This window comes from Panthera tigris, chromosome A1 (genome assembly GCF_018350195.1).
Source record: "Panthera tigris isolate Pti1 chromosome A1, P.tigris_Pti1_mat1.1, whole genome shotgun sequence".
Lineage (NCBI taxonomy): Eukaryota > Metazoa > Chordata > Mammalia > Carnivora > Felidae > Panthera > Panthera tigris.
This window is the reverse complement of record NC_056660.1, coordinates 159,069,184-159,141,272: the sequence shown is the minus strand read 5'-3', so window position 1 is coordinate 159,141,272 and position 72,089 is coordinate 159,069,184. Positions and strand designations below refer to the sequence as shown.

At 36.4% G+C, this 72,089-nt stretch overlaps 1 long non-coding RNA gene across 2 annotated transcripts; it reads right to left on the bottom strand.

Moving 5' to 3' along the window:
* Positions 1 to 30,034: 30,034 nt before the first annotated feature.
* On the bottom strand, positions 30,035 to 64,063 carry LOC122231483. 2 transcript variants are annotated; one of them, XR_006208742.1, is made up of 4 exons: positions 63,985 to 64,063; positions 58,542 to 58,780; positions 56,803 to 56,924; positions 30,035 to 30,072 (listed from the first exon to the last, which is right to left on the bottom strand). It is a non-coding gene; the product is annotated as an uncharacterized LOC122231483 (long non-coding RNA). The 2 variants fall into 2 exon arrangements; XR_006208741.1 differs by lacking the exon at positions 30,035 to 30,072 and adding an exon at positions 53,131 to 53,243.
* Positions 64,064 to 72,089: the final 8,026 nt, after the last annotated feature.

Below are 72,089 nucleotides of genomic sequence, written 5' to 3'. Positions count from 1 at the left end.
TTAGAATGTAATTGATATTGCCATTTATTAGAAATTATGTTTCACAGTTATGACAAATCTGTGACAAATCTATACATATGACATAATTGAGAAGATTAATTTCAGTGAAGAGTAGAAGGTAAGTTCCAGTATAGATTCTTGGTGTTTCTCAATTTTCTTTGAGTGCTTTGTTTAAATAATCAAGCCAACAATCATCTGTTAGTTGCTCCCACAGTGGGTTATCTTTGAGTTCAAAATTCTGTTTGAGTTTTTGGAGGAACTATCTTTGTGTAAGATAGGTGATAGAAAAGTAGATTTGTTGTTGTTGTTTTTTAATGTTTATTTTTGAGAGAGAAAGACACAGACAGAGCATGAGCAGGGAAGGGGCAGAGAGAGGCGAAGACACAGAATCTGAAGCAGGCTCCAGGCTCCGAGCTGTCAGCCCAGAGCCAGATGCAGGGCTCGAACCCACAAGCTGTGAGATCCTGACCTGAGCTGAAGTCAGGCAGTTAACCAACTGAGCCCCTCAGGTGCCCCATGGTTTTGTTTTTGCTTTTAGAGTTCAGAAAATAAAACAATGTCATCCAGAATAAGGTATAAAGTATATAAGTGTCCTATATGAGCCACCCCTTTTATCTGGCATCATTAGGTGATAAAATCTACATATACGACTTTTTTCAGATATGCCCATCTTATTCCTGTAAATAACAGTAACAAAAAATCTCTTAGATTACTTTTAAAATGGATTAAGAACCATCTAACTTCACCATTCTAAAATCACACCACATTACTTTGTTTTCATGACTTAGAGAAGATGCTAATTAAGGTATGAGCTTTGCTTTCTTTAATCTGTAAAATGAGGGGGAGTTTGTAACAATGATGTCTGTCCTACTTACTTCTCAGGGATCTTCTGAAGTGCTCTGCGATATTATAGTATAAGTATTATTATGATCCAGTCTCTTCAGTTTAAATATACAAACATAATCATCATAGCTAACCTTTTCATATTGCCTATCATGTGCTAGGCACTGTTCAAAGCATGTTACGTATATTAAATCATAGACCTATCACAATAATCTTATGAAGTAGATATGGCACTTATGCCCCATTTTACATTTGAGAAAACTGAGACCTGAGGCACCAGAAGTCAAACCCAGGCCGTGTATCTCAGAGTTTGTGCAATTAATGACAATGCTATATTGCATTCTAGGAGACCCCAGGATTTTTGTGTCTAGTATTCTCCCCACCCCCAACCTCTAACTACATTAGACATCATTTAAATGCAATGAAAAGACCATAAGCTTTTGGAGTTTTTGATAATTCTCATACCCTTCCCATATCAATCTGTGATGGGTCACTTCTCTCTGTTGTCCATGTGCCTGCTTCTGTGAATCTTTCTTCCTGTCCCCATTTTTGTTGCTTCTAATAATTACTGAGGGGCCCAAGGCTCAGTTTAGGTGGATACTAAGCTCTATTTCTTACACAAAACACTTCTGACACCAAATGTGTGGTTTTATTTTTTCTCCCACACTGGCCAGTTCTCCAACTCTTTAGGTACTAACTTGGTGTCTTACAAAAGCAGTTCTGACACTATTCAGGAGTCAGTGCAAACCCCACAGGTTACGGGCTCAGTCATGTAAGATTGCCTGCTCTTCAGATACCAGTTGCAAGTCTGGGCCACTAGTATTTCTGACCAACTAGCTATAAATGAATTATAACAAAAGGTGATCCTATTATTCCTATCATTCAGGAAATTAACAAGGGTTTTAGGAGACATAAGCCAGGAATAGGGGATAAGACCAAATATTTATTTCTTATTATATATCACTATATCACATTAGACTGTTGGGTCTAAAATAATTGAAATGATCATGGAAGAAGCCTGAGGAATAATAATGAGTGAGTACTGGACTATTCTTACATAGACTTGGTGATATCCAGATTTATTTTGCTGTTTTTCTTTGACTTTGTTCTGTGTAGCCAGATTTAGTAGCTATGATGACCATAATGCCTGGATTTCAAGCAGTTGGTCTCATAGTTAGAAATAATATCAGCCCACATTTTTCAATTTTGGCTAAAAGCTTTTGTCCCTATACAAATGAGGGACTTCCAGAGTAGAGAAACATTTACATCAACAAGAAAATCAGGGCTCTAGATATCAAATCATATAGGTTTTTCTGTAGTTACTAGTAGTTTTCAGCTTAATAATAATAAGAACACAGTTCCAGAAAGAATACAGGAATTGGAGAAGAAGAGGCCCATTTGGTTGGGTTTGGCCAGCCCCTTTCTGACTGTGCCAGTGGCCCCCAGAGCCAGTTGCAGTCTGGTTTTAAATGAGTCAATCGGCAAAATTTCTTAGGCTTTCCTTTCGGGAGAGTCTACAGCCTAATGACTATCACATCCAGGAATGTTTTCCTGACTTTTAGCACAGACATCATTCTGGAAGACACTCATGACTCTGGTAATGCTAACCCAGGATAGCAATAGTTCTTGGTTTTTATGGGTCCTCATACATCAGATGAAGTACTTGTTAATTATGTAAATACCTTGAATGGATTCCAGACTGAAAGTCTACAAAAAGCAAACAGATTAATCATACCCTAAAAGAAGGCACAGGACCCACTGTACTCTTTATTAGACAAACAGGCCATCCCTGAGCAATATCTTATTCTGAAAGAAATGCCCGAGCAGGAGAAAAATCAGTGAAGTTTGCAGGGAAGTTCCAAAAGTTTCTGTTTTCTCCAGATTCTAGATGTTCCTCTTTCACCCTCTCCAAACTTCCTTCCCAAAGTCAGTCAACCACAGATATCCGAGTAACAAATGTTCACCTACACACAAGTATACTTTAAGCATATGTTCACTCATACACACTGTACTTTTGCACTCAGTTCTTAAATATTCCCATGAGTCCTGTGCTCAAGGCTTTTGTCTATGTTCAAAGCATTTGTTGCTCTATAATTTATGATATTTTGCAAACTGGGCTAAGAAAACTGTCCAGAAAGTGTCTTGAGTATTCTTGTGGATTTTTAGGTCCAGTAGGAGAGCCACTGGCTACAGCTCCTTTTGGGTCTTTATTAAATATTTTTCTCCAGGAATACTCAAGGAGCCATAAGTCCTAAAGCCTGTTAAATTTGAATTATTCAAACACATAAGCAAATAAACAGACTTAAAATCTATGTAACACCAAGAAGAAGAAGAAACAAACAATAAATAACTGTTTCATCTTGAATGAAGATCTATGAAATGTATTGTTCTTAATTAGGTTATTAACTACTTCCTAAGATTTTTAATCTTTAGCTTTTCAGGGCCTGGTTGTAATGTTCAAGAGCTTTAAAATCCAGGTATATTTGTATGGTTCTGTGAGCATCTCTATCATATCTCCTGATTACTTAAGCTTGGAATCAAAGAAGTGTATCAAGATCATTCTCACATGCAGCATCTATGTTCTTGCTCTATTAGCGGGTTATCAAGAAGGTTTAGAGATGATACAATGTAAAATATAGAGCACTTTTTCTCCTGTTCTTAATTAAATTCTGGTGGGAGAATCCCTGGCATTATTTTGCCTTTCTTAGCAAGCAACAAGAATCTAAAAATGCCAGAATAAGATCCACACATACTTTTCTTTGAAGGTAAAGACACTAGCACCCATAGGTTACCTGCCTCTGAAATGGAAAAAAAAACCTCACAACCAAACAAAAGAATAATGTGGGTGGGGTTGGCAAAATGGACTGCAACTAACCAGGACACAGACTCCACGAATGCAGCTGAAGCAGAAGAACCAACTTTCTGATGTCATTTTAGCTCAAGACCTCATTTTTGGAACTAAATAGAAAATTGTAAGGAGGCTCAATTAATATGCAAATCAGTACCATCATCAAAGAGAGATGGGAACCTACTCAGTTTCTCATTACATACAATAGACCTATTGATTAATCTTAGTCTTATCAATAATAATGATAAAAATAGCAAACATTAAATATTTATTATGTGCTAGTCATTATAATAAACGCATTAAGTGCATTATCTCATATATTACTCACAAAAACTCTGTGAAGTAGGTACTATTTATCCCAACTTTATATTATTTATTTATTTCTAAAAATAAATTTTCGTGAGGTATAATTTAGGTGCAATAAATTTAGTGAGTTTTGAGAGCTCTATATTCTTGTGAAACCACACCATAATCCTGATACTGAACAATTCTGTCACTTGTAAAAATGTCTGTGTCCCTTTGCTGTTCATTCTTCCTTCTTCCCTTAGTCCAAGACAACCACTGCTTTGCTTTCTGTTACTAGAGATTGGTTTCCATTTTCTAGAATTTTATATAAATTTTATATAAACGGAATCATACTGTATGGGTCTGGCTTCTTTCAGTCAACATAATGATTTTGCGATTTATACATACAGTTGTGTGTAACAGGAGTTAATTAGTCAATCAATTAGTTATTGATGTGTACAAATGTTGTGTTTTGTTTATCCATTCACTTGTCGATGGTCATTTTTTCCCCCCACTGTTTGACTTTTGATCAGTTTTTATTGGGCCATCTGTCTTCTTACATAGAGTTATAGGTGTTCTTTATATGTTCTGGATATAAATCCTTTATCATGCAAATGTATTGTAAATATTTTCTTTCAGTCTCTGCCTTGAATTTTGGTTTAACAGTGATTTTCAGAGAGCAAAAATGTTTAATTTTGATGAAGTATAATTTATCAATTTTTTATCAATTATTTGTGTGGGGTATTTAACATATCTTTGCATACTTTCAAGTTACAAAGACTTTTCTCTTTGGTTTCTTCTAGAAGTTTGATACTTTTTAGTTTGACATTGAAGTCTATGATTCATTTATGGTTAATTTTTGGTAGGGTGTGATGTCTATATTTTCCCACATAGATACCCAGTTGTTCCAGTACCAGTTTGTTGAAAAGAGTTTCTTTGTTGTTGAATTGCCCTGGTACCCTTGTCAAAATCAATTGATCATGAGTCTATTTCTGAGTACTCTTCTGTTCCACTGATTTATAGGTCTACTCATTCACCAATACCACTGTGTCTTGATTATTGTAGTTTTATAGAAAGCACTGAAATCTGGTAAAATGAGTCTTCCAATGGAGTTGGAGTTATCCTTTGAGTTAACCTTTTTAAAAAAAATGACCAGCTACTTTAGATTCTTTGTATTTCTGTATAAATTTTAAAAACAACTTGACCATTTCTACAAAGAGCCTCCTGGGATTTCTGATCGGGATGGCATAGAATCTATAGATCGGTTTAAGGGAGAACTGATATCTTAACAATATCGAGTCTTTTAATCCATGAATTCATGTAATTTTAAATTTATTTAGGTTTTAATTTCTCCCAGAAATATTTTATACTTTTTAGTGTAGAGGTCTTGGGTTAGATTTATTAAACCACCTTTTGTTAATTTTTTTACAATTTTTTTTAATAATATTTATTCTTAAATATTTTTTTGATGTTGTAAATAGAAATATTTTATCTTATATCTTAATTGTCTGCTGATATAATTGATTTTTGTATATTAACCTTATATCTTATGGTTTTGAAAAATTCACTTGCTAGTTCTATTAGTTGTTTTGCTGATTCCTTTGGACTTTTTATGGATAGCAAGAAAAATCAGAAACTTACTACATGCTGGTTATTTACTTAAAATTTCAACTTTTCTCCAAAATCTCTAAAGTCTTCAAGTAGTTGTCTTCTGTATTTTTTTTTCCAGTACCTATAGGTATTATCTGTGTAGAAAGCATAATTCTTTATTATTATTATTATTTTATAATGAGGAAACTGAGACCATGAGAAATTAATTGACTTGCCCAGTGTCACACCACAGCAAGTGGGAGCCATATTTTAATTCTAGGTCTTTCTTAATTTAGAGCTTTTACTATACATGCATCTATAAAATTTACCACAGTGCCAAATGAATGCCCACTAAATATTAACTGATAAATTCAAAATGATGTTTTCCTATATACTGTTGAATTACTTGAATTTTGATATTTCAGTGAGAATGAGAAAGTACTATTTGATTGAATGTCATTTGTTTTTGTTCTGTTTGTTTTGTTTGTTTTTGTTCATTTTGTCCTTCACCTGGTAGGAACATGGTCAAGAGATAGTAATTGGGTCTTTGCCCCACTTGTCGATATTCAGTGCCATTTGCTGAAATAGAGAAAAACATTTCACTTTACCAAGGGAAAAGAGAAAAATAATTTATCACTTAACCTTAAAACGCAAAAAATGGATTTTTTCCAGGAAACAATTTTCACAGATGTATTTAACATGAAGATGAAAGATAGGATTCCAAATAAGTGTTCAGGTATTTTTACTTTTTCAGGCTTAGGATATGACAAAAGCATAAGTAACACACATGTCTTTTCAATACCAGTATTCTTTTGAGCCTAGGTGGGTAATGGGGACAGGTATACCTTTGCTTCTTTTTCTAGGAGAGTGAATGTATTAAAAACATTGGAAATCCATTTAGTTCTTAGCTTTAATCATTAAATGAGCTTGATTAGACTTAATTACACTTGTCAGAAGTTTCTTTAGGTTATTGGTCTTTTCAAATGGCTAGCTTTAGATTCCTGATTTTTGCTACTAATTTAAGACTATTTTGGTTATGTCTACACTTACGTTTTCTTTTTCATTAATTTTTGATTTGATCTTTATTAAATCTCTTTTTTGGCACTTTCTTTGGGTTTACTTGGTTGTTCCTTCTGTAGCTTTAAAAATATTTTTTTTTACATTTATTTACTTATTTTTGAGAGACAGAGAGAGACAGAGCACAGCAGGGGATGGACAGAGAGAGAAGGAGACACAGAATCTGAAGCAGGCTCCAGGCTCTGAGCTGTCAGCACAGAGCCCGACTTGGGGCTCAAACCCACAAACCGCGAGATCATGACCTGAGCCGAAATCAGACGCTCAACTGACTGAGCCACCCAGGAGTCCCCCTTCTCTAGCTTTTTGAAATAAAAGCTTAATTTATTTTCATTCTCTATTGTTACCTCACATATGTACTTAAGGCTACAGATTTTCTTCTGAGTTCTTTTTTGTCCATCTCCTACCATTTTTGATATATAGTGTTCTTATTTATGTTCATTTCTAAATAGATGCTAATTGCAGTTTTGATTTACATTTTAGTCTGGATTTCCTTGAAAGTGGTGCCTGAGACAAAATAGTTTGGGAATGTGACTGTAGGTATCAGGTGTGTGGGGCAGTGGGAATGAATAGGGAAGAAAGAAATGTCAAGATCAGGTTGCATCATCAAGACAGGCAAAAGGCTCAATCTCATGGGAACTTTGGAGGGGTATTTTGAAATATGTCTTAGAATTGTCCACCTGGAGATAAAATGGGGATATGCTCACCTATTAGCTCCCAATCTTCAATAGTCCAAGGGTAGTTGTATGGGTCTTAAGTCCCTTGCACTTCAAGAACAAACATACCCAAGTATAGAAGAGGTCCCCATGTGTGTCCTGTGCCAAAATATAGAAAAGTCCCAGGGCAGGAAGAGAAATGAATAGTTCATGACCCAAGGCCAGGGTGCTCCCAAGTGCTTATACATAACTATACTCAAAGCTTCTGTGACACAGATTACCACAGGTACGGCTGCAGTAAGAGAGGGTGCAGAGAGACTATGAAAGTACATAAGCTAATACAATTTCCTTTTTAACTAAAGAGCTTATTAGGGGCGTATTCTTTAAAAAATGTTCATAGATTTAGGTTGTACTCTACTTTGCTGTTAGTTTTACATTCTGCCCATCTGTTTTTTAGGGCAAATTCCATATGTTCTGTGGATTGCATCTCTCCTAAAAATCTAACCACTCTTGACATGGAAGAGATGATTTTTTGAGTAGAAAGTCTTATTTACCAGAAGGAAATATAGAGTCAAATTTACTTACTCTAAGACCCAATAGCTAATAATATCCATAAAATTTCTCAAAATCCTCCCTATCTTACCTAATAAACCAGTATTTATAGTGCATTGTGACCACAGACCATTTCTCTGTGTACTACAGAGAAATGTACAAAGGGCAATGGGAGGAGAGGAGAGTAAAAAAAAAGGAAACTAGACTGGGTTGTTTAGGAAGGAGTCAAAGATGATATGACTTTTGAATGTGGCCTTTATGAGTAGGTAAAATTTTCCTGGCATAAGGTATAGTATGTGCAGAGGCACAGATATTTGAATGAATTCTTCACAGAGAGTGTGTGGTGCCTACTTCAGTAAGAAACCAGCTTATCTTGTCTGTTCACTCTGGGCCCCAGAATTTTTCCCATAATTTCCATGTGAGCTCTACTTGGTCTAATCATCTACCTAAAACAATTACTAAAATGACTTTATTATACGTAATTTATGAATGCAACAGAAGATTAATTAAAAGTAATTAAAAATATTGTGGAATGAGAAATATATGAAGTTTATTGTATAATCCAACTATATATAGTACATGTATGTATGTAATACATGTGACATATATACACATATAGTACATATGAAGCTAGTATTAATTTTTAGTTTATTTTGCTAGAGAATTGGCAAAAGCTTAACCTAGGTATGATCAAGGAAAATGTCTCTCCTCTGCTCTAATTTTTTATACAGTTGGTTTTAAACACTGTGTTTTTTGGCTATTTTGAAGGTTCCAGGTTGGTGCTCTCTGAAATGACTGCTTATTTATATTGATGTCTTTTATAGAAGTTCTAGAACTTGAGATCACATAAATTTGATTTTGCTAAGAACAGTTTTATCAGCTATATTTCCAGGGTGTTACTAGCCCCCAACATAATCTATAAATATCTGCCTCAAGTTTCTTATTACCCAGAAAAGAGCTTCCCTCTTTATGTCATAGTTCTATAGCTCTGTATGTCTGTCCATTCAATTAGAGCTCTCTACTGTTTCCATTCTTACTGTAGCAAGTCAGAGGAAAGGGGATTGATAACTATTTTTGCTTTTTCGAAAGTCAGAAAACTTCCAAACACAGCCCAAGTTAAGCCAGGATAGATAGGATGGGACATATTCAAGAGATATTTAAAACACACATTGACCTGGACCTAAGGAACAGATTAGATTTGGAAGATGAGAGACACAGAGGAGACATATATTCTGGGGAAAATAACTCCAAGATTAAAAACATGAAGTTATTTTCTATTATTTGACAAAAGTTAATTTACCTGCAGAGGCTGTTTAATCATTTAAGTTACCAAATAAATTACTTCAGTTTTACACTTTAAAATGGCGAAAAAATCTCAGTGGTATGCATGACAAAGTACTAAATTTCAGAAACAGGATTCAGCAAATCAAAGGGTTTTGTATGCGCCTTATTACTGTATTTCTTTATTTTGTAAAATAATAAAGGGCTGAGGAGAGGTTATATGGAGAAAAATAGACTCAGAGCTAGCTCAAAGGTAGGAAACATTACAAGGAGACCACATCTCTGGCAGGACTGTAGTATGTGCTGAGAGAGATTATCCAGAACAATCAACTCTGTTTAGTGAAAAAACAAAAACAGAAACAAAAACACAACCAATTCCTTCTCATGCTTTAAAAATACTTAAAAGTGATTAATGAAAACTAGGTTTTCCAAAATCAGAAAAGATTTTTCTATTTGTCATGAATAAAAAAGAGTTGAGAAAACATCATTTGTTCCTTGGATCTTTTAGTGAAGGGCCACTGGGAAGTTATGAATTAATATAGCTTTCACTATTAAAGTTTAATTTGACTTCATGACAACGCTAGTGTCCACCATTGTTTTCATCCCCTATCCTTTTTGCTCTCTTTCCCTGCATCATTTTCTCTTCTCCACAAATGTCCATAGGGGCAAATTGGTCTAGGTTTGCTAATAAATGCTTCACAGACAGAAAAAATTGAGGTAAATTGTCCACAAAATATCTCCCCATCATGAAGATTCTTTTACTTATCCTAATATGGTGATGATATTTCTTTGGAAAAAGGCTTCATATACCATGAGATATTTTGTGTGTATGGGATCAGAGCCTGAGCCTGGTGGGGAGGACATGTATGCACGGGTGAGCTTCACACCGTGGTTGAGGCTGACCACAAGTAGGAGGATGTCTATATGAGGTGGCAGCTCAGAGCAGGTCGTGAAGCCCAAAAGGGGTGAGGAGAACTCCCATGCAAGGGAGGAGTCCACAGTGGTGATGAGCAACTGGTTAATTATGGGGGAATTGATCAAACGAATATGTATGTTAAGGTTAACACAAACCAAGTTTCTTGCTGCCAGAGGAGGGAGTTACAAATACAAAATGGGAAGAAACTAGAATGAACCTTATGGCATTCAATTGGAATAGGTGTGAAAAAAAGCAGTTAATGCATGGGATTCAGTATGTAGACAGATATGGACATAAACATCACTGTAAGTGAATGCACACTCATGCACACATGCACGTATTCCCTAGATTTGTTCACAAAGTGGATTTGGGAGCAGCAAGTCCCTAATGGACAGTGGGCACATCTAATGTGCAGACCTTGATTTCTAAATACCATTTATTTAAAGGAATGACATGAAAGGTAGAAATCATTAATTTCAGGTCTTGAATGGGGTGGGGGGGAATAACAGATGATGTTGGACATGGACGTTATGCCATAAACTAAGGAAATGCTCAAAGAATGACGGGCATATCAGAGGATGGAGAATGCAGCTGAAAGAGGTTGACACTCACTAAATTTGGGATAAATTGAACATCAACACAGATAATAATTAGAATGCATAAATAAATAAATGAATACATTGAAAATATGATGAGAAATGTGATTTTCACATAGCTTAAAAGAAGTTTCTCACAAAATTAATTACTAATTTCAAAGGAAAAAGGAGTTACAGCCTCATTTTTGTGCTATCCTGCCAAAGATGCATAATCTAATGTAATCATGAGGAGAAATCTTCAAAAATTTCCAGTTAAGGGACTTTTGGAAAAATAACTGGCCCATAATCTTCAAAGCCATCAAGATCATGAAGCCCAAAGTGAGACTGAGGAATGGTTCCAGACTGAAAGACATTGAAATAACATAAGTAAATATGATGTGTGATTTTTTTAATATATAAGATATTGAGACAATTGGAAAAACATGAATAGGTTATGAGGATGAGATGGCAGTGGTATATCCATGTAATTTCCCAAGTTTGGTGGTTATATTGTGGTTATCTAGTGGAAAAATGTCTTTCCTAGTGGGCACTACCCACTGGAGTATCTTACTGTTCGATGGCTCTGGAAAAGTTCTTAGTGATTATTTGCAGCTTTTATGTAAGCTTGAGAATATTTCAAGATAAACATCCTGAAAAAAAAGTAACTTGAATGACAATATAGTTCATGGTTCATGACTGGGTACACCCACCTATTTTAGGAGAAAATACAACAGCATTCTGAAGTTTACTTTTCTTTTCCCTTGAGCTTTGACTCAGCTTTTCAAATGTCATTTTATCCGATAAAACAAAGTCCTTAGGAAGCTTTTTTCCTCATAAACTTATTAGCAGTTAATATTGCCCAGATCAAAGTATTATCAACTAGCTAAAATACTTCCAAAAGCCTTGCAAAGGGTATATAGATATCTTACTCTCAGGTTTTTCCTGTTACATTACAAAGGAAAGCTTTCTCGCAGGCCCTCTGTTCCATGTAATTTTAAGAAGTCCTTCCATGTCAAGCTTCACCTAATCCTTTGAGGCAATTTTTATATCTCAGAATTGTGAACTGCAGCTAATTACTGCCAGTCATCTATCTGGTGCTGAGCCTGAGCAACAACTTGTTAACACCTATGCACCTTGGCCTGTTTGTTTCTCCCTGATATTTTAATTCACAGCAGTGATAAATTGTGAAATAAAACATAATTTTGAAAATCTCCCATGAGTGAAAGTTCCAAGAAAGGAGAGCACTGAAAACTGCAAAGACAAGTGTACTTAAATCAGTTTAGTTCCCCGGAAAGATGGTAACTTGAAGGGATTTTGGTAAGTTTTTCTCATCATACTTTCTGCACAGATCTATCGAAGTAAGAAATGGCTCACCTTTTTTAGAGCGTGCTATAGAAAATGCTGCTTCACTATATGTAGATAGACTTAGTTTATTTTATTTGTGTGTGTAAACTGTTTTTGTAACTTTGGTCAACATGGTACAGAATTATTGTTCTGAAAATTAACAAAGAATTTCAAAAAATATTTGCTGGAGTAAGCATACCCATATACTCCAATTTGTGATGAATCACGTGTGGAACAAGTCCTACTGATTAGCAGAATAATTAGCAACATACATGTATATCTGGCTTACCTGAAAATACTTAGACTCTTAGTTTTATCTTGTAAAATGTTAAAGCATTTCCTTATTTATTACATCATATTTACTGAATACTGATTATGTGCAAGAACTGTCTTGTATGACCAGACAGTATGCACTTCTAATACTTATTGGGGATATTTTATCTGGTTTATAGGCAAAAAAAAAATGCACATTCATTTTACTTGTTCATTAAAAAGATAATTAAAATATAAATTAGTTGGGTGAAAAAACAAAATCTATGGAATTTTCATTATTCTCATAGACAAAGATCAATAATAATGAATGATTGAAAATTGTGAAGTGATAGTTGGGCATTAACTGTGTCTGTTTTTCTTATTATATCCTAAAAGCTAGAGAAGTTAGAGGCTTTGGAAAGCAGTGGGGTCTTACTCATCCTCCTTAGTTGTTTTAGTGACAAGGGAGATAAGAGAATATTGATCCAGAAGAGGAGGGCTGTTTTTTTGACTAGAATGGGAATTTATATTTGTATATATTTTGTTATATCTTCCCCACTGTCTTCCATGTTTTGATAAGAACATTTATATTTCTTTTTTCTAATTCCTTTCCCACATCCCACATCATTAGTTTTAAAATACTAATCATGGTTGCATCAGCACAGGGTTCTTGGAGATTTTGAGACTGTTGATTTAGTAGAGTCTATTCTCTCCACATCAGGGAAGACAAAAGGTCTAGAAATGTAGATAAAGGAAAGAAAGACTAGGCTACTGTGGAAATCATAGGTACCATTTCTATGCCTCTATTGGACTTTGGTAGTCTAATAGCAAATGAAAAATCTGTCCTTATATCAAAACTGAGTACTGACAGTTGCCCAAGTTTTCAATATAATCCAAATTGCTGTTAACATTCTCATAGATGAAGTGAAGATTCATAAACTCTTTCATTTACTCCACACTGCCAGGCACTTTGCAGGGGAATGAGGATATAATTTTGTCCCAAATTAGCCAGGATTCCTGCCCTCATGGAGTTTATAGTCTCATAGTGGACACAAAGAGTAAATAAGTGAAAGCCAAGCAATCATTACATTGTGATCATGTTTTGAAAAATGACAGAAATAAAGGGGAAATATAGAGGTGGCTATTACCCAGAAGAAATAAGCAGAGAAAATAACTTCTCTAGATGGGCTGTGAAGGAATGGTATTGGGTGTAGTGAATGTTTCTTCGAGCATATGAATATATAGGGCCTCCAGACAGATAGGACCAGGTTCACTCTAAGGGAACAGGGGTTATAAATAAGAGAGCGAGAATGTGGCAGTGAGGATAGGCTTTGTCCTCGTTTTTTGAAGGAAGAGTATAAGGAACAGGTGGGTACGGAAGATCTGAAGCGGGCCTTGTACTGACGGTAGAGAGCCTGATGTAAGGCTCAAACTCACAAACCATGAGATCTTGACCTGAGCGCAAGTCAGATACTTAACTGACTGAGCCACTCACGTGCCCTGGAGTACAAGAGTTTCTGAAGTTCATACTCTATCCCAACATTTAAAAATGGACAAATAGCTTCTGTTAAAAAAACTGTCCTATAATTCCCTATGACATTTGAATATGTTCCAACTTCCTAACCATGGCTTTCCAGGCTCTGAATCAGGCCCCCAACTATTTCTTTGATCTATCTCCTCTCGTGTCTGTCTCTTCCTCACTATACTTTGGAAACATTAGGCACTGTATACTTCTCTAAAGATGCCAAGCTCTTTCCTGCTGCAGGCTCTTTGCACGCACTGTGTCTCCAGTCTGAAACTTCTGCCCCCTTTCTGCACATGGCTGTCTTCTTATCATCTTTACATTTATTTTAAATAAAATATTTACATATTTATTTTAAATAAAATATTTTAAATATTTACATATTTATTTTAAATAAAATATTACATATTTATTTTAAATATCATGTGTTCTGGGAAGCCTTTCCAAATTGTGTTTTGCAAAGCAGGACCTTCCTGCCTCTCACAGCTTCATTTCTATTGTAGCTTTTGTGTTTTTATTCCATAATACTTTATAATTTGAAATTATTTTCTTTATTTTTTTCTGTTTCCTATTTGTTTTTTCTTCATTCGTCTACTCCAGTAGAGGTTGGGAAGTCAGGGTCCTTCCAGTTCACCAGGCAGTGTTTGCCACATACACCACAATTAAACAACAGGATTAAGCGGTAAATGAATGAAAGGAGCCAAAGAACTCTCTGATCAGGGTTGCTGTTCCCATAACTAAAGCACACTGCTATCGTGCTGGTAAACTCTTTGATATAAAGTAAATCTCATGTACATAAACGCCTAGATGACCCAAGTGAAATGCATCAATTATTTTCTAGTAGAAAGAACTTCACAAGTCACATTTTGACAAGTTTCAGATGACTCATCAATATTTTCACCTGAGTGAGTTTATCAATATGATGCATTTGTTAGATTTGGTTTAAAAAAAAATCCCAAAGATTTGTTCATTGCTCTGGGGTCTTTCTATTTGCTTGGAAGAAGTGAATTTGATATTAGGAAAATCAATTATTGCAATTATTGGTGAGAGAAAGACGTATTCGGAGGGGCAGAAGTAGGCATGCTACCTGCAGGGGATTTTGGATACCTGAAATCCACAGGATGGGAGGGTGATCATAGTCAAACATCATTTATCCTCAACATCTCAGTATTTCCACAGTGAAATACAACTAATACAGATTGTTTATGCCATATTAGCTTTTTGCTCTCTGTGCATTGTCACTGAAAATGTTTCAGGTTACATTTTTCCCTTACAAATACATGGCATCCTTTATTAGATTCTCGCATAAGGTTAGCTCCCATAAAGGATTCTGCTGTTAATTTTGCCTTCTCTTTGAACTGCATCTGAAATAAAGCTCTTTGAAATATATTGATATTCTTGCTGGTTGGATTCTGAAGGAAAAATAGAAATTGTCTCTGTGTTGGGAGGGAATGTTTGTTTTTTTTTTTTTAATTTTATTTTCAGTACAAGGAGAGCCAGATATTCAAAAATTATATTTTTGCTTCCAGACTTGGACTTGATAGTTAATTACTAAAAATAATTACCTTTTATTATACGTTAGTCACTCTATACAAGAATTCTATTCTATTTCCTTGTAATATAATCATTCTGTTTTCTATGTTCTTCTATTAACAATTTTTTAAATGCCATGCAATTCATGACTAATATATTTTAAATGTGGCCTCTTAAGACAACAATGCCAACATCATGTAAGACTTATTTATTTATGCCAATAGAAACTAAAAAGTAGGGTTATTTGGATGGGTGGAAGGAAAATTGTTGATAGGTTTATAACTTTCCTGAGGTTAATTGTCATGATTTCTGCTTTGAGTTTTCTCCAAATAAGAGATGCCTCTGGCAGAATTAAACAGTTGTATCACAGACTTCTTTGAATTCATGCCTTTAATATTTTCCTTATACTTAAATTATTACACCAAGCATGTATATATATGAATGAATGTACATTCCCGCATGGTGGTTTTTAAATTTTAGTATGGTGTGGTAGCTCTTTGTAAAATTGCAGACATTCAGTCCCCAACTTCAGAGTCAGATGGAGTAGTTGGAGGGTCAGGCTTCTAAAAATATGCACCCTGGGTGATGCTGAGGCCAGTGACTCATAGTCCATTTTGAGAAACCCTGCCATAGGTGTTACTTTTGGAAGCAAAAAAAAAAAAAAAAAAAAGGAATCCTGACCTTTTGATGCTACTACATGGGGTCCCTGGGAATTGGACCCAGGAAGTTAGAAAACTGCTTTCAGAGAACTCTGTGCTCCCAAGTTTGACTTTGTTCCAGATACTCTCCCTCCCCAGAACTTGTCTCTAGGATTAATGCAAGACTGCAGCTTTCTATATACTGTCAAGACAATAGCTGCCAACTGGCTTTTGGGGAACTAATTGAAGAGCCTGACTTAGGGGCTTCAAAAAGATAGTTATATCCTTCCATGTCTAATATAAAAGAGTTTATTTGTCCAGATGTCATGAAAAACTATGCATGCCGAAATTAAAATAGCCTCCAGAGATACTCTGATTGTGAGAATTAGAATTGTGAGTAGATTCATCAAGGCAGAAATGTTTGCTTTCTTTGTCTCTGTGTCCGGTGCCCCAGTGTTGCAGGAGCACTTAACGCCTGCTGACTCTGCCTAGAGATTTATCTAGCCCTTTCCTAACTGGACATCCCATTTGTTCTAAAGTTCTACCTATTCATTCAACAAGTGTAAAAGTTGTGGTGTAGGCATCAGCGTCACAGACCCCAATAGAGCAGGGGAAAGCCACAATGTGTGGCCTGGAGAAGTGCTGGTCAATTCAGCGGGGGTGAAGTTTGGGATGGGAGATGGATGAAGCCAGTTGGGGCCTCAAGCTCCTATTGAACACTTTTATCTGAGAGTAAAACAATGAAAGTGAAGAATAGGAATGCCTATTTTCTCTAATTCCTTTTTCTTTTCATTTGAGAAACTTGAGTTTAATTTTTCAATATTAGAAAGCAATTGTGGGGGGTTCCTGGCCTGCTCAGTCAATACAGCATGGGACTCTTTTTTTTTTTTTTAAGTTTATTTATTTATTTTCAGAGAGAGAGAAAGCGAGTGCATGAGCAGGGTAGGGGCAAAGAGAGAGGGAGAGAGAGAATCCTAAGCAGACTGTGCACTGCCAGCACAGAGCCTGATATGGGGCTCGAACTCACAAACCATGAGATCGTGACCTGAGCCAAAACCAAGAGTCTGACATTTAACCAACGGAGCCACCCAGGCACCCCAAGTGGGGGACTCTTGATCTTGGGGTTGTGAGTTCAAGCCTCACATTGGGTGTGGAGACTGCTTAAAAATAAAGTACTAAAAAAAAAAAAGAAGAAAGCAAGCAACTGGGAGGCAAAAAGTAATGACTAGAAGAATAAAAGGACCCCACAAAGTAATGTTTTCCTAACCTGTTGCAACCGTATCTGACAGCCTTCTGGAAAAAAGAGAAACCATAGCTCACTTCTCTTTTTGGATTCGGTTCACCATTTGTCTTATGTTTAAACTCTAAGAGGTACATTTTTGCTCTTTAAGTGCAAAAGTATATGTATTCACTATTCCTACAGGATTTTTGAAGGTAAGCAAAGTGTTAAATGAGGCGTTGAAACTATAAAGGAACATAGGCTTTTCAGTTCTCATTTAAAACCTACTCCATTGAAGTACAGACTCTTCTTTTCTACATTCACTACAACATAAAGGGCAGAGATGAACTATTTCAGTTGTCTGGCAATATTGGCAGGGAAGTTGGAGTTTTAAAGAAAAGGAAGTAATAGACTTTCAGCTGAAATTTTACTGCTAGAGGATGGCCCAGAAGAGTGTTTCCTCTCTTTTGAGCACAGAGAGCTAGGATTTAATTGCATTATAAACCATTTCATCAACATATCCTTGAAATAACAGGCATCCACACCCTTTGTTCTCTTCTTACCATAATATGTCAGAGAGTCAGTTAAAATTAAAGGGGAAAAAAAGGATTTTGAGACAAAGAGGCAACCAGCAAGTTAATTAATATTCCTAGAGAAATAGAAAGAGACAATCATAAATAGGATCAGAGCTTTCTCTCTTTTGTCCTTTTCTCATAGGGAGGAACTTGTTACAGAAATGAGATTGGGTCTTTTGTGGGATCTTCAACAGGCTCTAAAAGGATAAATAGAGCGAAGGGTACTAATGCCTCACTACCTCAAACTAAATCCAGTGTATTAGAGAAAAATGGAAGAAAATCTTCTAGATGGACAGGAATTTGGAGTTGGGCTCTGGACTAAACACTTGGCTTAGAAGGGAGAAATTGAGGCCTGTGCTTTCTCATTCAACTCAAGAGCAATCTGCAACAAATGTACAACTCCCATTCCCCTCCTTCCTGACCCCTAAAAGGAAGTCTCTTTGGAGGAGTGTGTTCACTTATGTTGTTATCACAGCAGAAATAGATCTAGTTCTTCCTGCAGGCCTTTTACCCCTATCATGAAGGATGCTCCACGAGTACTGTCTTTTTAATATACAAAGTCTCATCTCCGTTCTTTGTGGATCTTCATTGTTTAGGTGGAAAAATATAGTGGTTAAAGCTCAGGTTGTTCAGCAAGAAAATTCAGTGGTCAGAGATCTTTGCAGATCATGCCACCTAGCAGCTGTGCACCCTACTTCTGTTAATGGCATCCTGGATTACTGTACCCTTGGCTCCAAGGCTTTAACCTTGCTTAGATGCCCGTGATTCCTTCAGGGGCAGGCTTTGACTGAATCACAATGAAAAGATTTCATGAGACTTTTCCTAGGACTGCTAGGCCAGAGACAGTAGTGATTTCCTGCCGGTCTTGGGTAAGCCTGGCTATGAGGCCAGATCTGTTGGAGACATTCTGACAAAACAACAGGAGAGCATGTTTGAGGATGGAGCCAACACAGAGGCATCAGAATAAGGATGAAGACAGGGAAACTGTAGGCTGATGACATGGTGTGAGTTGCTCGTTACATTCCTTCTGGGCAGTTAGCCCCTGTCCAGCTATTCCACGTTTTAGTTATAGAAACTCATACATTCCCTTTTTCCTTAAACTGTTTGTGTCTGGGTTTTCTGTCATTTGCCAAAGAATAAAGCCTAGCCAATACAAATGAGTTCTAATCTCAGTTCAGTCACTTTCTACTAGGTCACTTTGGACAAGTAACCCTTCTTCTCTCAGTATTACTCCCACTACTTGAAAAAAAAAGCTACACTAAAATCACCCACCTGATAGTTTTTTTCTGAAGATTAAGTGAGGATGTGCTTGTCAAGTGCCTGACTATAGTAAATGCTCAATAAATATTAAATATTGCTACCATGCAGAAAATAAACTGTACCACAACCCTAATATCCAGGATAAAAAAATATCTCCAAAGAACTTTAAAATTAAAGTGTCCTCCTTTTGCCATTGTTACACAATTTCTTACAATGCTGAAGTGTCATTCTAGTTCGAATTTCATTCTTTCTCCCTCCTTATGTTTGACGGAGTTAAATTCCTTAGGCCCAATAACTGCTATTTCCTAACTTCCTAGCATACCCAATATGTGATGCTGACTTACCTGAAGTTTGTGATAACAGAGAAATGTGCTAATAGAGAGGATCTGGAGAAACAAGAGATTTTTCAAAACGATAGTATTAGAGGTTGACCAGTAATAAAATGAAGACAGCAAATATCCAAGGTCACTGATCAGAGTACATCCAGAAAAGGTAAATTTCAACCTTGGTTGTTCTCAACAGATGACCTAAACTAATGAAAGAAAATCAAGTGGTAGAGGTGTTCTCTACTCAGAGTTCTTTCTTCCACCATCTTGTCTTTATTCTTTCTCAGCTCTTACTTTTAGGCAGATGACTCCCAGGTGTACTTCTCTAGGCTTGACCAATTTCTCAGCCCAGCATGTCACACCTTCAGTCTCTTCCAAGTCTCTGCTGGCTCTTTTCCACCTCTCTGTTGGAATCCCAGTGGCTCAGCCTCTTGACCCAAAATATAATCTTAGCTTGTACTTTTAAACAATTGCCAGTCTTGTAGAGTCTATCCCTTGTATCTGTTGCTTTCTTTCAATTCTCTATGTCAATGTCCTGGATTAGGTCCTCATTGCTTCTTGCCATAGATTTCTAACTACTTTCCTTATATCCTACCATGAGCTGTAGAATTTATTGCCTTCTGTCCTTCCTTTTTCTCTTTTCCCTTTCTTTTCTCTTTTAATGTTACTACTTCCACAATTATTGTTCTTAAAGAACAATTCTGATGACATTATCTCCCTTCCCAGGAGCCACACTACCTTTGGAAGTAGTCTCCAAATCTTGGATCACATGGGCCAAGTAAAATAAAAATATATTAGGGATCCCAAAATAGTGTCAGTTCTCATCTTGCCAAGTAAGAGCATTAGAACCTCCTACCAAACTGCCATCTAGTCTTATCATCATTTCATAAAGGCAATTGCATTTGATTCCAAATGTAGGAAAGATACAATCCAACAATAAAGGAAAGACTTTTGAACAGAATGCGTTTTGTTTCATTTAAAAAAAAAAAAAACAACTTACACATTTTCTTTATTTTCTTCATTTCTCCCCAGTCTGGTGAAAACTTAGACTTAAACCACCACCGGCCCATGACCGGTTTTTAGGAATCACTGGCCCTACGGGGTAAAGTAAGAATTCTGAGCATAGCATTTAAGACCCAATCCATCTGGCCTATAGGAGGCTTTAGCTTGTGTAGGCAAAATGTAATTCTTTATTATTTCACAAATGCATTTTGAAAATTCCCTCTTCCCTGCCTTGCCCATTCTCTTTTGTCTAAATTGAAAGCTTCTTAATTTACTCCCTACTCCTTCCCCCTCAGTTCTCCAGGCATCCTTTTAAAGAACTAGCTCACATGCTGTTTTTCTCCCCATAGTGGTAATTCTCCTATTCATAATTAATCTCCCCTTTTGTTCTGTGCTCCATCACACTTGGACCTTTTTTACCTTTCAGAATCCACTTGCCATGTGTCACAGTGTTACTACTTATGCACAATTTCTCTATTAGTCGGAACTATGTCTTATATCCATTAATATGCTGCATAGTAAGAATCTGTGGAATCTGGGTAGAGTTTGGGAATCTTATTTTTATAGGAAATGTAGTTTTTAGGAGATAGAAAAATAGTATTATTCATAGTTTCAATGGTCTAGTGATGGAAAACATTCCTCTGCCAAAGGAGCAAGATACTATAGGACTGAAGAATCCCAAAGAGCCAACAGAAAGGGGTGGGGAGAGGGAGAGTGACCCATCCAAAGGAAGGGCAAGTTTAGAATCCTGTGGTTATTTCTGTCTGGTTGGCAGTGGATAATATGAGCTGATGGTTGGTGAGAAAGTCCTAGCAGGAAGGCAGGTGGCCAGGTTTACCTAAACTGACTTGCAGGCTGACATTCCTATGCAGTCCTGCTCACTGATTAGGAGAAATGCCAAGGTAAGTGTAGGAGGCCGACAGGAAGACAAACAAGAGTCAAGCCATGTGCAATGGAATTAAAACAGAACAAAGCACAACACCCTTTTCTGGCAATGCATTTGATTCCAACATATTTATTCCAAAGAGAAAAGTGCTTTGTCAGTCTGACTAGGAAAGAATTAGCAGGCTAGAAATGTGTGAATTATATTCCTCTAAATATGATATTTCTTGACTTTGATCTGGTTCACAGGTAACACCGTAGTGACGTACAGAAGTAGGGTGAAAGAAAAAAAAATGTGTGTATCCAAAAGGAAATAAATTCAGAGTTAAGCCAATTTTCCCTGTGACACATACACATGAAACACAAGGTTTCCAAGTGCCATTGAATTGGAAGTCTGGTAGATTAATAAGAAGGTCTATCTATCTATCTATCTATCCATATATCATCTACCTTTCATCTATCTATTTAATTACATGCTTGGTAAATGATTTGCACTTTCAGCCAACTTGCTATCCCTCACCCTGAAATTCTATGAGATCAGGAAGCTGCCACTATATTCATCTGGACAAAATGTTTCTTGTGGAATACTCTTAATTTGGCACCTGCTAATAGATATTGTGGCTGCTAATAGATATTCTAGATTTGTTGCATAGATGCTTACAGGTGTATCTGCCTGACTGGCCTGCTACTGCATGAAGTAGAAAGAATACATTTAAGAAAATCCATAGCATTTATCTTGATTCACCATTGTGGGAGCAGAAGGCTGTGTAACAGTAATGTTTACAGGCTATGGTTTCAAATACTGTGGTATGCTTCATTGTGCTGGTGAAAAATATCGACCGTGAACATAATGAGTTGAGTAGGATCTGAACCATGTCAGACAATTGAGATTCTAACAGAGCACATGTTTTTTACAGAGGCTGCAAAGCTTTGTGTGTAGATATCTTCCTTTTTATGAATCAACAAACTGTACATAATGCACATGTTTACTCTTAGACTTGTTTTTCCACATAAATCATGCAATGATTAGGCGTAATTAAAAAAAATACAAACTACATTTCTAGAAAATGCCACTACTGATCATTTTTTACTCTGTTATTTGGAATTTGTATGCTAATCTCTAAGTGTATAAATATACGTGTGCCTAGATTACAGCATCTGATTAGATTTATGCATTTTTTTTTTTTCTATCATACTACGTGAACGTAGGACATAGCCCAGGCAGAGTGAAGGTATCCACTAGGGGCTGATGAATTTATCCAGTCTGATCAAAGTTGTCTTCCCAAAGACACAGGCAGGGCTTCATTGTTTTGCTTAAATTTTTGCTTTAGTTCTTTGATACAATCCCCTCTCAGGGGCCACCTATCATTCAACCAGTTAGCTAAGTCTGATGCGAACAATGAAGAATTTCACTTCTTTAATCTTCTGTCCGTATGAAGTCTACAGTGCGTGTGATATTGCAGGTTTTTTAAAGGGGAAATTTCAGAGTTGAGAGGTTCCTATTTGTTAGCATTTTAATGAACTTGGAATAATTTTCTTTTGGAAACACACTAAGTTACCTTTTATTAAAGACTGAATGTTTGTGTCCTCCCCTGCCAAGTCATATGTTGAAGCTTTAACCTCCATTGTGACTGTATTTGGAGATGGGACCTCTAAGAAAGTAATTACAGTTAAATGAGGTCATCAGGGTGGGGTTCTTGTCTGAAAGGTTTAGATAAAATCAGTGTCTTTATAAGAAGAGACATTGGAGCTCTCTTTCTTTCTTTTCTCTCTCTCTCTCTCTCTCTCTCTCTCTGTAAATGCAGAACGAAGAGGTCATATGAGCACAGAGCAAAATGGCAACCACCTATAGACCAAGAGAAAAGGCTTCAGAAGAAAACCTACCTTGCTGGCACTTTGATCTTGGATTTCACAGCCTCCAAGACTGTGAGAAATAAATTTATGTTGTTTAAGCTACTCAGTCTATGATATTTTGTTATGGTACCCCAGGTGGACTAACATCCCTGTAAACTTGTACGAAATGTGAGAAAACATGAACGTTAGGGACAAGGGTGGCTGTGGCACATTATCAGTGTGGCAATTAAGATCTCAGAAACTAGAGTCAGTCAGAACAGCTTTCCTGTTATCTTTGTTTGGTCACCTCACAAGACTTTAGTTTCCTCATTTGTATAATTGGAACAGTAATGGATTCTACTTAATGAGATAAATACAAAGATCATAGGAGTAAAAGAATCACAGCAGGCCTTAAGTGCTCAGTTAATATTAGTTATTATTACTATTATTATGACATGAAAATAGGCAAAACATTGTGTCAACTTCATGTACTGAAAATGAACAAATGTGTTTATTATCTTTTATAAACTAAAATCACAAACAGTATACTCATAAAAGATTTGGTACAATTCTGATTTAATAGTGCAAATGAAACTGAGTTTTTCTTTTTATTTTGGAAGTGTATTGGTGGTAGAACTATTTTATTTTTCTGAAAATTTTTAATGGTATACTAAAATGATTTTTTTTCAGGGTAGGTCAGATAGTGTGTTAAATACCTAATAACCTATTCCTTATTCTGAAGAATAATTACCTGTTTTATAGCCAGATATTCACAATCTCATTGAAAACAGCTTCTCAAAAGTGACACTGAAGTCACACAGCAAGTCTGTAAACACTGAGGCCTGTGGTGAATACCTGTGTTACAGTCAAAGCCATTGGAACACTGATGTCACATTAAAGAGAAATGGGACAGAACTAGAAGAAAGGGCTCCTCCAGTCAGTCCAGCCCTGCTGGAAAAGAGAAGCCTGCAAAGGTTCAGAGTGTGGTACATAAACTAAATAGTGGCCAATCTCGAATTTTGAAGGAATGCGCCTAACAAAACTCCGGATGTCTGTCTACTTGGAAATTCAGTTTTTTGCTTCACAACTTGGCAAAATTCTATTTACTGTTAATAGAATTAAGAAGTGCAAAGGCAGTAAAAGAGAAAGAACAGAAAGTGCATCTTTTCCAGGTTTGTGGAAGATTTGTGGTTAATGGTTAATCGAACCCCACAAAAAAAGTTTCTGATGTGGGGCAGTGGCAGGAGTCTTGCTTGAAATTGTGGCAATATTTCCACAAAAGTTTGTTACAGAATGCCCTTTCCTAAGAAACAAATGAATTAAGGAAGAGCCAGGCAAATAACCCGCTATCCTTTAGAATATTTAGAAGGGGAAATACTGCAGTGAATGGGGTTCCTTAAGTGAGGGTCTGGGCACAGCCCGAAGACTAATGAATTACTTAGTCTCTTTCACTCTGGAGACACTACTTTGATTAGCGTCTGGGGCTGTTGTGAAGGGACTCACAGTTTATGGCTTTGTCTCTTCCAGAGCTTTATAAGAGGTAAGACACATTGGTCAGTATTTCTCACCAACTGAGTATATCTCCTCCAATGATCACAACTACAATTGACACCAAGCAATTTAGAGGAGAAACTAATTTAACCTTCAGGCATTTCAAGGTGCTTTTTAAACTGCTTAATGTAGATCTCGATATCACAATGATTGACAAAGTATTATCAGTGTCACCATAGGAACCAGAAGTGTTTTACATAGTCCCAAAAGGACCTGACACATTTTTCAAAAGACAGACCCCACTGATACCACCTGCTGTTAAGAGGTTTCAGTTCTTTGGTGTCTCTTATCTCTAGCAATCCTTGATCTTCATATTTTAAGATTTGTTTCACCAGTGAGAGGAAGAAAGACCCTTTTCTATTATTCAATAGTTTCATTGTTTATCTCAGCCTTACAAATGACAGTTGAGGTGACTGCCGATTCCATTTGGTTTCTGGTATGGCTGTAGTTCATGACCCTTTGAATACTAACAGGCTAGCTAGAATGCTGCCTGTGAGCCCAGGACGCTTCGTGTAGATCAGGCACTGAAGGGAAGATTAGAATTGAAAGCCAGAGTCCTATTGTAAATACAGATGCTCCCTTTATGATGAACTCTGGGCAGTTGGGACCTGCACAACATTTTTCTTAAACCTTGAGAGCAGAATCTCCAGGATAGAAAGCAAAGGGCCTATGTTTCCTGGAGGCCATGATTTAGGATTCCAAAATGTATATTTGTTTTCCCCTGATATTCCCCACAATGAAATTTGCAGGATCAGCCATGCCCTCCTCTGAATCCTGTTACAAAAGGCAGATATTTTTCTTAGGGTGAGTAAATAAACATAAAAAATCTGAGCAAATATCACTTCATAATTCCTTTGGTGCTAAATCCCATGTGCTCTGAAGCTCTTTCTTGGGTTTGGATAGAGAAGTTTACATTTTTGCCAGGCATTTTTTTTTTAAGTGAATTAAGGCAAGAAAATGAGCTAGACTGAAGTTGGACGAAGCTATTGAGTCTACAGCCCTTCTACAGTGTGACTTAGGCATTCTTGCCTAATCAATGCTGTTAATTAGTCTCATTTGGTGACCAGTGTGGGCAAACATTCCCCTGATGTGGGAAGTGACTCTGAGGTCAGAATTATTCAGACTATGTTGTTCCCAACCTTTTGTTTTGAAAAATTGCAAGCCTGAAGAAATGTTGAAAGAATAACACAATGAACACCCACATACACATACACTCATATGTAAATACACATAAATAAATACATTCACTTATATTCACAAATGGTTAAATTTTATAACATTTGTGTGCTCTTTATTATCTATCTACCTTCTATCTATGTATCTATGTATCTATCTATGTAAATATATATCCTTTCCAGTTTCTTTTTTTCCTTTTAGCCACTTGATTTAAAATTTTTTTTAATGTTTATTTATTTTTGAGAGAGAATGTGAGTGGGGGAGACACAGAATCTAAACCAGGCTCCAGGCTCCAAGCTTTCAGCACAGAGCCTGACACAGGACTCGAACTCACAAACCGTGATATCATCACCTGACCCAAAGTTGGACACTTAACCGACTCAGCCACCCAGAGCCACTTGAAAATAAAGTATAACATCATGTTACTTCTCCTCTAAATACCTCAGTATTTACCACCCAAGAATAAAGACATTTTCCTACGTTATCACAATGCCATTTTCACTCTCAAGAATTTAAAAAGTGGTATAATATACAATAATATCTAATAGCACATATTAAAAATTTTAATTGTTCTTTAAATATCCTTCATAGTTTTTTAAAAAATCCAATCAAGGTTCATGTTTTACATTTAGTTGTGATATGTTTTCAGTCTTCCTTAATTTGGAAACAATTTTTGTCTTTTATGACAGAAACATGTTGAAGAGTGTAGTCCAGTTATCTTTGAATGTCTCACAGTTTGGATTTTACTGGCTGTTTCCTCATGATTAGATTCTAGAAATGTTGACAATACTACATAGGTGGCATTGTATACTTCCCATTTCATCATCTCTGGAGCCACAAACACTAAACTTAATCACTTGGCTAAAGTAGTTTATGAAAGCTCTCTTTCACAAAGGCACTCTTTATCCTTTTAGAAATTAACTAACTTATGAGGTAATTCTTTGGTATCATATAAATAATAAGAATATTCTGTTTTCCGGCAAACTTTCACCAAATGATTTAGCATGAATGGCTTCATCAAGGATGGAGATACACACACACACACACACACACACACACACACACGTAAATGCAAAACTCATTTTTCTACTTACAATGGGGGGGGGGTGGTGAATAATGAAGACTTAAAAGAAGAGAATACACTCTCTTACTTGCTTGCACTTGCAATTTCTACAGAATCACCTTCCATCCATCTCTCACTAGGCACCAACTCTGTAAAAATTACATAGATTAACCAAAGGGGCAATTTTATTAACATAAATTTATTTTGTAATTTCAAATGTATAGCATTTGCTTATTATTAATTCAGTTTGTGAGATCTATGAGCCTGTTTTAATGAATGTAATGACTTGATATTGGGGTCTCTGGATGGTATTTGCAGTCATGTAAGTTTCAACACCCAACTTACAGTTGGATTATGTTTGATTGTTCAGTAGAAAAAAAATACCAATTTTGTAAAACATAGCAGCTTATTGTGAAGTCTCAAGATTTTTTTAATGTTTATTTATTTTTGAGAGAGAGAGAGAGAGAGAGAGAGAGAGAGAGAATGAGTAGGGGGAGGGGCAGAGAGAGAGGGAGACAGAATCTGAAGCAGGCTCCAGGCTCTGAGCTGTCAGCACAGAGCCCGACCCAGGACTTGAAGTCAGGGACAGTGAGATCATGATCTGAGCTGAAGTAGGATGCTTGACTGACTGAGCCACCCAGGTGCCCCTCAAGGTGTTTTTAATATCCTTCTCTGGAAGCCTGAGAGGATGTAAATGGAATTTTTTAAATTTTGAGTTGCATGGAACAACAATATTTAAAAATTGCTTGTATTCTTAATCAATAAGTAGAAGTCTGATTAGAAGTCATTTAAACCTAAAGTGATGGTTAGAGCTAATCACACTTTAACATTACCAATATGTTATGGATTTGCTTGTTGTTGGAAAAGTGACATAAACAGATGTACCTAAGTCTTGCCTGGCATGTAATTTAACTTTAACCACATTTGTTGTCATAAAAATGTATATAGTTTTTGTTCGAGTGGACTGGTACAGGCCTGATTTTGAACAAGTTAGGTTAGAAATAAAATATTCTTGTTCAGTACCATATTCCAATGTGCATGAAGAGAATACAAATGAGCTTCACATAAAAGTACTGGACCACATAGCACTGATCAAGGGTTTAAAGTTTTCCATTGTGTTAAAAGCCAGAGATCTGTGATGGCTTACAGGCCTCTGTTCCTCTGGCTTCTTCTTTTTCGATTTCCCTCCAGTCTTAGGGCCTTCGCATCTGCTATCGTCTGGCTGCCTCTCCACTCCCTTGAAGTCTTTATTAAACCACGTCTTCTCAGACAGATGTATTCTAATCTCCTGATTGATTCTGTAGCTCCTGCTTAATTTTCCTTTGTTACCCTTATACAATATTAGTATGTTATATAATTTACCTTTTTTGTTTCTTTTTTAATTTTTTTTTTCTACCATGACTGGAATATAAATTTAATGGAGGGCAAGGATTTTTGACTGTTTCTGTTCATTCCTGAATTCTGAGACTTGAGGACTCTTCCCGACATATAATATGCACTCCATGAATATTTGTTAAATAAGCAAACACTGTAAAATAAAGATATACATGTTTGTATATAAAATATATAATGTTTACTTTGAAAAGTGAAATTCAGATCAAATGTTTGCAAGCTCTCCGAAGGGCTACATAGAATTCTAGGGTTTTCCAGGCCCAGTCTGAAATCAATTGCTAAATACTGTGTTCTTCCCCTTATTTCTAGAAACTGAAAGCTGTGTAGGAAGCCCAGGAGTGAGGAGGGGAAGCACACTCAAATGGTTTCTTTCAACAAAAGGTATCACAATGCATCACTGCTACTTTCCAACGTTCTTACCTGTTTGATTCAGTTCTGAATATAAATAAAAATTTTATAACCACCTATTTCTCCCTCTAATACAACTTAAAGCTGCATCATTAAGAAATTACGAGACTAGTTTTCTCTTCCTAAGCTTACATAGATTGTTAGACCTGGAATGGCTTTTAGTCATCATCAAATACAAATGCCTCACTTCCAGGTGAGACATCAGGCCTCAAGAAGTTGCATCTTGCCCCAAATCATCTAGCTGATTCGTACAAACCAACAGAGATTAAAACCAGGTCTTCTGCTGCCCAGTTGAGTTCTCTCTTCAATGTGTGCATGAAATGACATGCTCTGTTTTTATACAATATGGAGTCATTTAGAAATCGAACAATAGCTCAATAGCTCATCCTTCATAAAAAGGGATGGCTTAGAGAGAAGACCACATTTAAAGGACATGCTCACTGTCCTCTTGCACTGAAAGGCCAGTCTTCTATCCAGTTGTTCAGATGAGGAGTCTAAGAACCCACTCAAATGCTATTTTCATCACCATTGCATTTAGGTTCACATAAGAACTTGGCATTCTTTAAAAGAAATTTTTTTTGCCAAGGAACAGAGAAGTACACAAAACTTGTAATAAGAATTGAACTTAAAAAGGGGAATATCATGCAATTTTCTTTCTGTTGCACTAATGAAAGCAATACTGACAAAAAGAATTAACAGCATGTCAGCCGATAAGCTCTCCAATATCCTCCAATAAATTGTTTGTGCTGTGGTAGAGAGCTTCAAAGCAGGTAAAAATGTGGAGGAGATCTGAATATAATTATGTTTACGTGTAGTTTTCAAGATTAAATACTCTCTGGTTTCCAGAGTCTCATTAGTTTCATTTTTCAAAATATGTAGGAAAAGAAATATAAATGTGGTTTTTTTAGGAGTGAAAAATCACTATGAAGTTTCAGTTGGGAAGAAAATCAGTTTTTTATTTTTTATATTTTTTATTTTTTAAGTTTATTTATTTAAGAGAAAGAGCATGCACACGTGCGTGCATGAGTGAGGGAGGGGCAGAGAGAAAGGGAGGAGAGAATCCCAAGCAGGCTCTGTGCTGTCAGCCCAGAGCCTGATGTGGGGCTCGAACACATGAAACATGAGGTCATGACCTGAGCCAAAACCAAAAGTCATGTACTTAACCAACTGAGCCACCCAGGCACCCTGAAAATCAGTTAAAAAAAAAAACCAAACATTCAGACCCATATACTTACTTAATGTTCTAAAACCTGTATCTAAATATCCAAATAATTTGTAGAAAAGCTAAAATAAAAAACTTCAAATGAAGTATAAGTTTGTGAAGATGTGTCCTCATATCTTATCCTGACACAAGTCTCTCTCTGGGGTGTGAAGGAAAGCCTCAGACTGGGAGGGCTGTGGGAGGATGCAATTATACCCGGATTTGTGGAGTACATACCTGCACTTAGCTTTCTTTTTGTGTCATCAGCCAAGATCCTGTCAAGTAAAGATAAAAATGCATTTTTTCTCATATACACTTAAGTAATTTTAATGTTTTCAAGTTTGTTCATTTAAAGTCCTATTTTTATTTTACCTTTCTATCTTTTTTCCCAATTTCTTTTCCTTGGAAATAAAAACAATACACAAGAATATATTAGAGATATAAAGAGTGTAACAATATTGGAGAATATGGAGTGAACCAGATACCTCCTTCTGGATTCTGCTTTCTGTCCAACCCCACCCCTCTCCTCAAACCTCTCCATTCTCACTTTATGCTCAGAAGCAAATCTCTGTAATGGTTTTGTTTTTCTTCCAGGGGCTGAATTTTAAAATGGAAGGGAGAATGGAGAAATATTAAAACAGACTATTAAAAGTCTAAATACACATAGATGCTTAGTATCCCCACTGGAAATATTGCACTGCCATTAGAAGTACAAAATCATAAAACTACTTTGGAAAGCCATATAATATAATTTACTGAAGTAGACTTAGCCATACCCTATAAAACTTTTGGGATTAGAAATGAGACAAGAATTCTTGCACTCACCACTTCTATTCAACTTCATACTATAGTTCTTGCCAGAGCCATAAGGTTTAAAAAAGAAAGTATGATTGGAAAATAATAAATAAAATTGTCATTATTAGTAGGTGATACATTTCTTCATGTAGAAATCCCAGGAGTCTACAGATATGGTCGGTATAAAAACAACCAATTTTATTTCTAACTAACAAAGACTATAAAATTAAAAAAAAATTAAAAAACAATTTAAACGCCCTTTATAAATAGCATCAAAAGTTTCAAGTACTTAGGCAAATCCCCAAAAAAGAAAACTAGAAAACATTATTGAGACAATCATAGACTTAAATAAATGGAGGGATGTTCACTGATGAAAAGTTTCAACATTTTAAAGATATCAGTTTTCCCTAAATGGATCTATAAATTCATCGCCTTTCCACACGAAAGCTCAGTGTTTTATCTTTGTGGAAATGAAACAGCTGATTCTAAAATTTATATGGAGAATCAGAGGGCCCAAAAGAGCCAAGACAATTTTTAAGAATGACAAAGTTGAGAGATACAAACTACTGAATATCAAACTTTAATATGAAGTTAGAACAATTAAGACACCAATATTGTACAAAGTATAAATGAAAACCCAGGAGGAAACTCCTACGTGGATGATCTGTGATACAGCCAGCACTGCATAGCAGTGGGGAAAGAACAGTTCTTTCAATTAATGGTGTGGGTGTATTCAGTGTCTGCACGCAGTGGGGGCAGGAACTTGACAACCTCCCCTCTTCTCACCCTACTCAGCACACAAAGCAATTCCAGATGGATGGTCATTATAAAAGTGAAAGGCAAGAAACAGGGCATTTACAAGATAACATATGGGAGTACCTTTTTGACCTCAGGATAATCAAAGATACCTTTTTTTTTTTTTAATATTTATTTTACTTTATTTTAGACAGAGAGAGAGCGAACAGGAGAGAGGGGCAAAGGGAGAGAGGAGATAATCTCAAGCAGGCTCCAAGCTCAGTGCGGAGCCCCACATGGGGCTGGTTCTATCCCACGACCCTGAGATAATGACCTGAGCTGAAATCAAGAGTCTGACGTTCAACCCACTGACCCACCCAGGTGCCCCATAGATGAATCAAAGATTTCTTAAACACAACTGCAAAAATCACTAACTATAAAGGATAAGATTGAGAAATTAAAATATATTAAAAGTAGAAACATCCATCAAAACATCTTTTTATCTTTTTTTTTTTTTTTTTTTTTTTTTTTTTTTTTTTTTTTTTTAGAGATAGAGACATGAGTGGGGGAGAGAGGCAGAGGATGACAGAGACAGAGAGAGAAAGAGAGAGAATCTCAAGCAGATTCCATGGAGTCTGATGTGGGGCTCAATCCCAAGATCCTGAGATCATGACCTGAGTGGAAACCAGAGTCTGATGCTCAACTGACTGAGTCACCCAGGCACCCACAAAACATCCCTTGAATAGACTGAACAGGTAAGCCATTGTCTATGGTTTTAAAAAACAATAACTATGAATGTTTTTATTCCATCAACACCTATTTTGCTTATATTTTTAGCTAGGATCATCCCTGACATTTATTTTCAAAGGTTAATTAAGCTGATTTTTATTTTTTTTTAAATTAAAAAAAAATTTTTTTTAACGTTTATTTATTTCTGAGACAGAGAGAGACAGAACATGAACGGAGGAGGGTCAGAGAGAGAGGGAGACACAGAATCTGAAACAGGCTCCAGGCTCTGAGCTGTCAGCACAGAGTCCGACGCAGGGCTCGAACTCACAGACCGTGAGATCATGACCTGAGCTGAAGTCGGATGCTTAACCGACCAAGCCACCCACGTGCCCCAAATTAAGCTGATTTTTAAATGTTTTCTATTTTTTCACAGATTATCATTTTTCGGTTTTCAGAGTTTCTTCCTTTCACTGTTTGGTTTTTGGAAATGTTATGATTATTGCTTGTTCATTTCACACTGGTATTTAAACTTCCTATTTTCCCATTTGTGTACGAAGTTTCTGATTAGAGCAACTTCCCTCCAGTTATCGTATAAGAGGGTTAGTTTGTGTCTTTAGGGTGCGAAGTGCAGGGAATATGTCTTCAGTTTGTGAGTTCCTCTTGCTCTTGGTAAATACCATGAACCTGGGGCTTTCCTCTGCCTCTGCAAACCGTTTCCTGCATTCAGTGCTTTAGTCCAGAAATAAATGTTTCTCTTATTTCTCAACTATTGCTCAGCATAAGCAGAAGTGGAAGAGGGGGCTGACCTACCATGTTGCTACATGTGTCTTCTCCAGCTCTCCTGGTGATCACCACCAAGTCCTATCCACTTTTTGGATCTATTTACTCTTCATTTGGAGCACCATTCAAACTCCATAGAATTCTTCTCCTTTCCATGTTTCAGCCTATGTTTTCTCCAGTCTTCACAGCTGTTTTCAGGGGCATGTTATCTAAGCAGTCCCCTAGGGCCTAGCACTTAGAAGAGCCCAATACTTGGTTTAATGTTGCCGTCTTGAAATTCTTAATAATTTTTAAACAATGGTGCTGGATTTTTATTTTGCACTGGGCCTTCTCAATCATGAAGCTGAGCCTGTCTAATATGGCTTTCAATACAATCTGGATTCCTTAATTGCTTTTAGGGTTCCTTAAACATTTTATTATGCTATAATATTTTTTCCTATATCTAATGCAATTATACATTTTTATTTTTTATTTTGTAAGCTTTATTGAGGTATAAAAATCACTTATTGTAAGTGTACAGTACAAATGATTATTACTCAGTTTATAGAGTTATGTGACCATCACAACAATCAAGTTCTAAAATATTTCCATCACTCCAAACAGGTTTCATGTGCCCATTTCTAGTCACTCCCTGTTCTCATCACCAGCTCCAGCACTTTTTATATTTTAAAGGAACTTTTAAAAAATATATAAATTCTTAGTGTGTGTGTGTGTGTGTGTGTGTGTGTGTATGCTAAATTTCTCCTCAAGGAAGATGAAGAACTTTGAAGGGAATGATAATCTTCAAAAAGGGACCTGAGTAGCCAGTCAACTTTCTCCTCTTTTCCTCTCTAATAGGTAGTTAGTAAGAGACCATTTTGTGTGAATTCAAGTCTGATGACAAGATAGTGAATAGAATCTGTTTACAGTTAGGAACTTCTACTTAAAGAAAACCTATTTGTTCTTGTTTTCTTTTGGATTAAAAAAAATTATTTGAAATAATATAAACATACTACTTAAAATCATAAACTGTTTCATTGGTAAACTCAATAAAACAATAATTAGAGAGAGATATATTATACCAAGCAGACATTTATATCATTCTTATTTTGGTTTTAATATGTATAAAAATGTTTACTTTTTCTGATTATAAAACTCCTAAGTGGTTATATTTATTGATATGCACAATATAGAGAAAAACAAAATATCCAATTATCCTATACTGTATCACATTTTTCCTAATATTTTTCTTTGCATATATGTGTTTATCTAGTGGGTTTTTATTTTTGTTTCAATATGGGATCATAACTCATATACAATTTTCTCCTTGTTGTTTCCTATGTACATGATCATATATACATATCCATAACTATTTGTCAAAAACATAATTTATCTGTGAGTGACAGCTAACGTTGGCCAAAGAAAGAGCTGAGAGGCAGGGTGTTAAATACTGGACTGAATGTGAGAGTAATTTGGCACATATTTGTGATTCAGATCTTTCTAGACGGCTCTGTAGCAAGATGACTGACTCAAGGTGATAAAAATTTTTTGTAGGCCACCCCATTATAGAACTCTAATAAAGGAGCAAGCTAAAAAAGGTAGAAGATGCTTTTAACCAATTTACTCAGGCAATCCCCATTTCATAAATATGATTTCTTTCTACATATTTCTTTCCTTTCCGTTCTCTCTTTTTTTTAATATTATTCCATTTATTTGAAATGTCCATAATAAGCAAATCCATAGAGACAGAAAGTAGATTAGTAGTTTCCAGAGGCAAGGGGATGGAGAATGATTGCTAATAGATAACAGTTTAATTTGGGGATGATGAAAATGTTCTAGAACTAGATGGTTGCACATTGTGAATAAACTCAAAAATCACTGAGTTGTACATTTTTAAAAGATGAATTTTTGGAATATGAATTATATATATATTTCTTAATATATTTACATTATAGTATTTATTTGTATGTTTCTGCTTCATCATTATTCCTAAAGATTAGATCTATACTTAATGCAGTTCTTAACACATAGCAGGTGTTCAGTTAAAAGTTTACTGGTGAAACAATGAGGAAGAGATGAAAACAAAGTCCTTTTTTGTTCTTAATCACGATTTAGGCCACTGAATAAGCTAATCTCCCTGGATGCAGAAAGCAGAAAGATATATAGTATAATTAGATAAGTCCTATAAAGACATATAACAGCACTTGGCAAGGTGCCTGGCACATAATGAGAATATCATTACTAATAAAAATAATCTGCTTCCCTAATAGTGAGAAGCCTGAGCACCCAACACGGGAGGCCAGGAACAAGTCATGGATGCAAATGGCTAGCAATTGTGACTCACACACCCAGGGGTGGGGACAGGCATAGGCCTTCTCTGCTTTGGTTTGTCCAATTGGAAACTTCCTTGGAGAACCCCTCGGGCCACCCTTCTTTTCATCTGCAGATATATTATTGAACATTGTAGCTCAGTCCTGTCAGGTGAAATTACATTAGAAGGATTAGGAGATGCTCTGTAAGGAGAAAACAGGATTTGGCAATTTGATTTCAGGAAGACTTGAAAGGTCAGAGATGGAAGGCCAAGGTGGAAGAAAAAGGGCTTTGAGCTTTGGCAGTGAGAACCAACAATCAGCAAGAATATAGCAGTTACGGAAGTATAGGAGTAATGTCTTCTCTAAGAATCATCAACATGATAGAATTTTGTTTTTTTGAAAAGGTGGGAGATCCACTGAATTGTCTAAAAGAAATGGTTTTGGGTGATTTTGCTGTTGTCATATGATTTCTAATTAAAATAGTCTTTTTAGCTCATCAAAACAATTTTCCTTACTTAGTAAAACTAAAAAGTTATTTTATTGTCCCCTTAGTGTTTTTCATTACAGTTTTGTCAAATTGTATCCAAAGCTGCTTTTAAAAACAGTGCTAAAATTTTTATGCTTTAAATAAAATCTGTTGCCTTTTTATAAGCAATTGGCAATTATGTAAGAATTGAACCAAATAAATACACATACGTGGGGTTTTCTAGAATACAATTTTTTACACCCAGTCACTTGTTTGTTTTACAACTAGTTATCATGTCATATTTTGTTGGTTGTTTGCAGAGGAAAAGTTTTTTTTTTTTTAAACCAAATATGGTTCTAAATAAACAGACACATAAGCCTGAAATAAAACCCTGTAATCTTGTTCATTAAGTGTTTATTATTATGTGTTTCGTGTCTGACCCTTGATGGGTTACCCAACATTCTGAGCTGTAATTTCCTATAAAATATATAAAGTGAAAATAAGAGTATCCTGTTTTCAGAGGTCTTATGAGGATTAAATGAGAAAATGAACTTCAGTGTTAAGCATAGGACTTGGCGCATAGTAAATGCTCAATAAATAGTTTTTAGAAAATTACTTGAGTGTGTGAATGTGAGAAACAGTCCAGCAGGCATTGTTTTCCTGACAGATTGTGTTTATAGGACTGCACAGGAAGATTATAAACATCTGTGCCTTGGTTACCATTTTCCTGATTTATTTAACCATGTGGATTTTGTCATTTGCAACTAATCAGACACAGGCAGTGCCATCTACACTGTACAGATGGTTTCTTCAATCCATCAGCAATGCCTGGGTGTGGCAATGCCTGGGACAGGGCACATTAAAAGTTAGCAGCAAGAAAATTTGACCTTTTGAATTTTGAGACTCCTGGAATATTTTTAAACTCCTACATGCTTCACCTTTGATACTGGAAGAGTTGATCTTTCTATATATATATTACATACATATACACACACACACATATACATATATGTAATATATATACATATATGTAATATATATGCACACATATATTTATTATTTGTTATTATATATTTATTATTTATTATTATTATTATTTTTACAGAGTTAGCATAATCAGGGCTGCCTGACTCATTAGGGAATGTTCTGTGATAGGAAGGAAGCAAGTAGGAAAGGTTGAGACAGTTAAAAAACACAATTTAATGTCTGCTTTATTGCTCATTTTAATTACTATAATATTAAGAAAATGTAGAGGTAAGAGCAGAATTTTTTTGAAATAGTCTACCTGCAAAAGTGTTATATTCTCGTTGTAGACAAATCAGAAAACACAGAGAACAGGAAAAAAAATTCTTATAATCCTTCCATCTAAAGATGACTACCCTTGACATTTTGATAATATCCTTCATTATGATTATTTATGTACATATATACACGCATGAGCATGTATATACATGCATACACATACATGTATATTTTGCAAAAAGTGGAATCACGTCGGAAAGGATTTTGTCACTTGATTTTCCCACTTAGTGAAATATTCCTAAAATTCTTTCACATGATTTTAATGTTCTTCTTCATGATTCTTTTAAATAGATGTTAATAATTCACTGCAGAAACAAAATGTTATTTCCTGAATGTCCTAATTTTTGAGAGTTAGTTTCCAATTTTATTGCTATTGTTAAACAATCACTATTAAACAGTTTTTAGCTAAACGAGAAAATTTTGAAAGGAATTGAGTGAGTAACATATACAAGCTCTATATTCTAGCAAGATTATCCCCATAAAATTATTATATGTGAAATCACTTACCAGCATTAGAGAACAACACAGGAGAATAAAAACAAGCTTCTAAGACAAAATACATTTAAACAGAAGCTACAACCTCCATAGAATAGACAGAGAAGGAAATATGGATTCATGCTGAGTTTCTCAGTACAGGCAATTCTCGCTTTGAACAGGAGTGCAGGACTATGAAAACAGCCATGCTGATTGCAACCATACAAAGTAATACTCATAATGAATGAGAAAATGTAAGATTGTTCCATGACCTTTAAAAATTTCTACCAAAAATTGAAAATTCTCTATCTGTTATAAAGGTACTATTGGGGCACCTGAGTGGCTTAATCAGTTAAGCATCCACTTCAGCTCAGGTCATGATCTCAAGGTTGGTGAGTTAGAGCCCCGCACTGGGCTCTGCGCTGACAGTGAGGAGCCTGCGTGGGATTCAATCTCTCTCCTTCTTTCTCTATGCCCCTTCCCCACTTGCACTCTCTCAAAATAAATAAATAAACTTAAAACAATAAAAGTACTTGTATAATGAAATTAAAAAGAATAACAAAAGTAATGCTTATTTAGTACATTGTAATGTAACATATTACAGATATTGAGAATTCCATGTTTTATTTCCTTATAAAAAAGTCATCAAAAGTTGTTTGAACAATGCTTGCCTTCTTCTTGTAAATAACTTACGATGTATTCAAGGCATCTTTTCGTTGCCTTGGCAAATTTTGATCAGCTTCTAACATTTAATCATTGGCTCTTTCAATGTGCGGTATTACCACTGAGAATGCCTTTCACATGAAGGGTTTTGCCAACATCGGGCATTTCCTCTGGGACACCTGCATCCTGTTTGTCACCATTTTCCTCATTTATGTCCATACGTTTGCCTTCCCTAAACTCCTCTGACTGCACACCTAGAGCATGTCCATCAGTGGTAGTATCAAGATTACCACCACTACCTATTTCTCCTATAACTGCATAATGTTAGATTTCATTTTCAGCAGTATTACTTTTCATTTCTTTGCTGTACTTTCATCTTCATTGGCCAAGTCCTTCTCTTAATTATCCATTATTGTAAAATTTCACGTGGATATATCATTGGGAGGCAAAGAGGCAAAACTATATGCTTTGCTGCCTGTACATGAATTGAATAACATAGACAGTAACCAACCAATCACTGACAAATTTTGAAAGAAATGACATGATTGACCATTGATCAGGATATGCCTCTGTTATTCACGCAGTGATTTGTGGACTAAAAAATTAGCTGCAAAATTTGTACTTTATACAAATTACTCACAGTTAATTGTACTGTGGTAATAGAAATGTGAACCAGGTTGTCAGGGATCAGAGCAATTTAGCTATGCCATGGTAACTGAAAGGTGTATATTGGAAATGTGCAAAGAAAGGACTGCCTGTATGTATTTACAAATGATGAATGAAGGGGATGGCTTTCCAAATGGATTTTGATAGGCTGTGAAAGGCAGCCCCCTCTATCCCGAGCTATTTAGGGGGCAACAGTGGTTTTATGGGACCTGAAGTATATGATGCACCTAGGTTTCTAACTATTGCAGCAGCTATAAAGGGGAGAATTGTGCTGATCAGGTGACTTGTTGCAATTTGTAGAAAGTGTACTTCTTCCTCCTCTGATGTCACAGCACAGCAGAGCTCAGTGAGGATTTCAGCTCAACATGGGGATCTGATTGTTTCCTATAATTCTCACACTCCCACACTGCCTACATACCCTTCATGGATGGTGACAAACAAACAAACAAACACACACCTCAAGTCCTCAAGGGCCAAGTCTCTGACAGTCCCAAGAGGATACATCTTTGAAGTCAAGGTCAGGTCAGTGGTGTTAAACATGGGGGAAGGGGCATGTGGGTGGAGGGACAAGGAACCAAGAAAGTTGAGGAATTTACAGGGAAGTCTGTAAACAAAGAAGATTGATGTTAGCTGAAGACAAAGGAAGGACTCACTGGAAAGAAGGTGAGATTCCCCACAGGGTCTTGATATGTCATCTCAATTATCTTTGCATCACGGTGTCTGTCATGTAAAAAGCTCTTAAAATGTTTGTTAAATGAAGCAAGAAGTATTGCTGGGACTTTGGAGAAATAATATTTTAATAAAACCTAAATTAAATTTGACTACATAGGGAACACAAATAAAGTGGACTAAAGACTAAAGTTAAGATGGTTTGTGCTCCTTGGGGGCACCTGGATGGCTCAGTCAGTTGAGAGTCCGACTTTGGCTCATGTCATGATCTCACCGTTCATGGGTTCGAGCCAGGCGTCGGGCTCTGTGCTGACAACTCAGAGCCTGGAGCCTGCTCAGATTCTGTGTCTCCCTCTCTCTCTGCCTCTCCCTGGCTCATGTTCTGTCTCTCTGTCTCTCAAAAATAAATAAAACATTAAAAATAATAATAATAAAAAAAGGTTTGTGCTCCTCTGCACTGTCCTCCAGGTATTCAGAGTGATCTGTTGGAAATGTAATTCATACTGTATAGTTTCTTGCTTAAAATTTTTCAGTGGCATCCAATGTACAAAGAATAAAATCTAAAGTGTTTATCAGGGCTCACAAAGCCTACATAATCTGATCTCTAACAAATTCTCAGATGTTACCTCTTACCACTCTCCTCCACCACTTTCCACTACCCTCCCATATTCTTTAGTTACATTGGCCTTTTTTTTCTATTCTACAAATGTGGCAAGTTCATTGTGGTATTAGGATCTTTGCTCTTGCTGTTACCTCTGTATGACAAGCTCTATCTGTAGATTTTCACATGGAAAAATTTTAACACAGTTTTTTTTTTTAGTAAAAGATGTGTGATAACGACACTCCCTATAGGAAAAATTATGGAAGATGTATCATTTGCATCAGTCAGGATAAATTGGTTATGGTGCAGTAGCAAACAACCCCTCAGATCTCAGTGGCTTAAAACAACAGGTATGTATTTTTTGCTCATGCTACATAGCCAGTGTGGATTGGCAAGAAGGTTCTACTCATTATAGAGATGCTAATATTTTATGATACCACCAACTCAACATGAGGTTTTGGGGTTTGCCATGTCAGAAGAAAAGATAGATAGTAGAGCATTGCCAATTAAATGATTTATCCCAGAAAGGACACAAATCATTGCTCAGATTTTATTGACTGTAAGTCTGGATCTGGATCTGCTGTTTTCTATCTGTACTCCCATGTTCTTATTAGGCCTTGTTGACAGGCACAAAATGTTTTTATTGGGATTTTCAAAATAATTTGAAGTACTTTTAACAATTTATATATTTGAGGTAGATAGAGATACAGATGCAAATTGATGTTAAGGACAAGGTAGATACTTTGAGAGCTGGTTGAATTATTTTTGAAAAAAAAAAAACCCCAGAAAATATTGTTAGCAGATATTACAAAACAAATTATTTTGGTCATTTTAGCATTATGCAATTTTTTTCAATGTGTTTCTTTTTTTTCTTCAAATTTTTATTTAAATTCTAGTTAGTTAACCTATCGTGTAACATTGGTTTCAGGAGTAGAATTTAGTGATTCATCACTTATGTATAAATAAATGCCCTCCTTAATATTCCTTACCCATTTAGCTCATCTCCTGCCTACCTGAAGTACTGTCAACATTTTAGATTCTTGGGTCCCACCCTTCAAGATCTGATTTAGTTAGTCTGGGCTGGGGAGTGGTCATTAGTTTGTCTGCATTACTTCCAGTAAGTCAGTTGCAGGTGGTTCGGAGACACACCTCCAGAGTCTAGAACAATGGTTGGTCTATTGTGAGTGCTTAATAAACATTGTTTTGATTGTACAATTAGGGTTCCTTTATGAATAAGGGTTTAAAGGAATGGATCAGTGGTTTAAGTGAAAAGAATCTGTATAGGCCAAGTTACATTAGGAGGGAGAGAAAAGCCCAGTAGTCTATTAAAAATAACTTCCAACTTCTGAAGGAGGTAATGCTGGAACTTTCTTTCATTTTGTGCATGTCACTAGATTGACCCACACATTCCAGCTATGTCATATATCTTGTTCAGAAAGGCACAAGTCTAATTATATTTAAAAAAAAGAATGGATGAATTCTTTGACTCATTCGATTTGTAATGAACTATGGAGAAAGCAAATCCAATCTCATGTAATTAGAAGTTACTTTAATTGTGTGAAGTGCAGCCTACATTTCTTTGACAATGACAGATAATAATTTCCTTTTTATGTTGTATTCAAAATCTAATAGCCAATAACTTTACAACTCTAAGTCACTGGCAACTGAACTCTCTTGTCACTTATTCTGTATTATTTTCATACTCTGGTTGCAGAATAACAATGCTAGGAGTAAAGATCATAATGATGCCATATAAAGAGAACCATAAATGTATACTTTTCAAGTGAAGCCAATGTTCCATTATGATAGAGTACCCATCCGTTGACAATCTCAACTATTTAAAAGCTGGATCGCTAAGTTTTCAATATTCAGACTCTTTTCTGAAAGGAAGCTCCAGGCTAGAGGTCTCCATTGGTAAGTATTCATAAGGATTATGTTTTGGTAAAATAAAATCTGAAGGCTTCTAAAATATTAAACTTTCACGTAAAACATGTAGGAAAAAAAGACCAAAAAAAAAAGCTGATGCTTAAAATATCCATTAGTTGTTTTAAAAATTAATTTGCAGTAGGATTCTATTTTTACAATTGCTGTGAAGTCTTGCTTTAATAATATCACTATTTCCTCCTCTTCTGGACAAGTTATTCATAATGTTAGACTATCTTAAAGGCCTTGGATGAATATGGGCACTTATACCTTGGACTGTGGGCTAAATTTTAAGATAACAAGAGAATATTTGTCTTGCTGCAAAAAACAGTATATTTCTTTAATATATATATTCTGACTAGTGAATCTAAATTTCTCGGCTGGGAAATAAATGCACTGTAATAGGTAATTTTGCTTTTGCCTGAAAGTTGCTCAAGTTTAGCTGATACTTCTCTAATAGATGCTAGCAAACTAAAAGAGCTCAAAGAAATTCAAGAAAATCACATGGATTCAAAGACTTGCTTCTTTCTGTTTCTGCATGAAAGTGGCGCTTTTCCTGTATCACATCTGAGAATTCAGTGTGTATAGCAGAGGCATAGTCTCCTCTCCTACAAGTGACTCTGTAGTATTGTAATAAAATGGCTTTGTGTATTTAAAACATACCATGAACGATAGTTATGAACATGCATAGCAAGGAGATTGTTTGTGATGTGCTGGTTCACAGTCCTTATATCTTAATAAAGCACAGAATAGGATTAAAACTGGAAGCCAAAAGTTCCAAGCTGTCTATATTGCTTGGGACATTAGTGGGCACACACATACACACACACACACACACACACATACACACACACACACACACACACACACAGAGCTAATTGCATCCCTCATCTTACAGCTCATTATAATTAATATTCCTGGGGAAGCCTCTCCATCTCCTTATCTTGTTCCCATTTTCCATGCCTATTTCTTTCTTTCCTCCAAAAAATAACCTAATGTGTTTATTATGTATCTTTGTATGTGCTCTTGTCAAATGTGTATTGTTTTGTGTCCTTGCATTTTTAATTTTCATAAGTGGGGCTAGGTTATAAATCTCAATCAGTTTTTCTCTGTTTCACTCAGGTTCTATTTATGTTGCTGGCTGTTTTTCTACTTCTCTAGGCTGTTCACTGTTATATCACTTATTAGGATCAGTGTAGTATTCACACTTGCTTTTCAAAAGCATAATTTTGGTTGTCTTCCCTGATATTTGCCATTTAGTAACGTGTTCATTCTCTGTCTCCATATTTTTAATAATCAAAAAATGGTTTGTAAATGAAAATCTTAACATAGTAGCATGAGGGAAAACAGCAGCCTTTAATAACATTTTCCAGTGAAGCTCTGTAATGGCATAGGAACCTCACAGCTCTCTGACCAAAGAGAGGGCCTCCTTTATTAGATGAAGACATAATATACATGAAACACCCCATAGTACTCTTCCAGTCTCCCCATGCTTTAATCTAAATATAGACCAACTGATGTTAGAGAGCTATCCTTTAGAACGCTCATTTACATTGAAACCTAGAAGCTGCTTGTGCAGATGTGGGATCAGGGATAAATGAAGAAATATATAAATTTAAAATAACATAAAGCCAGAAGGTGCTGGAATCAGACCTGCTTATGACATTGGCTTGCTCAGACACCATGCATGGTAATTAAGTGACTCTACCTTTTTTCTCTTGATAGATCTTAGCCAATAACTCAGAGTCTTGAATTTCTTAAGGAAAAGCGATTATTACTATTAAGTAGAAACATTTCCTGTACTCTTTTTAAGATCTTTGGGTCCTAATGAGGAATGTGGGCCAGCCTGATGAGGACCTGCTCCTGAGAGCAGCCAGGCTGTACCTCTATCCCCTGGAACTGTGCCAGGAGGCTGTGTGCCTAATCTGCTCAGAAATCGTTCCTTTCTGTCTGTCACTGAAGCCTGAACACACTCCAGGAATTAGGCACTAATTAATGTCAACACATTATAAATGAAGAAAGAAGGGAAATTGCTTGGACTCATTTCTGAGGAAATTTTCAGCAATTCGCTTCAGTTAAAGTTAATGTGTACCTCAGGGCAGCACTGAACCAAATCATAAAATGCTGCTCATGTGGATGAGTGACCTGGAGGTGACCCGTGTGAGCCTCTTGACCGATATTTGTTTCCATATCGTGTCTCTTTTGTTAGGATGCTGCTTATAGCATTTGATGACCTGGTTGGTAGCATCAGACAGGCTAGGAATCTTAACTATGGCCTCACGAGCAGTAAATTCTAGGTTACGGACACAAAATTCTAGGAAATGACTTTCAAAATGGCACTTTCCTGATATTAATATATTGCTGCTTTATGGGCTTCAATGAAGAGTTTTTTGAGGAGTGGAACAAATGGATCATTACGTGGATCTTAGGAAGTCTTCCTCTTAACTGGAAGCGGATTCTAATATGTTTTTATGTCTATAAAATTAGGAAATGGATACTAAAATCCAAATCGTTGTTTTGGGTAATCAGGATAAAAAAATGTGTACCAGTATGTCACGTTTGATCTAAAGTTATGAGATTGAGTCCAATATGTCTGTAGTCAGGAATGGGAGACTCATTTTGCAGAAAAAGCAGTTGATACGGCAGTAAACCAAAAGGGGGTTCAATTTTGTGTTCATTGTTCTTCAGGCTTCCTTATAACATGTTTTTCCCCTTTAGGATGCCCTTGATGTGCGCTTTACTGAATTTTGCCTGAGTAAGAATGCCTGAGCTTAGACAGGTAAGCACCTTGCTGGCTTTGCTTAGACCTCGAGCTCACTAGAGAAGACTCTATGCCAGCCACTCCCTCCACCTCCAGTGCTCAGCACAACACGTGCATAGGATGGGACAAGATAACTGAATAGGGGTGCCTGGGCAAAGGACTCCGTTGGCCAAGCATGCAGCTCTGGCTCATGCCATGATCTCATGGTTTGTGGGTTCAGGCCCTGCATTGGGCTCTATGCTGACAGTTTGGAGCCTCTAAGCCTGCTTTGGATTCTGTGTCTCTCTCTTTCTGTCCCTCCCTTGCTCTTGTCTCTCTCTTTCTCAAAAACAAATAAATAAACTTAAAAAAAGAGTAACTGACTGAAGAGTAATGTAGGCATACCTATAATGTCAAACCAAGTTTTTGACCATAGTAATAAACCATTGGATAATCCATTTTAGTGCATAGATCTTAAGGTTAAAAAAAAAAATAGATCCAGTCCTGAAAACTTGTATGGCCATGGGTAAGTACCCTTTAAGTCTCAACTTCCTCATCTGTTTATTAGGGTTAAATCTGTAAATAATGGATCTGTGGCAAAAAGGAAAGAGGTCTAGAGTGAAGATTTGTTTGACCACATCAACCCCAATGCTTTTAGTAAAGATCTGGAAAATTTGATTCTTAATCAAAAATTGCTTTGATTGTATTCTAATATGTGTTTTCCTAAATCTTAACATGATAACATGAAGTGATTCAAGAGGAAGCATTTTTCTTTGTTTTCCCAAGCACTTAGCACAGATTACACATAAGTTTTAGTCTGTGTTCTTTCTACAAACCACAGGGTGTAGGGGATGGATATGGAAAAACATACAAATAAAAGTCAAGACAAATGTGGCTTATTAAGAAAAATCTGTTGGAAACTTCCTGATTCTATCCATGAGTTAGTATTCCTGAAAATAATGTGTGTGATTTTCATTGTGTTTTGGTAAATTGCTGGAAGAGAAACAGGAGGATAGGAGCAATGACCTGTGGGACTTGTTCTAGGAGAGTAACAGGCAGACCAGGACCAGACAGAAAAGTCACCCAGGGGGATTCATTCATTTCTAACAGTGCTGGTATTGGAGCAAGAGGCTTTTGTACAAAGGTGAGAACCCAAGATGTGCTTTGAAACATTTAAAAGCTGAAAGAAATAGATGTTTTGTCTCTTTTAAAATTTAATAGAATGATAGCACACACTTTCCAAATGTCTTGCAGAGCACCCATTCAAATGAAAGATATATATTAAGCACACTAGAATGGCTATCTGGGTGGGGGAGAGAAAATGGAGCCAAAAGGGAATAAATACATATATTTGAGGGGCTTCATCCAGACCACTGGTGATCAAATCAAGTATCTGCACCTGGGGTCCAACAGAAACCAACCACCATCACCCAAACAACGATGAACCTGAAACATGCAGTGTGAGTGTATAGGGTTCTTAGGAGAGCCCTTTTCAATTCATATACTGGGGAATGATGCTTCAGGCTATGAAGTGCCTAGGATTCCCAGGTATAGGTATGAGTGAGCGAGTGAGTGAGTGTGGGTGTGTCTGTGTGTGCTTTCTTGAGACTGAATTTTCATGAAGACAAATAGAGCCTGAGAAAACTGCTGGCTTTTGAACACTTTGGCTTTCTTGAGTCAGGATATTCCCTGCCCAAACAAAACCTTTCCTTTCAATAGGAGCTCTCCTTAACTTTCCCATGGTGTTGTATGTGGGGTGTGTGTGTGTACAGGCCTTTGGAGTTTGTAAATAACAACAGCACACCAATTCAAGATGCACTCACTGTAAGGGTTAAAAGGGTTAAAATTGTGTCCCAGCCCAAATACCCAACAATAATGTGCGGCCCATTAAAATGCAATTAGATAAACAGTTGCTACAAGCTTGAAAAATCTCCCTTCACTACCAGGGTGAATGGGTTGGAATCTATCCACAGTTAATAAAAAGGAAAGGATGCAGGAACTTGGCTGAAATGTAAGACAAAGGAAAATAAAATACTATTTTTCAAAAAGAAATGTGGAGGTGTGCCGATGCAGGTACTCAACTGGAAATATGGATCCTTAGCTTAAAAATCAGAAGACTTCATTTTTATAAATCTGTGTGTCTGTTACCCTCTGTCAAAGGGACAATAAGATCATGGTCATAAAATATCTCAGTTACTGCACTATATTTTCTGTGTTCTTTATTCTTGACCATTTAGCAACCTACCAGTTAATTTCATGTCTGATCAGGTTAAGGTAACTCCACAAACACTCATAGAGGCATGCCTATGTTGGTGAGCTCATACCCTCAGTGTTTCTGCGTCACCTTATGACCAAGTTTCCCTTCTACTGTTCACTTACTGAGAGATTCAAAAGTTTAAAAAAAGAAGCATTATCCCCGAATGATTGTGCTAAAGACTGTGATCCATCCGAACTCACATGCAAAACAAAGCTGGGCCTCATCTGTGCATCTTTGGGCATCAGGCAACAGCTGCTTGTCATCTACCTTCACTGGAGTGTTTTCTCATTGATTGCATTCCTTCTTGTGACTCTTTCATCATAAAAGAGAGAGTGAGAAGAAGAAAGAAAGGGGGAGAGAGAAAGAGGGAAAGGGAGGGGGAGAGGGAGAAGGAGGGGAAGGGGGGAAGAGGGAGATGGAGGGGAAAGGAGGAGAGAGAGAAAGAGAGAGAAAGAGAGAGAAGGGGGTCATCATTAAGACCACAGCCACCTCACACCACCTATATAGACTTGCATACATTCACGGCAGAGAAGGCACACTCCACGACCAAAGCCAAAACTCACCTGCCTGTTCACTTCTGTGTGTATATAACCAATGCCAAGTGAGCATTGGTAGTTTTGTCAAAGTGTGCATTTTTGGCTCCATTCTACTGGCTCAGGTAGCTTAAAGAAGAGAGACATCTTTAGATGCAGCCTTTAGTGTAGGAAATGAGAAGTGACACAGCAGCAGTGAAAGCTTTACAAATCCAAGGGGACTTTGTGAGTGTGGAAAAGTCAGGATATTAAGGCAAAGAGTAAAATCATATCAACAAGGCTGAAATAGGTACATTCTTAAACTGTAACTTCCAGTTTGCCTTCATTCAGTATAAGAATAAAAGGCTAGGTCTAGATGTTGTTTTCATCATTCTGCTTATAATGCAGGACTAGACATAAGTGGTCAATTTCTTGAAAAAAGTGTCCTAGTAAAATATGAGCATAAAAGGTTTCATAAATAGTTATACTTAAAGAAATATTGAGCTAGAAATACAAATTGGTACAGGATAGACTTTCTGAAAGACCATATGACAACAGCTTTCAAAAACCTTTGAAATTGTCTTATCTCAAAGCAATCACTTGAACATCAGCCTTACCAACATTTTTCTGGATCTGTCTCTTTAGGCAAGAGAAACAAAAGCAAAATTAAACTATAGAGACTACAACAAACTAAGAAGCTTTTGCACAGTGATAGAAGCCATCAGCAAAACATACAGGTCACCTACCAAATTGGAGAAGATATTTGCAAATGCTATATTTGATAAGGGGTTAATATCCAAAATATATAAAGAATGCATACAACTCAACACCAGAAGAACCCCAAGTAATTTGATTAAAAATGAACAGAGGCTCTGCATAGACATTTTTACCAAAAAAAGACAATATAGATGGCCAAAAGACACATAAAAAGATGCTCAACATCACTCATCACCAGGGAAATGCAAATCAAAATCACAGTGACATACCACCTCAAATCAGTCAGGTAGCTAGTATCCAAACCACAAGAAGCAACAGGTGTTGGTGAGGATACAGAGAAAAAGGAACTGTTGGTGCACTGTTGGTGGGAATTTAAACTGGAGCAGCTACTATGGTAAACAGCACGGAGGTTCCTCAAAAAATTAAAAATAGAATTGTCATATGATTATCCAAAGAAAAGGAAAACACTAATTCAAAAAGATATTTGCGCCCCCCCCCACCATGTTTATCACAGCATTATTTACAATAGACAAGGTATGGAAGCAATCTAAGCATACATTGATACATAAATGGATAAAGAAGATATGGTATATATATGTATATGTGCACATGTATATATATGTGTGTGTATATACATAAATATATATACATATGTATATATACACAATGTTATATATATATATATACACACACACACACACGCATACATGGACACACACACACACACATACCAGAATATTACTCTACTATAAAAAAGAATGAAATCTTGCCATTTGTGACAACATGGATGGACTTGGAGGGTACTATGCCAAGTGAAATAAGTCAGGCAGAGAAAAACACATACCATATGATTTCATTTATATGTTAAATCTGGAAAAAGAAAACAAATAAAAACAAAAACAGATTCCCACTTACAGAGAACAGACTAGTGGTTGCCCAAGGGGAGGGAGGTCGGGGGATGGGAAAAATAGATGACAGGGATTAAGAAGTATAAACTTCTAGTTTTAAAATAAATAAGTCACAGGGATGAAAAGTGCAGCACAGGGTATACAGTCAATAATATTGTAATAACTTCGTATGGTGACAGATGGTAACTATACTCATTGTGGTAAGCATTGTGTATAGAATTATTGTACACCTGAAACTAATATAACATTGTATGTCAATTAGACTTCAATAAAAAAGTTGCTTGCCAAAGAACCAGAAGTTTATTTCTAAAAAAAGTTATTCTAAAAAAATGAAAGTTTGTACAATGTAGACTTATTTATAATAGGACTTTTTTTTAAAAGTCCAAAAATGGGAGAGTAAACAAATAATTTTGTATTCATACAATGAAATATGTACCTTTAAAGAACCATGTCATAAAAACATATTTATTCTTGGGGAAAAATGGTCATAAACTATTAACAACTGGAAGATGTAGCCTATAAGCTGTTTCAATAGTATGTCTATCATGTAAAATAGAAATGTGGAAGCATCCAGAAGGGTAGGAAGGACATTTAACAAAATGTAAAACATTATTTTTCTTTCCATGTTTTTTTATATTTTCCAAGTTTTTTTTGAGTGTTTTCTTATGTGATTAGATATAATCCCGTAATTATTATTAATAAAGACTCATTAATATTTAAAGGCCTTCTCTGAGTCCAGTAATTTACTTGAACTCAGAGGTTGTGTCACATGTGATAGATACACTGTGAGCACTAGGATAGGTGCATTCAACAGAAAGACCCTCACAGCTGTCTCAGGCTTGCACCATTTGGCGATTGTCCGTGTAAAATGATAAATTAGAACATACTGCAATTCTAGGGAAGAATGGTTCTCCCCAGGTTTTCCATCTTGCTGTCACCCATAACCAGATGCTCATACTATAATAGAAACAGTAAGAAATTATGAGTTCATGAAATGAAAGGCACTATTATATCACTGATAGTGAGAAGAGGGGGTCCAAGTTTAAATTGCTTTGGCAATCCCAACCCTGTATTTCCTGATTCTGATGCAACTGAAACCTCAACTTTCTCATATTTCAATGGTTTATATAATATATTTATAGATACGCATAGAATTTTATGATAAAACAGTGCTTTATGGTTGGAGTAAGTAAGCAGCTGGATACCACTTTGTTTGATTTGTATAGAAGAGTGGAAGTTCAAACATAAAATGAAATGACTACCCCTTTGTTTAGCTATCATAGACTGTTTCTTTATCACAGTCACATGCAATCTATTGGAAAATGTAGAGGCAATAACAAACACAGTACCCAATACCCAGCTCCATTATAACAAGTACTGCTCCAGTGTATAATCCCTATATTGGTATCTCTGCACTCAAGGTAAGGGGAACAGCTTCCTATGGTCCACTTTCTGTCTTCCTGCATAGGGATTGCGTAAGGCACATTTAAAATAAACACTCATAGGAACACTCACATACCAAAGCTTTCTACTTACCACCGTTCTGGCTATGATGATGAATAATCTCTGACAAATCTCTACTCCCCACACTTTACTAAGCAACCCTGAAAACCAGGGTTTACTAACAGCATGCATCCTCTGTGTGTTGCCTTACATTTGACAAGAACAAATGACCAAAATTATAAAACAAATTTAAGTCTTGGATCCACATCACACTTCCTTTCGTAAAATGAAGTAAAAATGTGTTTTTACAAAACAATTTCTATCCTATTGATACTTGAGAGGAAACCTTTGCTACTGTTGATAAAACCTTTTCTACCTTTGTGAACATGGTCAGTCATGACAGAGTGCTTCCAATAAAGAGATTAAGAGAATCAAACAAGAACCTCAGTGAAACACCAGGAACTGTTGAGATTTCAGACTTTTTTCATCACATCTCTGATTTCACACAATAAAAAGCATGACTCTACTCAAGTTAAATATCCTAGCATTGATTGCTAGATATCAGAGAATGGCTGTTAAGTGTTATCAGATTACCAAACACTTGCAATGTTTGCTTGATTGACAATTTTACAGCTGGCATACTGAAATACATTCTGCTTAGCAACTAATGTTAAGCAGAAGAAAACTTTCCGGCTATGTCATGGTTGTGAAAACAGGTGCAGGGTATCTGGAAAAAATTTTACTCTGAAAGGAAGACAAAAGTGGTCTTCAAATGAACAGCTTGAACCTGAAGTATGTTATTTCATCTAATAATAAAGGCAAAAAAACCTTTACATTTCTAAAAGTTACATGTATTCCAACAAAAATAAACAGTGTTTAGCTACCAGGGCAAACTCAATCAAACTAAGTGAATTAGAATAATTTTTTCTTCCAAGATTGTTTTTTAAGTCTAAGGACACTTTTTTTTTTTATCATTACAGTAATCTGTGTTATATTTTGATTCTTCCATACTAGTGGTGATAAACTGGTTTGTACAATCTTTTGAAATGTTACCCAAACATAAACTATAGGACAGAGTTAAGATAAATTGGAAGACATTTTTACCTTTCTTTTGTTTTTCAGATTTTGATTTTTTTTGCATGTTAGACTCTTTAATTTTAGACCATTTAATGAACAAAGTCAATAATGGTCATATACTCAAAATAACTAGAAACAGGAGATTCTGGGATTTTTCATGATGATCTCTAATAGGTACTGGAAGCCTGAGTTAGGATAAGTGGCCGTGTAAGCTCCAGGCTTCAGATGGTATGGACCTTGTTAGTGGTGGTTCCTGTGATTAGGATTTCAGCTTATTCTTCTACTTTTAACCCAATGAAAATTATCATTTCTCACATCACATCTACTCTTTTATTGCTTCTGATTGATTCTGGAAGCAATGGACTTTAGTATAAAATAGGGTGTTTTTGTTTTTTGTTTTTTAGCTAAAAAGAAAACACACTCTGGGGTAGCAATACAAAAACCTATCTTTTGTTAGCCTGGAAATATTGGAAAAATGTCTTTTTACCATTTACACAACCCTAGAAGTCATCAAATGACTCTACTCTAAGTTAATCACCAATAAATAAAAATAAAATGCTATTTTTAAAATTGTATTAAAAATTTTTTTTATTAGTTTTTTTTTTACTTTTTGAGAGGCAGAGAGAGACAGAGTGCATGTGGGGGAGGGGCAGAGAGAGAAGAAGACACAGAATCCAAAGCAGGCTCCAGGCTCTGAGTTGTCAGCACAGAGCCCGACGCGGGGCTCAAACTCACGAACCATGAGATCATGATCTGAACCGAAGTCAGACGCTCAACCCACTGAGCCACCCAGGCCTCCAAAATAAAATGCTAGTTTGTTTTTTTCCCCTAGTATCTTCTAGCTAACATTTTTCAGATTCTTTTCCTCCTAAAGTTATTTAGTTTTGACTCAAATAGTTATCAGCCTGGTACAGCCACTCCCCAAGAATGATTCATTCATTCAGTGGCTTCTTGTTTCTTCCAGGCAATCTGTGAGGAACAATCATTTGGCCTCTTTTCTATGCTCTTCCTAACCTTCTCAGTTTAGTGTGAGAACACAAGGAGGAAGATGCGTCTGGGGTACATCTTCGCCCACTCAGAGGAGTACAGCTGGGAAGGGAGGCAGAAACGTTGTGCTCACAGACCACACAAAGTACTCCCCACCAGGCTGCAGCTGTGACAACCCAGCAATTCTTCCCTCGACACCTACGGCACATATTTCATAGTCTAAGAATAGATGTGCTTACATTGATCAAGTGGGGGAGGCTGACAGAGTTAGCCTCATATGGCTAGGTCTCAGATGCATAAAGATGTCAAGAGATCTGGTTTTAATTGAAATGCAAGCATTTGCCACGTGGTATTCTACACACGGGGTGATTTTGCCTTATATGGTCAGTAACACGTTTTGGCAATACAAAAATGAAAAACAAAATAAAAACAAGTGAAGCATGAGTTGTAACAATAACTTATTACGGACCAGAGAAAAGAATTATATCCAGTGAACATTATGTAAAAACATGATATTTATATTTTTGATTGTTATACAGATTTAACATGCTAACTAAAAAAAAAAAAATAATCCAGTTGATTGCTGTTTTATTCACTTGTAGAAGGTGATTTTCCTGCAGACAGATTTTCTGGTGGTTGATATGTTAACAACAGAACACTTTGGTGTTTTTGATTACTCATTTGGCATTAGGATCACTTCTTTGAGAAAGTCTGAAGAGTAAAACAGAACTGCTGCAATATTTTTGTTATCATGATACTATAATGTAAACACTGAGAACTGACTCACCGTTCAACTGATGTAGAGAGATCAAAGGAGAGCCATATCATAATTTAACCTTAAGTGAAGGTTTGTGTGGAGATAAAAATTAGGGTGGCAGGTCAATTCTAAAATAAAATTTATTTAGTCTATTTCTCCCTTTCAAGATTTGAAACATAAAACCTATATTGGCCAATTGGTCCAGATGTCAACTTATAATAAAAGCCAAGTTCCATTAGGAAATGATACTTGCTTTTCATTTCTAAGAGGTGTCTACCCTTTTCTCGTCAAAATGTGAGACCTCCATACTGTATATTCACTGTGGCATTTGGAACTGAACTGAAATTTGGTAGTTCTGTTTTTATCTTTATGTGACCTCTTAGTAAGAACATTTTTTAGGAAAGCATAGAGCAAGGTAAAATGTAAATACATTTTTTGTAGAGTGAAAAACTTCTGGCTTCATTATTATTGGTAAAGAAATAGACCCTTAAATAAAGCATGTTATGGCTATGCCCCAACAAGAGGTAGAATTTATAATTGAGGCAATGTCCTTTCTTACCTTGTACTGCTTAAATCTCACTGAACCTGTGGCCACCCACTTTGCTTAGACGTAAAACAGCGTATATAAAGAGAGAAGGTGATAGATGTGCCAAATAACTATCCTAACTATCTGCATATTGTTGACTAATTTGTTGATTAATTAAAAGCTATGTACAGGGATCATTGTGATCCAAGTCTGGATGAACTTGATATTCAGCTTCTGGGAGGTTGTGAGAACATGTTCTAGATTGTTCTCACACCAGATGTCAGGTGCTTCCTGAGAAACTTTATTGTTGGCCCCGCAGAATTCAGGGCAGCTTCAGGAAGTGATGTCTCACCTGACACTTGTCAGATTGCCTCCTAGGACAGCAGAGAGTGGTATAGATCTATAGTTACTGCCCCCAAAGAATTATAAAATCTAAGTCTTTCTTAAGCTTTGTCACTGTGTGACTTAGTTATAGTCACCTTTGCTTCCTTTGTCCCAGGAAGAAGTGAAGACCCTAAGTGTCAGAACTTGCCATGGAGAAAGGAAAAGGATCACCTGATAGAGGCCAGTAAAACCCAGCTCCAACCAAACCACCTTCCGTCATGGCTAATGCAGAGCTTTGGGACAGCACCTCTCACTCCAGTTATTCTCTGATGCCACAAAGGCCTCAATACTACCTAATTCTCTCCGTCACCTCACTTTTAGGTACCTGGATTTTGTTTCTGGAATCTGGTCCCCTTCAATCACTGGATTCTTATCTTTAAAATTCACTCTTGAAGTCATTGATTCCCTGTCACCAACTCCCTTTTGACCAGACCACTTCACCTGAGAATCCTATCCCTGGATCCTTTTCTGGCTGCTTTCTTTCGAAAATTCCATTTCTCACTGACTGCCACATAATCTGGCACTACCAAACAAGAGTTAGAGCCTCCACAGGGAACTCCCATGCAGGCCAAGTCCTTGTTTGCACCTTTGGCTGGGTGTTGATAGGATGTCTCAAACCATGCGTGGATCACTTTTATTGAAAAAAAGGAATGTGCGTGGACAAGTTGAGCCTCCAACAGCAGGCCACATCGGCCACATCGGGAAGGGGATGTTCTGAGGGTGTGTGACAGGGAAGACTATGTGTGTTGACTATGAATGTGTTTGCGTGTGAGAGTGAAGAAGTACATGAATGGCTCTGAGCACATGTGAGTGCGTGTGAGCGTGTAAGTGTGTGTGCAAGTGGGAAATAAATACAACAGGAAAGCCTTCACTGGTAGCAAGGTCTGAGAGATGTCGTATGCCAGAGGATCTCTTGGCTCAAATTGACCCAGGCTCTAGTTTGGCTTCTGTTACCAGCTCAGCTTGTGTGATCCTGAGAAGCCACTTTCTTGTCTCTTGGATCACAGTTTTTAAACTTGAAAGATGAGTATATGAAAAGTACTATAAATTCTTTGTACCACAAAAAGTACCACAAAATTGCTGTTATGATTCTCTTTCATCTGCCCTACTATACATTAGAAGGTGAATATACAGCCGGAAAAAGGAGGCTATGGTTAAGAAATGCAAAGGTAGGCTCAAGCCCCCTCATCACACACTTTTTAGGTTATGGTTAAAATAGTACAGGGACAGAGACTGAAAGATGACTGGCCCCACCCTGGGGGAGAAGAGGACATCTCCAGTGTGATGATAAGAGGAACACAAGCCCCCTATGTTCCTCTTCTGGTCCCTCAGACTGGAACATCTCCCTCTTAAATCCTTCTGAGACCCAGACATGGAAATAAACCCATCTGCCTTGCCTATTGATTTTAAAAGTGCCTCAATTCTTTAATGCAAAGAAGTGGGTGAGCTGGAGATGTTGCATGCTATCTTAATTTGAGAGTAAATGTTACATGCCCCTGAGTGGCCTCCATTAATTATAACCAAGAAAACAACCTTGGCGTGCCTCACTTCTCTCATTGACTGTATCGATGGCTTTCCCAGACTTCTACATTGAAGGCAGGCCCAAAAAGCAACAAACATTAGGCAGTCCTCTCTTTTCCAGCTGCTAAAAATAAATAAGTTTATCTGCAGCACTGCCTAAGGAATGACTCAAGCCAAAACTAGAGATAAATGTAAATGTCACTTCTTTTAATAAGAAAACATTGATAAATTCATACATGCGTCTCCATTCTAACTCAGGCTGGGTAATGGTATGATCAATTCATAAGCAACATACATGAAAGAGAGAAGCAGATTTATAAAGCAAATGTACTGGAAAGCCATAACCCAATATCCCTGTCAATTGAAACTGAGACCAGAAAAACAAGGAAGGATTCTAAACATGAACCAGAATAACTAACATGAAGATCTACAAGACTGAGGCCCAGAGAGGTAATGTGGCTGCCACAGGATTGCCAGCAGTTTAGGACTGAGTATCATTTTCTGTTTCCCAGATTGACACCTTTGCCACTACTAGCTGCTATTTGCTATGTCCTTATGCTTTAGAAAAGTCAAATACTTTTCCAAGGTTGAGTTTTGAAGTAGAAATTACTGTGGCACTTTCAGTGTTCCTTTTCAAAGTTCCCTCCTTGGGTTCGACATCTATTTTCCACCTGCCCTCTCCTCCTGACCACAGACTTGCACACTGACACAGCCCCCTACATCCTACCTTCCTCTTCCTCAGCCTTCTTCTTCCTGAACATCTTGCTTTGTTCTCTACCTTAGTGTCTGCTCGCTCCCTTTTCTCTCTGATGTCACATGGTAGCATCTCTACTTCCTGAAATCTCCACAGCACATCTCAAACATTCTAACTTCCAGAGTAATCTACATCTGTGGTTTTCAAAGTGTGGTCTGCAAAACAGCAGCATCACATCACCTGGAAACTTGATAGAAATGCAGATTCTCAGGTCTCAGACTGGACTTCCTGTCCCAGAAACTCTGATAGTCAGACCCAGCAATCTGTGTTTTAATGAGCCCTCCACACGACTTTGAGCTCTCCCCAAGTCTGAGAATCACCAACCTACCTTATCTTTTGGTAGCTTGAGTTCCAAAGCAAGAGTTCTGTGGAGTACTGTTTGTGTTCAGATTCAGCTTTCCGGCTGTATACTCAGGATAAATTACACCCTCTCTGCCTCATACTCCTCATCTGTGAAATGGAGATAGTAATAGATTTTGCTTTAGATATTTGCTGTTGGTCGATGAAATGATACAAGGTATGTACATAATGTACTTAGCACAGAGCAAAACCTAGGAAATGCTAAAAAAAAAGTTAGCATTATTCTTTCATAAGATAGTTCTACTCTACTTCACTTTTCTTTCCATATCATACTCTTACGAAACTTGTAAACAAATGTTAATCAATAGCGAAACCGTGTTACTTAAGAATGTAAATTACGTTCTGAATCAGGTCTTGATATTATCAATCTTTATGAAACCATTTTCATGTTTGTATTTAAAGTAGTTATATGAATATTTAGTTTCTGTATTTCAACAGTTAATAAAAATGATGACACAGTACCACTCAAAAGAATCAGTTTAGAGAAAGCTATTTCAAGCTATTTCACTGCCACATAGGAGTACACCCAGAAAAAGCTTTGCAAGTTTGTTCTTGCAGCAGCTGATATCCTTAAAGGAAAACACACATAGGTTTGTTGCTAATAATAAGGCACCCTGGTCTTTCGGTCTAGGACAACTGTAAACTTGTCTGTGCAGAATGTCCCTCAGGCATAAAAGCAAGCTCAACAGATGGGACAGGACCCCACAAGCAACTCTTCAAATCTGAATCATGCATTTTTCTTGCATGTAAATATCATTTCATATTAATTGATATTACTAAACAGCACTTATAATTGCAGCAATTCTTGCAATTATCATAGAGAAATGAATTCATACTATTTCACATATAAAATGGCTCTTATGTATGTATTTCAAACAATATAGCAAAAGTTGTGAAATCTCTTCACCCGGTGTGCTAAAGTGTAATTCATGTCTCTCCCATGCAAATCTCAAACCCTTTTTAAATATTGTATACTTGTAATTAAAAAAATCAAACTAATAGAAACATCATTGCTCTTACTCCAGTGAGTAGTGCCACCAATTAGCAAAGAGCTTTATAGGTGATATCTACTTTTTAAATTAGCTGTTACTTTCCGGTATAGCTACTTAGTTAATGGATATTACGATTGTAAAACTCGTGTTACTTGGAACATACGTACAGTGTATGATCCCAGTGAAATGGCTCACGCCAACAGCAAAAACAAAAAGCCTGCCCAGAAGGGACCTTTTGTAAGGCAGGCCAAAACTGTATGTGCATAGCATTTTCTGGCAAGTCACTCCCAAAGTCCTCAGCTGTGAATATCCTGGACATAAGGTTGTGCAATTGTGGTTAGGGAAATATGGTGGTTGTTAGTTTAATTCCTAGCTGACCCAATTTCTATTCATATAAAATATGCTTTGGGACAGTCATCAGGAGACCACTTGGACTTTGGTTTACATGGAATTTCCTTGCCTTTTATGACATTTCACATTTTCACTAAGAGATAGAAGAATTCTATAAAACGAATCGCTTAAGCCGGTAGAAAAATATGTACGTAGAAAAATGTGTAGGTAAAGCTTTTCAGCGTATCAACAAAGGTTCATATGCAGCAGTTAAGTACAAGGAATTCTAGGACAAGGAAATGAACTCAATGGAGTGGAGCCATAGAAAACTGGGTTTAAAAATCAGACATGAATGGGAGGTGCTCCATTTGGAGGCCACACTTACAAGCATAGTTTTCTGAGTTCTTTTTTGAGCATCACAATTTTGGCCCTGAAGCCATGTTGTTTAGTGCTAGGGAGGAGATCTGGAAATCAGAAATCCTCATTCCGGTCCCGAGGCGCTTGTAAGATGTCCACAATTCTCTTTGGCCCAATGTTCTTTCATGGGATTAATGATGGTTCATCTTCTTAATACCCATCTTGGAATAAGGAATCTGTATTTGAGTCGCCATTATGAAAGCAATCCTTTAAAAAAAATAACAGAACCACTGTTAAGATTGAAACACTGAGGGGACAATGGAATCAAAAAGCTAAAAGAGCTCTCCTATAGAAGAATAGGTTTACAAACACAAATAGTGCCAGAGAGTCTCGATAGCATTCTCAATAGAATTAAAAACAGTGAGCACAGTGAATGTACCTTAACACACATGTATTTATATTTTTGTAATGCATTTGATACAGTATCTCAATAAATCTTATTTGCCAACCTAATTAGCATTGGCTTTGCTGTGTGCTCTGTCACATGGACTGAGAACTGGCTGGAGGACAAGTCCTAATGACTCAGGGCAACGTGTTGACTATAGGGTCACCGTGAGGTCTGGTTTTGTTTAATGTCTTTATTAACGATCTGGAAGAAAGAGCAAATAATTCTTGAATGAAATAATATCTGAGTGACAGGCACATGGCCTAACTGGAAACATAATTAAGTAGAAGTGTGTAAGCGCCAGTCCTAGGCTTGCTACTGATTTGAAGGAGGCAGTCACTCGATCTTTCTGGGCCTGTTTCCCCTTGTGGAAAATGGAGATAATGGGTACTCCTGTGAGAAAACAGAGATAAGATTTTATGATTTCAAATACAAAGTATGATAATACTCCCTCTGATAATATTTAGTGCTTATCTACTGCTTAGAAGTCACTTTAACATGGTAGAACTGAGGGTAGGGCCTGTGTCAGGGAGGAACAAAATGACACTGTCAAAGGACAGCATGTTGGGAGGACTCATGGCTAAAACACCCTGCAAAAGGGGTTTGTTAATAGGTGGAGGAAGCTTAGAATGGGAAGTTCAAGAATACCAACAGACTCTTTAGTGGAAAACTGCATAGGAGGGTAAAGATAAAAGAGGGTAAATCTGTCTTGCTGTGTTTGAAGATGGGGCAGAGGGATGAGATGGAGCCACAGGAAGACTTCCCACACGTCCTGCTTTTTTTTTTTTTTTTTTTTCTGGTCCATGGAGAGTATGCACGGAGAAGATCTATTCACATCCAAGTACTCATTAATTGCTGTTCACTTTTTATATCAAAATTGAGCTGTTTAAATTCACAGGCAGAAGTCGGTAGATGATTTCAGGTAAAGCCTTCAATGTGATTATCTTGGCAGAGTCACTTCTATCTAGTCTGACATGGTGGAGTCCTAGGCACTGCTTTCTCAGTTTTCAAAGGGGGAAATTAGCTGTGGGGGGCAGGGGTAAGTGGGTGGATGGTGCTCATTTATACAAACAAAGCTAAAAATGACTTACCAAGTTTTGTTTTTTTTCCCCATTGAGAAATACGATTTTCAAACTGATCAGAATTTTTGTGACAGCTGAGACATCACTAATTCTTTTTAGTAGTAAAGAGACTCAGGAACCAAATTAACATTAGTAAGGTTACTGGATCTTGTAATATAAAGCAGGGTTGCTCAAACTAACTTGATCCTAAGTATTTTCTAGGAATGCTTTTCAAAAATACAGATCTGGGGACCTGGGTGGCTCAGTCAGTTAAGCGTCTGACTCTTGATTTTGGCTTGGGTCATGATCTCACAGTTCATGAGATCAAGCCCCGCATCAGGCTCTGCACTGACAGTTGGAGTCTATTTGCTTTCTCTCTCTCAAAATAAATACGCTTAAAAAAAATTTACAGATCTCAACGTTTCAGCCCAGACCCACCAAAGCAGAATCTCCAAAGAAGTCAAAGTAATTGTTATCATCAGGCAAGTGTGAACAATCCCAGGTTGAGTTAAAGGATTTATATTGTTCTAAAGAGTTGTCTAATCAACATACGATGGTCTGATGTACTCATATCTACTAAAGCTGGAGTTCATTCCAAGCCAAGTCAGAATATTTGTGTTGTTTTATTTGGGCTTTTATTTTTTTCCTACATAAAATCAAAGATTACATAGAAGATAGACGAGTTCATTGTTTTTTCAGTTTTTCTTACCAATTAGCAAAATGTATGTTAATACTTTAGAATGTCATTTTACAATTTCTAAGAGTGTGGCTTATTTCTCATGAGTTATTTGCTTTGAGTTCATTTATAATTTATAACCTACCCATTCCTAAAAAACAGTGAGGATTTTATTTCAAATTGTGTGTCTAGTGAAAGTTGAGAAAAAAACTTCAGAGTCCCTGATGTGACTGGAGGGGTCTCATCAGCAACATTCTTAAAGAAATCAGACTAAAATTCACCCTATCCTCTTCCTTAAAGCAGTGTTCTTTATGTTAAGCCACAGATTTTTTATTTGGGAGACAGGTGAAGCAATGCAAAATAGGGTAAAAATTTGATAGAACATTTCCTATGTGCTCTGATTCAATTGTAAAATCAGTAGAAACTTTAGAGGAAGACCAAACAGGCTCCCCAGCAAGAACATTAGGATCCTCGTTACATAGGAATCCCTTTCTGGTGGTATTGGGCTCATGGAAACCAGAACTATCACTAATACAGCGCTCTTAGCCATTACCCATGCCATTTCTAGAATTAGATTTCAATATTAATTTGATGTTTATTAAGAAAACATAAGACACAACTTAAATTAATGTATGTGGGATGATAGGTTGGAGGAGAAGATCCCAGAAAAATATTCAGAAAAAAAAAACCCAAAAACTCACTGAGGGGAAAAAAAACCCTGCACTTTGGAATAACATGGAAAAGAACCAAGATTAAAAACAAACAAACACTTTAGAGCCCACTAATAAATAAGTTACAAAATCATGAAAACATTCTTTGAAAAAGTAAATCTACCATAAGCGATCACTTGTGGCCTAATTTTACTTTGACTAAATATCATGGTTGTTTTAAAATATTTTTTTTTAAGTTTACTTATTTAGTTTGAGAGAGATAGGGAACACGAACGAGTTGGGGAGGGGCAGAAAGAGAGAAGGGAGAAAGAATCCCAAGCAGGCTCCTGTTGTGAGTGCAGAGCCTGATGAGGTGTTGGATCTCACCAACTGTGAGGTTCAAATCTCACCAACCTGAGCTGAAATCTAGAGTCAGATGTTTAACTGACTGAGCCACCCAGGTGCCCCTGTTTTAAAATATTTTATGGGGCGCCTGGGTGGCTCAGGCAGTTGAGTAACCAACTTCGGCTTAAGTCATGATCTTGTCATTGCTGAGTTGGAGCCTTGCATTGGGCTCAGTCTCGCTGCTGTCAGCACAGAGCCAACTTCGGATCGTCAGTTGCCCTCTCTCTCTGCCCCTCCATGGCTTGTGCACTGTCTCTCAAAAATAAATAAACCTTTCAAAATATAAAATAAAATCTTTTTTGATGTGTATTTTTTGTCTGAGGTGATTTTGCCATTTCAATCTATTTTCTCTAAGGATAGCTAACATTTTATTTTGCTCTCTTCCTTTCTTAATGGGCTATGGCTTGTGTATCCTGATTAATCTGTCTTCCTCTTCATTTTTTAGATAATTTTTAAATTTTAAATAGCAAAAAAAAAAAATCCATCAAAGAGAGTTCAGTTGTGTTGCATATTGGTACTGGGTAAATTCTATCCCAGTGGCACGGGCAGGAACATGGTTTTCCCTTTCAGTCGGATTCAGGTTACATGTATTTGAGGCCACTAATCTGGTGTGATTCTGTAGCTCCCTCTCCACCTCTTCTTTCCTCCATGAATAATCTCACATTAATTGTGCACTCACACATCTTTACATCCCAGGGGAGCCTCAGAGGAGAGTAAGAATCTCTTTCTGACCAGGGCTTACCTCTTCACTGGGGAAGCTAAGAGCTTCTTTTTCTTCATTTCCTCTTCTACTGATGTATACATGTATGTGTGTATGAATTTATTGATTTATTTTATGATTTGGTTTTTATAGCAGAGGTGCATGTGAATGCAAGGCTGCATGAGTGGTAATAGCTTCCTCTTATCACAAGCGTTTGGAGGTAGCCTTTCTCCAGCTGCTCCTCTGCCTGTGTTTAACAGAGCTCTCAGCACGTTTAAGGAAGGAATCAGAATCTTGACACACTTAGGACAGCCCTGAATTAACTCTCCCTGTGACTAAATTTGCCTAAGGCATATGAAACACTTGTTTTTACAACAGCATACTCTCACGACTTTCATTAATTACGCTAGTATTTTTATTTTCTAGTGCTGTTTTTGCTATTGTTGATGACATTTCCCAGCAAAACCAGTAATTTAATTCATACTTGGAGAAACAGTGCAACTGATTAATTTCTGTGTTACCATTTGTTTATTAAAAATTAAACAGCATCTTATTCATTAATTTACCTGTCCAGCAAATGAAGTACTTGTCAAAGAGACAGTTCCTGCACCAGTGCACCTACCATAGCTGTGTAGCAGTACGCTGACCTCTTTGTAGCCACTAGCCATATTTGGTTAACTGAGCATTTGAAACATGCCTAGTGTGTTTGAGGAACTGAATATTAAATTTTATTTAATTTGAATTACTTTAAATTTTAATACACAAACAGTATAAAATAATTTATCGTTAAACACAACTTTTTTTTATATGTATAATATCTCAGGAATAATTTTTATATTGTTGCATGTTAAAATAATATTTTAGATATATTAGGTTAAGTTAAATTAAAATATATTATTAAAATTTGGGGCACCTGGGTGGCTCAGTTAAGCCTCCGACTCATGATTTCAACATAGGTCACGATCGCATGGGTTTGTGAGTTTGAGCCCCACTTTGGGCTCTGTGCTATCAGTGCGGAGCCTGCTTAAAATTCTCCCTCCCTGCCCCTCTCCCATGCTTTCTCTAGCTCAAAATAAATAAATAAACTTTAAACATATATACATTTTTAAAATTAAATTCACTTATTTCTTTTTACCTTGTTTTAGTGGGGCTACTGAGAAATGACATATGTGGTATGCATTTTATTTCAATTGGCTAACACTGGCACAGGCAACCCAACATCTGTCAACTAGAAGCAAGTACAAAATAATATTGAAAAAACATGTGAAGAGTATGACTGGTTAGTCGAGATTTTAGGAATTTATTTTTAAAAGGTTAATCATGATTTAGAAAGAGTTAGAAGTGAATCACCTAAACACATGCATTCATGTAAGCTGACAGTTGAAGACAGTGTCTGTTGAGCAAGAGAAAAACAATGACCCAAAACCCAGGTGTGACGAAATGATTAATCCAGCTGAAAGGAATTAGCATGGAAAATTGATATTATAAGATATCAGAGTTGGAAGGAGTTAAATATTCTTGTCTAAACTCTTACCCTGTGCAGAAAACTCTTTATTCCGTAAATCTTCAAGAATTATTTATTGCAGGCTGGTGACGTGCTAGGTATCGTTCTAATCTGGAGACACAACGGCAAGTAAGCCAGACAAATCCTTACTCTTGTCACATTCTAGTTGAGAAAGACAGATGATAGACAATTTATAAATCCATGGGCAAGAGAAAGGACAATTTCAGATTTTGATAGTGCTAGGAAGCAAATAAAATGATGATAGTTATGGAGAGATGGAGGGTAAAGGAAGGTACCTTCGGCTAATTTAGCTGGAGTGCTCAAGGATGGCCTCATGGAGGAAGTGACATGGGAGCTGGAAGGTGGAAAATAGGACAGTGTCAACCAAACCAAAGTCTGGGAGCAGAGCATTCAGCAGATGAACTGACAAATGGAAAAGCTTGAGGATGAGTGAGCTTGGTATGTTCGAGAAACAGAAACACTGCTCTGGCTAGGGCACATGAGGGAGAGAATAGAGGCAGAAGCCAGATCACATCTGACCTTAGAAGCTAACATGATGGCTCTGGGTTTATAATATGTGCAATGAAAACCTGTTGAAGAGTTTTGATCATAAATGTAATATGAACTGATTTTCTGCTGCTCTGTGGAGAATGGATTGTAGAGGAGAATACTTGTCCAATATCCATGAACTGAAAGTCATGCCTCCTTCCTTTGCATTCCTATACAAAATTATCTGTATGTCTCCTAGGGCACTTTTCCTTTCTTACCTTGTATTCTAATTATTCACTTCAAGTCGTAGCTCCACTACTGGGGAAGAATTCAGTCTGATTCATCTTTGCCTTTCCTGTAGTCTCAGCACAGTGCCTTGAACATAATAAGCCCTCCATGAATATTTATTAAATGAATGAATCATGGAATGGATGATAATTCAGACTCTGCTTGAATACTTTCAATGACAAGAAGGGCATTGCTTTATAAAGCAACCCTTTCCCTTGTTAGAAGGTTCTATATGGTTTTAAAATGCTTTAAAATTGTTAGAAAATGAATATTTTTTATTTTCATTTATTCAACTTTATTCTTTCATTTGTCTGTAGAAGAGCAGAGAGAAATAAATTTCTTCTGCCAAAAGATTATCTTTAACTATTGGTGATAGTGATTATTTTCACAAATGTTTCATTTTTTGCCATCTTCAATCTTTTCAATATTTTTAGTCACATTTTTACTTATTCTCCTTACCACTTTCCTCAGTTTATACTTTAGTGTTTCATAGTCTCCTTAAAATATAATGCCCCAAATCGAATATAATATACCACATCAATCTGAAGAGTCAGAAAATATTGAGTCTATTACTAACCTTTGTAGAGATTCATACATGGATAAATGCTAAACATTTTTTTTTTTGAGAGAGAGAGAGAGGGAGTGTGCAAGTGGGGAGAGGGGCAGAAAGAGAGAAGGACAGAAGATCAAAGCAGGCTCTGCATGGACAGCAAAGAGCCCAATGTGGGGCTCGAACTCAGAAACCGTGAGATCATGACCTGAGCTGATGGCAGATGTTTAACCAACTGAGCCACCCAGGTGCCCCTATGACTAAACATTTTTAATACCTTCGTCAAAATAATGGATCATAGTGAAATATTTAATCACATTTTTAAGATGTTTCAACTGGTTGGAAGTGATGAGTAGGTACTTATATAATCCATTGCACTGGGCTTGTCAGTAGCTCACTGAAGTAATTGAAATTGGTAGGGTAGAGTCAGGAAGCATCTCATTTGAATTAAAGTTAATAAATAACAGTGCTAAATTGGTAATGAGCTCTATCTTTCTAAATCAAAGGTATGCATTTAGCAGGGATCTTAATTCTCTTAATCTCCTGCTTCTCAATTTAGGTTTTATGAATCACTAAATAGTAGATGGCTTGCACAGTGTAGACCACGTCTGGGGAAAAGGAAATTTTGGAGTAGAAGAAAGCTATTTGGAACAGAAAGTCTTTCCTCGTACCACATTTCATAGATAGGTGATAATTGCACTTGCCTTCCTGAGTTGCCTGACTCACAGAATTGTAATGTTGGAAGTAATCATAAAGAGCACCTGCCAATCTGTTGAGGAATTTCTTTTTTCAAACTGTAAGAAATTAACCATGAGCATTAGGTCTACTTCCATTCATTAATTCAATAATACCGCAAAGGATGAAGAGAAGAATAAATAAAACCTGTGTGTTTTTTGTCTGAATAAAGCATGATCCTTAGAGCCTGCATCACTTCCTCCTAGTTTTATCTAATTATCTGCCTTTTCTTCTTTGCCTTAATAGATTTTACTCTTTCAAAATGCACTTTTAGTTTCTATTAATGTAAGTTATCCCGAATCTTTTTTGGAATGAAGCATGATTATTTATAATAGGTCATGAGACTGAAGGATAACTTAAGACTTTACCTTTCTCTTGATAGAAAAAAAAAATTCATGCAGCAGTGATCTGTCAACCTAGAAAATTCTAGCTGGCCTAGAATCATTCTATTTCTTTTGATTGTTCTGAAAGGAATATTTCATACTGCTGATTTAGAAATAATAATTATTAGCAGTTTGCCATTTTGTCTCAATTCTTGAGACAATGTTTACTAATGTTTCTGCTGATTTTTTTGATTTGCATGTTTTCATTATAAATTAATTATATCTCATTATGGTCTAATTGACTAGATTCTTGAATATAATGCTGTCAAAAATGCAACTACAAGTTGATCTTTAGCCACATTAAAAAATGTAGAACACGTAAAATTTTGACAGTAAAGACAATACAATAAAACCTTGAATTGTGAGTAACTTGTTCTGCGAGTGTTCTGCAAGATGAAAAAACATTTCTAATAAATTTCAACTTAATAAATGAGTGATGTCTTGAAATATGAGTAGTACATGACACCAACTATCACATGATCACATCTGAGCCAACGGTTCTTCTCTCTCTCTCTCTCTCTTGCTACAAAGAAGGAGGAGAAAAAGGCGGAGGAATCTTTCACTTTAAATGAGATTACGAAGATTTGTAAAATGTGGGAAACAGCACAAATTTTGTAGAAAAGCACCACCCAAATAAGGCTGTAGCAGTGCAAGCAATGAATCTGTTTAACAACAATGCAATGTCACATTTCCACAAAAATCCTCAAAAGGAGGCAAAAGCAACTGTCAGTGGATGGGTTCCCTGTTTAAATTGCATGAAAAGAAAAAGATTCTGTTGAGCAAATAGATAGCAGTGATTCTGTTAGTGATAGTGAAAGTTGTCCTACACAATAACCCTCCTCTCTCTTGTCTCCCTCACACCAGCCACAAAAATTTTCAAAGGTAAGTGCAGGTTAATCTGTTTATTTTTCTTTATTATTTTGTATTGTATTACAGTATGGTAATCTTTTTATGTGAATATTTTTGGGTTGTGGAATGAATCATCTGAGTTTCCATAATTTCTTAAGGGGAAATTTGCTTGATATACAAGTGATTTGGATTACAAGCATGTTTCCAGAATGAATTATGCTTGCAAACCAAGGTTTTACTGTATTCTCAAATGTTTCTAACTCATTTGATATGTTCACAATTAAAAATAGACCTGTTAATTAAGAAAATATGTGAATGAAAAGGAAAACATTTTAAATAGAAACAGATCCTCTTGTGCCTACAAATAAACTGAATATTTACCTTTTTTTGTTTCCAAAAATGTTAGGCAATGTTCTTTCAATGAAAGTGGGGACGAAAAACTACTTAAATAACCAAACATAAAATTAAAAGCTGTTGGGTAGAATGGAATGGCTGTGGCCAACCAAGGCTAGGGTGAATGGATAAAATATAAAACAAAAACTAACTAAGTGAACAAATCAAATATAAATCAATCTATTAAAGGTGGCATCTAGGTCACTCAGTAAGTTGAGCATCCCACTTTGGCTCAGGTCATGATCTTGAGGTTCGTGGGTTTGAGCCCTGCATCAGCTCTGTGCTGACAGCTCAAGTTAGAACCTGTTTCAGATTCTGTCTCTCTCTCTCTCTCTCTCAAAAATAAAATAAAAACTTAAACAAATTCAAAAAATTAATCTATTAAAGGCATCTGAGGGGCGCTTGGGTGGCTCAGTCAGTTAAGTCTGACTTTGGCTCAGGTCATGATCTCACAGTTTGTGAGTTCAAGCCCCATGTTGGCCTCTGTGCTGACACCTTGGAGCCTGGAGCTTGCTTTCCTCTCTCTCTGTTCCTCCCCTGCTCACATTCTGTTTTTCTATCCCTCTCAAAAATAAAGATTAAAAAACATTTTTTTAAAGGCATATGAGAACTGCTGAAGGAACAGGAACTAGAAGAGTTAATACTCAAAAAAAGGGAAAATAATGGAGAGAAAAGTCCGATATTCTGTATTCTATAGCTGTGTGCATATGATAATTCTTAGTGTAGGCACAAAGATGAATACACTGGTTATGCACAGACAGAAAATTGATGTCAGAAAACCAGCAGAGCTTCTGGTAGACTGAAATATAGAGTGATAAAAATTGGAGATTAGAGGAGCTTCAAATACAGAGCTGTTTCGATCTCAAGTTATTTACCAAATTCTGAAACTATGTAATTATTGAGGCTAAAAACACAAGCAAAGAACTCTAAAAAGTAGAGCAAAACTTGTGTTAGTCTCTACTGTCAAGCAGACAATGATTAATTAGAATTTTAGACTTTCCAGGGAGAGAGGTCACAGCAAATGCACCACACTATCAGATGATAGCCCTGCAGGACTATGTCCTAAGAACAGAATTATATTAAACTTTTCCAAAGCTGAAAAACCCAGCTCAACTCTCTCTGTTCAGTTAATGAGGACTTGAATGTTATGAATTAAAATCAAGAGAAAAAATGGAAAATAAAACAGACTCAAAATAACCCAGATATTGTAATTAGTAGATAAGGACTTTAGAGTAATGATGACTCATAGGTTCAAGAAACAGAAAGAGATAAAAAAGAAGAAAAGGTAAAAAACAAAACAAAACAAAACAATTTTATTAGAGAATTCGAATCTGCAAAATGAATCAACTGGAAATAGTCAAACTGAGAGGCACAATATGGCAAACAAGAACTCAGTAGTGGGACTGGACATCTGGGGAAGATGGTGGAGTAGGAGGACCTTGTCCCATGGCTGCAACTAGGTAACACCCATATCAGTATAAATGCCCCAAGAAATGCTCAGAAAACTGGCAGAACAGACTCTCCACAGCCAAATGTACAGAAGAGACCACATTTAAGAGGGTAGGAAGGGCAGAGATGTAGTTGGTAGCTAAACAGACACGTGGGACTATCCCCAAGAGGGAAATATGCCTCAGGTGTAAGAATACCTATAAAAATCAGTCAAAGGATTAAAAAAATAAAAGAATGTAAAGTATGACACCACATACCTAAAACTTGGGGGGGCAGAGAGAGGAGTAAAGAATGGGTTCAAACTTAAGTGACCATAAATTTTAATATAGACTGCTATAAGCATAAGATATTATATACACACCTAATGATAACCACAGATCAAAAATCAGTAATAGATAGGCAAAAAATAAAGACAAAGGAATCCAAGTATCTCACTAAAGAAAGCCAGCAAACTATGAGAGAAGAGAGAAAAAGAACAAAGGAACAGAGAACTGCAAAACAACCATAAAACAAGTAACAAAGGGACAATCAATACATCCCTATCAATAATTACTTTCAATGTAAATTGACTAAATTCTCCAAACAAAAGACATAGGGTGACTCAATGGATAAAAAAGCAAGAGTCATCTATATGCTGCTTACAAAAGACTCACTTCAGACCCAAAGACACACACAGATTGAAAGGGATGCAAAGCATTTACCATGCAAATGGAAGTAAAAAGAAAGCTGGGGTGGCAATACTTATATTGGACAAAGTGGATTTTAAAACAAAGATTGTAACCAGAGACACAGAAGAACACTATAATCATAAAGGGAACAATCCAACAAGAAGATAAAACAATTGTAAATATTTATGAACCCAATATGAAGGCACCCAAATACATAAAGCAGCTAACAACAAACATAAAGGAAGTAATTGATAGTGATACAATAATAGTAGGGGACATGGACACCCCATTTACATCAATGGATAGACCATCCAAATAGAACATCAACAAGGAAACAGTGACTTTGAATGACAAACTGGAACATATGGACCTAAGATATGTAGTACAAACATTCTATCCTAAAACAGCATAATACACATTCTTTTAAAGTGCACATCGGACATTCTCCAGAATAGATCACATATTACACCACAAAATAAGCTCTCAACAAATTAAAAAAGATAGAAGTTATACCATGTATCTTTTCTAACTACAACACAATGAAACTTGAAGTCAACCACAAAAGCCTAGAAAGAACCCAAATAAATAGAGGCTAAATAACATGCAACAAAACAATGAATAGGTCAACCAAGAAATCAAACAAGAAATAAAAAAAATACATACACACAAATGAAAATGAAAACACAACAGTCCAAAATGTTTGGGATACAGCAGAAGCTGTTCTAAGAGGCAAGTTTATAGCAATACCGGTCTACCTCACGAAGCAAGAAAAATCTCAAATAAACAACTTACACTTACACCTAAAGGAGTTAGAAAAAGAACAAACAAAACCCCAAACCAGTAGAAAGAGGAAATAATAAATATTAGAGTGGAAATAAGACATAAACTAAAAAAAACCAGTAGAACAGATCAATGAAACCAGGAGCTGGTTCTTTGAAAAGATAAAAAAAAAATGATAATCTTTAGTCAGACTCATCAAAAAGAGTGGGGGACTCAAATAAATAAAATTATAAGTGAAAGCAGAAAAATAACAATTGACACCACAGAAATATAAAGGATTATAAGAGAATTTTATATGAATAAATTATATGCCAACAAATTGGAGAACCTAGAAGAAATAGATAAATTCCTAGAAACACATAACTTTACAAAACTGACTCTGGAAGAAATAGAAAGTTTGAACAGACCAATTACCAGCAATGAAATTTAATCAGTAATCAAAAACAAAAAACAAAAGTCCAGGACCAGATGGCTTCATGAGTGAATTCTACCAAACATTTAAAGAAGAGTTAATACCTATTCTTCTCAAACTATTCCAAAAAATTGAAGAGGAGGGAAAACTTCCAAATTCATTCTATGAGGCCAGCATTACCTTGATACCAAAACCAGATAAAGACGATAAAGACACCACATAAAAAGAGAACTACAGGTCAGTATCTCTGATAAACATAGATGCAAAAATCCTCAACAAAATATTAGAAAATTGAATCCAACAACACAATAAAAAAATCATTCACCACAATCAAATGGGGTTTATTCCCAGGATGCAAAGGTGGTTCAATATTTGCAAATCAATCAATATGATATAACATGTCAATAAGAAAAATGATAAAAACCATATGATCATTTCAATAATGCAGAAAAAATACTTGAGAAAGTACAACATCCATTCATGATAAAAAGCCTCAACAAAGTAGGTTTAGAGCGACATACCTCAACATAATAAGGAAAAACATATATGAAAATCTCACAGCAAACATGTTGAATGGGGAAAAACTGAGAGACAAGGATGCCTACTGTTATCACTTTTATTCCACATAATACTGGAAGTCCTAGCCATCTAGTCCTGGTCCAGCTGTCAGAAAAGAAAAAGAAATAAAAGGCATCCAAATTGGTGAGGAAGAAGTACAATTTTCACTACTTGCAGATGACATGATACTATATAGAAAACCCTAAAGACTCCATGAAAAAAATACTAACAATGATAAATGAATTCAGTAAGGATGCAGGATACAAAATCAGCATACAGAAATCTGTTGCATTTCTATACACAAATAATAAAATAGCAGAAAAAGAAATTAAAGAAAGAATTCCGGTTACAATTATACCAAAAAAATAAAATACCTAGAAATAACCTTAATCAAGGAGGTGGAAAAAGCTGTACTCTGAGAATTATAAAACACTGATGAAAGAAATTGAAAATGACAAACAAATGGAAAGATATTCCATGTTCATGGATTAGAAAAACAAATATTGTTAAAATGTCTATACTATCCAAAGCAGTCTACATGTTTAATGCAATTCCTATGCCAATAGAATTTTTCACAGAAC